We start from the raw sequence: 50,584 nt of genomic DNA on the forward strand, positions 1-50,584 counted from the left end.
CTCGATCCCTCCGATGTCAACAATTACAGACCAGTATCCCTTCTTTCTTTTCTCTCCAAAACTCTTGAACGTGCCGTCCTTGGCCAGCTCTCCCGCTATCTCTCTCTGAATGACCTTCTTGATCCAAATCAGTCAGGTTTCAAGACTAGTCATTCAACTGAGACTGCTCTCCTCTGTATCACGGAGGCGCTCCGCACTGCTAAAGCTAACTCTCTCTCCTCTGCTCTCATCCTTCTAGATCTATCGGCTGCCTTCGATACTGTGAACCATCAGATCCTCCTCTCCTCCCTCTCCGAGTTGGGCATCTCCGGCGCGGCCCACGCTTGGATTGCATCCTACCTGACAGGTCGCTCCTACCAGGTGGCGTGGCGAGAATCTGTCTCCTCACCACGCGCTCTCACCACTGGTGTCCCCCAGGGCTCTGTTCTAGGCCCTCTCCTATTCTCGCTATACACCAAGTCACTTGGCTCTGTCATAACCTCACATGGTCTCTCCTATCATTGCTATGCAGACGACACACAATTAATCTTCTCCTTTCCCCCTTCTGATGACCAGATGGCGAATCGCATCTCTGCATGTCTGGCAGACATATCAGTGTGGATGACGGATCACCACCTCAAGCTGAACCTCGGCAAGACGGAGCTGCTCTTCCTCCCGGGGAAGGACTGCCCGTTCCATGATCTCGCCATCACGGTTGACAACTCCATTGTGTCCTCCTCCCAGAGCGCTAAGAACCTTGGCGTGATCCTGGACAACACCCTGTCGTTCTCAACCAACATCAAGGCGGTGGCCCGTTCCTGTAGGTTCATGCTCTATAACATCCGCAGAGTACGACCCTGCCTCACACAGGAAACGGCGCAGGTCCTAATCCAGGCACTTGTCATCTCCCGTCTGGATTACTGCAACTCGCTGTTGGCTGGGCTCCCTGCCTGTGCCATTAAACCCCTTCAACTCATCCAGAACGCCGCAGCCCGTCTGGTGTTCAACCTTCCCAAGTTCTCTCACGTCACCCCGCTCCTCCGTTCTCTCCACTGGCTTCCAGTTGAAGCTCGCATCCGCTACAAGACCATGGTGCTTGCCTACGGAGCTGTGAGGGGAACGGCACCTCAGTACCTCCAGGCTCTGATCAGGCCCTACACCCAAACAAGGGCACTGCGTTCATCCACCTCTGGCCTGCTCGCCTCCCTACCACTGAGGAAGTACAGCTCCCGCTCAGCCCAGTCAAAACTGTTCGCTGCTCTGGCCCCCCAATGGTGGAACAAACTCCCTCACGACGCCAGGACAGCGGAGTCAATCACCACCTTCCGGAGACACCTGAAACCCCACCTCTTTAAGGAATACCTAGGATAGGATAAGTAATCCCTCTCACCCCCCCTTTAAGATTTAGATGCACTATTGTAAAGTGACTGCTCCACTGGATGTCATAAGGTGAATGCACCAATTTGTAAGTCGCTCTGGATAAGAGCGTCTGCTAAATGACTTAAATGTAAATGTAAATGTAAATGACAAAAGTGAGTGCTAGGGGGCAATAGTAATTTAGTTCAGTTACCTTTGGTCTCTTGGGTACAGGATCAATAGTGGACATCTTGAAGTGTGTGGGAACAACAGACTGGGATAGGGAGAGATTGAATATGTCCGTAAACACTCCAGCCAGCTGGTCTGCGCATGCTCTGGGGACGCAGCTAGGGAGGCCGACAGCCTGGCGAGGGTTAACACGCTTAAATGTCTTACTCACGTTGGCCACGGAGAAGGAGAGCCCACAGTCCCTGGTAGCGGGCCGCTTCGGTGGAACTGTGTTATCCTCAAAGTGGGCGAAGAAGGTGTTTAGCCTGTCTGGAAGCAAGACGTCGGGGTCCGCGACGTGACTGGTTTTCCCTTTGTAGTCCGTGATTGTCTGTAGAACCTGCCACATACGTCTCGTGTCTGAGCAGGTGAATTACGACTGCACGTTCTCTCTATACTGACGTTTTGCCTGCTTGATTGCCTTACAGAGGGAATAACTACACTCTTTGTAATCGGCTATATTCCCAGTCACCTTCCCACGGTTAAATGCAATTGTTTGCGCTTTCAGTTTTGTGCGAATGTTGCCATCTATCAATGGTTTCTGGTTTGGGTAGGTTGAATTAGTCAAAGTGGGTACAACATCTCCTATACACCTCCTCAAGAACTCAGTCACCATATCAGTGTATTCGTTTATGTTGTCAGAGGCTACCCAGGACATATCTCAGTCTGCGTGATCAAAACAATCTTGAAGTCTGGATTCTGATTGGTCAGACCAGCGTTGAATAGTCCTTAGCACTGGTACTTCCTGTTTGAGTTTCTGCCTATAGGAAGGGAGGAGCAAAATGGAGTCGTGATCAGATTTGCCGAAGGGAGGGTGGAGGAGGGCCTTGTCGGCATCCCGGAAGTTGGCGTAGCAGTGGTTGAGTGTTTTAGCAGCGCGAGTACTACAGTCAAAGTGTTCATAGAAATTCGGTAACGTTTTTCTCATATTTGCTTTGTTAAAATCTCCAGATACAATAAATGCGGCCTCATGATATGTGGTTTCCAGTTTGCATAAAGTCCAGTGAAGTTCATTGACGGCCGTCAGGGTATCGGCTTGAGGGGGAATATATACGGCTGTGACTATAACCGAAGAGGATTCTATTGGGAGGTAAAACGGTCAGAATTTGATTGTGAGGTATTCTAGACTGGGCGAACAAAAGGACTTGAGTTCCTCTATGTTATCACAATCACACCATGAGTAGTTAATCAGGAAACATACACCCCTGCCCTTCTTCTTCCCAGAGAGATATCTATTCCTGTCTGCGCTATGAACTGAGAAGCCAACTAGCTGATCGGACTCAGACAGTATATCCCAAGAAAGCCATGTTACCGTGAAACAGAGAATGTTACAATCTCTGATGTCTCTCCGTAAGGAAATCCTTGCCCTGAGCTCGTTAACTTAATTTTTATTTTATTTTATATATTTTTTACCTTTATTTAACTAGGCAAGTCAGTTTAAGAACACATTTTTATTTTCAATGACGGCCTAGGAACAGTGGGTTAACTGCCTGTTCAGGGGCAGAATGACAGATTTATATATATATATGCCATTTAGCAGACGCTTTTATCCAAAGCGACTTACAGTCATGTGTGCATACATTCTACGTATGGGTGGTCCCGGGAATCGAACCCACTACCCTGGCGCTACAAGCGCCATGCTCTACCAACTGAGCTACAGAAAGACCTGAGCTACAGAAGGACCTGAGCTACAGAAGGACCTGAGCTACAGATTTGTACCTATTATCCTGAGACTGAACATTAGCGAGACTGAACATTAGCGAGTAATATACTCGGAAACGGTGGGTGGTGTGCATAAATCCTGAATCGTACTAAAAGTCCACTTCCAACAGTAGAATCATTCATTACATTCCATTCACACATACAGTTGAAGTCGGAAGTTTACATACACTTAGGCTGGAGTCATTAAAACTCGTTTTTCAACCACTCCACAAATTTCTTCTTAACAAACTATAGTTTTGACACGTTGGTTAGAACATCTACTTTGTGCATGACACAAGTAATTTTTCCAACAATTGCTTACAGACATATTATTTAACTTATAATTCACTGTATCACAATTCCAGTGGGTCAGAAGTTTACATACACTAAGTTGACTGTTCCTTTAAACAGCTTGGAACATTCCAAAAATTATGTCATGGCTATAGAAGCTTCTGATAAGCTAATTGTCATCATTTGAGTCAATTGGATGTGTACCTCTGGATGTATTTCAAGGCCTACCTTCAAACGCAGTGCCTCTTTGCTTGACATCATGGGAGCCTTGGGAGCAATTTCATCAACCTTGGGAGCAATTTCCAAACACCTGAAGGTACCACGTTCATCTGTACAAACAATAGTACGCAAGTATAAACACCATGGGACCACGCAGCGGCCATACCTCTCAGGAAGGCGCGTTCTATTTCCTAGAGATGAACGTACTTTGGTGTGAAAAGTGCCAATCAATCCCAGAACAGCAGCAAATAACCTTGTGAAGATACTGGAGGAAGCAGGTACAAAAGCATCTATATCCACAGTAAAACGACTCCTATATCGACATAATCTGAAAGGCCGCTCAGCAAGGAAGAAGCCACTGCACCAAAACCACCATAAAAAAAGCCAAACTATGGTTTGCAACCGCAAATGGGGACAAAGATCATACTTATTGAGAAATGTCCTCTGGTCTGATGAAACAAAAATAGAACTGTTTGGCCATAATGACCATTGTTGTGTTTGGAGGAAAAAAGTGGAGGCTTGCAAGCTGAAGAACACCATCCCAACCGTGAAGCATGGGGGTGGCAGCATCATGTTTTGGGGGTGCTTTGCTGCAAGAGGGACTGGTGCACTTCACAAAAGAGATGGCATCATGAGGCAGGGAAATTATATGGATTTATTGAAGCAACATCTCAAGACATCAGTCAGGAAGTTAAAGCTTGGTCGCAAATGGGTCTTCCAAATGGACAATGACCCCAAGCATAGTTGTGGCAAAATTGGTTAAGGACAACAAAGGCAAGGTATTTGAGTGGCCGCCATCACAAAACCCTGGCCTCAATCCTATAGAATATTTGTGGGCAGAAATGAAAAAGCGTGTGTGAGCAAGGCCTACAAACCTGACTCGGTTACACTAGCTCTGTCAGGAGGAATGGGCGAAAATTCACCCAACTTATTGTGGGAGCTTGTGGAAGGCTACGTGAAATGTTTGCCCCAAGTTAAACCATTTAAAGGCAATGTTACCAAATACTAATTGAGTGTATGTAAACTTCTGACCCACTGGGAATGTGATGAAAGAAATCAAAGTTGAAATAAATCACACGCCCAATGAAATAAATCACACGCCCAATTTTTCAGTTTTTGATTTGTTCAAAAAGTTTGAAATATCCAATAAATATCATTCCACTTCATGATTGTGTCCCACTTGTTGTTGATTCTTCACAAAAAATACAGTTTTATATCTTTATGTTTGAAGCCTGAAATGTGGCAAAAGGTCGCAAAGTTCAAGGGGGCCGAATACTTTCGCAAGGCACTGTAGGTCTGTAGCAGTTTGGGTCAAGAGTGTGTCCCCCTTTGAAGAGGGGGATGACCGCAGCTGCTTTCCAATCTTTGGGAATCTCAGACAACACGAAAGAGAGGTTGAACAGGCTAGTAATAGGGGTGGCAACAATTTCTGCAGATAATTTTAGAAAGAAAGGGTCCAGATTGTCTAGCCCGGCTGATTTGTAGGGGTCCAGATTTTGCAGCTCTTTCAGAACATCAGCTGAACGGATTTTGGAGAAGGAGAAATGGGGAAGGCTTGGGCGAGTTGCTGTCTCATTGCCTGTTGACCGGGGTAGGAGTAGCCAGGTGGAAAGCATTGCCAGCCGTAGGAAAATGCTTATTGAAATTCTCAATTATGGTGGATTTATCAGTGGTGACAGTGTTTCCTATCTTGTGGGCAGCTGGGAGGAGGTGTTCTTATTCTCCATGGACTTTACAGTGTCCCAGAACTTTTTTGAGTTAGTGTTGCAGGAAGCAAATTTCTGCTTGAAAAAGCTAGCCTTGGCTTTTCTAACTGCCTGTGTATAATGGTTTCTAGCTTCCCTGAACAGCTGCATATCACGGGGCCTGTTCGATGCTAATACAGAACGCCATAGGATGTTTTTGTGTTGGTTAAGAGCAGTCAGGTCTGGGGAGAACCAAGGGCTATATCTGTTCCTGGTTCTAAATTTCTTGAATGGGGCATGTTTATTTAAGATGGTTAGGAAGGCATTTTTTTTTAAATATCCAGGCATCCTCTACTGACGGGATGAGATCAATATCCTTTTTGGTGGTCTTCCTAAGCCAGGATTCAGACACAGCTAGAACATCCGGATTGGCAGAGTGTGCTAAAGCAGTGAATAGAACAAACTTAAGGAGGAGGCTTCTAATGTTAACATGCATGAAACCAAGGCTATTACGGTTACAGAAGTCAATCATGTTCCCCTCCTCACATCATTTCTTTTCTTTGCACAGAGCCACTACATGTCCCATTCTTTGGCATTTAAAACACCTTAATAGAGGTGGGACAAACTGTAACAGTAAAAGCCAGGATGCTCATCTGTACTTTCTTAGGTACAACCTTCTCAAACATGAATAATATGGACAGGCTTTCACTTCTTTGCCTCTCTTTCTTACTGAACAGCCTTTTGGTTTCAACCATTATGCCCCCCCCCCCCACCCCTCTACATTTTATTTTATATAATCTAGGGACTTATGTAACAGATGTGAAACGGCTAGCTTAGTTAGCGGTGCGCGCTAAATAGCGTTTCAATCAGTGACGTCACTTGCTCTGAGACCTTGAATTAGTAGTTCCCCTTGCTCTGCAAGGGCCGAGGCTTTTGTGGAGCGATGGGTAACGATGCTTCGTGGGTGACTGTTGTTGATGTGTGCAGAGGGTCCCTGGTTTGAGCCCGGGTATGGGCGAGGGGACGGTTTCAAATTATACTGTTACACATAGATAAGCTTTCATTGTCTGTTTATATGCCCCCTTTATTTATCCTACCGTTCTGACTTGGTGTACAGGGAGAGCACTGTAAGAAAGGCCCATGTTCTGAATTCTGTCGCTGTACATTTCAAAAGCGCTAAACTAATAGTAATACTTACGTCTCTCCAAGTTCACTCATTAATGTCATAATCAAAATGACGGATTGCCTCTTATCTGCTTGTTGTCCCCTTATGCCATAGTTTGTACATCTCAATTGTCATTAGAAACCACATTTGTTTAAACAACTTAGCCATTTGAGCTATGTTTTTTTTAAAGGCAGTACATGAGGCTGAATTAATAACGGTTTTGCTGCCAGACAAGGTTCTGCTGATAGCCAGGTGTAACAGTGGTAAAATGTTGGGATTACCGTTGGGGCATCGATGTAACTATAACAGTTTGTGGGCACCGTTTGTCACCGGTATAGTGCAATTAATTGATTGTTTAGTGGCTTTGTTGGCATGCATCCCACTTTTTATTTTTTTGCCCAACCAAGATTTACATGCTAAAATCGCCACGGATTCCCGAGACATCATTCGTTTTGTTTTTCACTACCTTCACGGTCTCAACACTGTCACTACTGTCAGCAGCTATTGTAGCAGGGCCATTCTTTTCTTTATTTTACTTTTCACCACAGACGTCCAGGACTTTCATCATCCCCACCCATACCATCAGAACTATCATCCACATCCTGCACAGCTGTTGCTAAAACCGCCTACCAGAATATAGAACTATAGATACTATTTCGCTTCCTTGTTTGAAGTCGAACCTTGCGCGTCCAAGTTTACGCCTCCCCCAGAAAGTTCCTGTCTGCTTCTTCCTGGAGTGCTGCAGATACTGCAGGATTTTGTTCCAACTAGGCACCACACCGGACCAACTGAGAAAATTGATCAGTTCAATGATTGCCTAAATTCAACACACCTGGTCTTCCAGATCGGTTACTCCAGGACCAGGGTTGCATATTCCCGATTTACACTAACCCCGTATGTTGTGCACTCATCGATTAAGTTGCTAAACAACCAACCTGTCTATAATGAACGGTGGCAACAGTCTGTGACCAAGCGTTCTATCCCCATAGCAACCAACTTGTATAGACGTACACATTTTCCTGTCAGCGTTTGCGCTGAGTCAGTAACATTTTTTAGTTCTTGTAAATGTATTATACTGCTCTTCAAATCATTATCCAAAACATTTTTCTCAAACAGTAATGTGAAGCTGTTATTGTAGTAGGCGTTCCTGTCTAGTATTAATATTTCTGCACTTTTAGAACTGTGACGTCACGAATGTACATTTGTATATTTGGGCGGTCTGACGCATGCGCGCAGCGTGACATGGAAAAATAATCTTGAACAGCTGTAGCTACCATTCTTATTATGCCTCAGTGGTAGCTACCAAAAAATACTAGTAACTGTCTGCGGCTGTATTGTAGCCATCTGGAGGTTCTGTACAGGGAGTCGAAGGAAGCGAAATAGCAAGCTCGTGCCGCTAACTGTCACAATGTCCCTGCAAAGGTGTCAAACTGATTGGGAAGAAATTGACCAAGAATATCAACAATTACAGGTAGGCCTATGTGAAGCCTGTTTGACAGCTAGCTAACGTTAGTGCGTAGCGTGACGTGTACTACCGTCAGTTCGGCAAGAGAGGAGACGATATAGCTACGATTGTCAACTCGGTTTAGTAGACTGCTAGCTAGCCTGTTAGTTCGTTTGCTAGCTAGCTGGTTCAGTTAACCTTTTGTCAAATTAGTATGCTGGGTTATCGGATAACGTTATAATTGTACACAATATTTTGTATTCAGGAACTTTCTAATATAATTATGCTGAACAAAAATATAAACGCAACATGTAAAGTGTTGGTTCGATGAGCTGAAATGAAAGATCCCAGAAATGTTCCATATGCACAAAAAGCTTATTTCTCTCAAATTGTCTACAAATTTGTTTACATCCCTATTAGTGAGCATTTTTCCTTTTCCTAGACAATCCATCCAGCTGACAGGTGTGGCATATCAAGAATTATACAGCATGATCATTACACATGTGCATCTTGTGCTGGGGACAATAAAAGGCCACTCTAAAATGTGCAGTTTTGTCACAACACAATGCCACAGATGTCTCAAGTTTTGAGGGAGCGTACAATTGGCATGCTGACTGCGAGAATGTCCACCAGAGCTGTTACCAGAGAATTTAATATTCCTTTCTCTACCATAAGCCACCTCTGTCGTTTTAGAGAATTTGCAGTACATCCAACCGGCCTCTCAACCGCAGGCCACATGTATGGTTTTGTGTGGGCAAGCAGTTTGTTGAAGTTAACGTTGTGAACCATAATCCCCAAGTGCCCCATGGGGCGGTGGGTTTATGTTATGGGCAGGCATAAGCTATGGACACTGAACACAATTGCAATTTATCGATGGCAATTTGAATGCAGAGATACGTGATGAGATTCTGAGGCCCATTGTTGTGCCATTCATCCGCCGCCATCACCTCATGCTTCAGCATGAAAGTACACTGCCCCAAGATCTGTATACAATTCCTGATATCTGAAAATGTCGCAGTTCTTCCATGGCCTGCATACTCACCAGACATGTCACACATGGAGTACGTTTGGGATGCTCTGGATCGACGTGTTAGACAGTGTGTTCCAGTTCCCGCCATTATCCATCAACTCCATACAGCCATTGGAGAGTGGGACAACATTCCACAGGCCACAATCAACAGCCTGATCAACTCTATGCGAATCAGTCAAATGACTGATTTCCTTATGAATTGTAACTCACTCAGTAGAATCTTTGAAATTGTTGCATTTTATATTTTTGTTCGGTATAGTATACTGGGGTATGCAAGTCAGGTTTACTTGAATTGGTGCAGCTAGCTAGATTTTATTTTAATATATGGAAATTTGGCCAGTGAATGGCAAACGTTAGCTCGTTAACAAGCAATAATAGCTTGTTGAGGTCATAATAACAAGCAAGCAAACTAGCTAGCTCAGGTTGATAACAATGATTAGTAGCTAGCTAGTTGTTTTTATAGTGAAATCTCCCAAATTGTAACCTCGGCGCAGTTAAATCAGTCAACCAATGCAGGTATGTAGCAAATAAGTGTCACTTTACCCAGGGTGCAGTGGCTTCTTTCCCCCTCATTTCCTTCTTGACACCACTTGAAAGGACAGGATAAGTTCAAAATAAAATAATTGCCGATTTGACGGTCTCTGCTATCAACATATTTGAGTACAGATGAAACATCCTTCGGTAATTTATTTCCATTTTATTTATAGGAAACTCACAAAGTGTACAGGCAGAAGCTCGATGAGCTCACCAACCTCCAGGCAACATGCAGCAGTGCCATTAGTAAACAGCGGAAGGGTCTAAAAGACCTCGGGCGCAGTCTGTCCAAGTAAGTAGCCTACTCTTAGTGCTGTCAGTTGACACAGAATGGTTGTCTTATTTTCCTGTACCAAAGGTCCCCATGAGTAGGACCTGAGGGTTTAAAGGTTTAATTTTCTTCGACAGGTGCACAAAAACAAGTGATGAGAAAGAAACGGAACTGATCAAAGACATCCAAATGCAAATTAAAGACAAAGAGAACTTCTTCTTTGATATGGAAGCCTATTTGCCAAAGAAGAATGGGTCAGTGTATTTGAGGACTTGATTATTACATATTTTGGTTACAGATGTTGCCATATGAGGGTGTCAAAGCATATTGTAAAATGTTTGTCTCTTTTCAGATTGTACTTAAATTTGGTGCTTGGCAATGTGAATGTAACACTTCTCAGCAACCAGGCAAAGTAAGTGTGCTTTAACAAAATATCTGTATTCAGTCACATCCCCGTGGTTTCTGCTTATGACCCCCTGTTTGTTCTATTCTCTGGAGCAGATTTGCCTATAAAGATGAATATGAGAAGTTCAAGCTTTTTATGACAATAATCTTGATGTTTGGAGCCATAACCTGTCTCTTTTTGCTCAATTACCGGTGAGTTGGCTATGTTATGCATTTGATGTTTCCTTGCAGCATCTTTTAATGTTTCATCAAAGCGAAGTAGTTGTAAATGTCTGTTTTGTTGTTGCAGTGTCACAGATGAAATCTTCAACTTCTTGCTGGTTTGGTACTACTGCACTTTGACCATAAGGGAAAGCATCCTCATGAGCAATGGGTCCCGGTGAGCTACTAAGCTTTTTATGTGATTTTTTTGTTTGTTGTTCTTTTACTCTGTGAGATCAAAATACTTTACCAGTGTGCCTACCAAGTTATGCTTCTTTATTCTAATTCCACTCCATGTGACCTTTCAGGATCAAAGGGTGGTGGGTTTCCCATCATTATGTCTCTACCTTCCTATCAGGTGTAATGCTTACCTGGTAAGTGTTTTATTTTTATTTATTTTTTAACTTTGAACACTTTCTTTGAATTGCTGTTGGTCAAAAGCAAAACATCTGTTGGCAGTTCAAAGGTTTTCTGACAAGCAGTTTGATTGATTGTTATCCCATCGCCTGTATTGATTGGTTCCTCTGTTTGCTTCTTCTCAAAGGCCAGAGGGGTCCATGTATCAGATGTTTAGAAGTCAATTCCTTGCATTCTCCATTTACCAGAGTAAGCATCTACTTTTTCTATTTATACTTAACAAAAATATAAATGCAACATGTAAAGTGTTGGGCCTATGTTTCATGAGCTGAAATAAAATATCCTAGAAATCTTCCATGTGCACAAAAAGCTTATTTTCCACAAATGTGTTTACATCCCTATTAGGGATCATTTCTCCTTTGCCAAGATAATCCATCCATCTGACAGTTGTGGCATATCAAGAATTAAACAGCATGATCATTACACATGTGCACCTTGAGCTGGGGACAATAAAAGGCCGCTCTAAATGTGCAGTTTTGTCACACAACACAATGCCACCGATGTCTCAAGTTTTGAGGGAGTGTACAATTGGCATGCTGACTGCAGGAATGTCCACCAGAGCTGTTGCCAGAGAATTGGATAGTCCTTTCTCTACCATAAGCCACCTCCAAACGTAATTTTAGCGAATTTAGCAGTACCTCCAACCGCAGACCATATGTAACCACGTCAGCCCAGGACCTCCACATCCGGCTTCTTCACCTGTGGGATTGTCTGAGACCAGTCACCCAAACAGCTGATAAAACTGAGGAGTATTTATGTCTGTAATAAATAACTTTTGTGAAGAGAAACTATTTCATATTGGGTGGGCTTGGCCCCCCAAGGGGTGGGCCCCTGCCCAGTCATGTGAAATCCATTGATTAGGACCTGCTGAATTTATTTCAATTGACTGATTTCCTGATATGAACTGTAACTCAGTAAAATAGTTGACATTTTTGTGTGTTTCGTTTAATAGTCTTGTTACGTAGATATTGTGTTGAGGAAAAAAATCAAAAATCACATGCCGCACAATACAACCTAAATTACTGTAATGTAAGTGCATGTCATTGCTCAAACATTATTGGTTGTAAAGGTGTTTGATACATTTTATTTATCCATCCTTTTGTTTTTCAGGCTTTGTGCATTTTCTTCAATATTACTACCAAAGTGGCTGCTTATACCGGTTACGAGCTTTGGGGGAGAGAAATCAGTTGGACCTCACAGTGGGTAAGATGAGCTCCTTTTCAGTTAGGAAAGCTTCTAAGGCTTGCTTATTGGTTATGACTTGGGAAACCCCCTGTGGGCTTTTGAACCATTTACAAGACAGTTGTGTGTGTTAATAGTTGTTACAATAAAGTGGGCCACAAGCAACCCCATGACTACAAAAATGGGACGACTGTGGGGATTTACCATTAAGCAAGTTGTTTGTCTTCCATGTTGAGTGAAATCCCAGTTGTCGGAATACCTTGCAGAACATCACACTCTTTGAATCTCAAGTTTTCCTTTCTACTGGCCAAAATTTCAATTATATACATTTTTCTAGTGTATTTCTATCTGGCTGACCACAGAGAGCTGATGGATAACATCTCACAATCAGTTTGCAGCTGCCCCTTGAACAGAGTATTGGTTCTGACATACAGAATGTTTAGCTCTGTTTTTGGTATAGCTTACTGTATTCTCCTTACCATAATGTGTCTAATGATTAACCTGTACCCTTGACAAAGCTTTTTAAACTGGATGTAAACTTTCTGTAGTTTGTGCCTTCTACATTTTCCACCATTAGTAATGTATGCGTGTCTGTTTTGCAGAGGGGTTTCAGTCATGGATGTGGAGAGGGCTCACCTTCCTCTTGCCATTTCTCTTTTTCGGCCATGTAAGTCAAACCCCAGACCACCAGGCAGCTCCTAAATATGGGTTCAGTTCAGAGGTTGTTTACATTTATTCCACCTTTCTACTACTTTCAACTCAAGACATTGACGTATCAGGCTTAATATATTTTCTCAACAGTGATGAACTTAAACACAATTGTATTAATTGGTCATCCAGGGATGAGGTCGGGTTAGTCTGGTGTGTGCCAGTGTGTTTCACACAGACTGGGATGAGAGTGGGGTGGGGAGACGGTCAACTGAAAGTAAGAGGTTATTGCAAAATCTGTCACTGTTGTAAATAAAGTCTTGCCCAACATGATTGCAAGGCTTTAATTGTGTTCCTTATTCCAGTGAATAAGGTGGTTATTTCTGCTGTTTATACATTTACATGTACACACTCCAGGGTAAGCTTCCATGCTCGTGTGCTTGAATAAGGTTTCAGGTCTTGAACTGAGCTTTTCTCTCTCTCTCTCCAATCCCCTTCACAGTTCTGGCAGCTGTACAATGCTATGACTCTGTTTCGGTTGGCAGGACATGAAGACTGTAAAGAGTGGCAGGTAAGGACAGAAATACTACCCTACGATATCTAAGTCCATTGTTTTCAAATACAATACAGTACAACATGTCTCTACTTCCAGCCCGTCTTGTGCAAGCTCGTCTAGAATTTTCTTGTAACCTATGCTCGTTACAAGACTTCTCTCTGACGCTGGAAGTTTAACCTTGTGATGTCATTATACTAAATGTCATGAATACATGTCATTCCTAGTGCCTTTGTTTGTATCTTTTCAGGTGTTTATGTTGGCACTGACATTTCTTGTCCTATTCCTGGGGAATTTTCTCACCACATTAAAAGTTGTTCATCAAAAGATCCAGGAAAATCCAGAAAAGGTGCAAAAGCAGGAGTGAGTGAGTCTGACTACAGCTCAGAACTCCAAGTGGCCAGTAACCAATAAGCAAAAGGGCACTTTGACACGCACAGCCGATGGAAAGATGGACGGCAGAGGGTTTGTGCCAGGAAAAGACAGAGCAGAGAGACCAATGTGTCTCGGACCGTGATGACAGCTGCAACATTAACCAATAATCTTGGCTGAGTGTGCTTTTGTTTCCGATAACCTGTCAATGTCCTTGCTACACATGCAATCACAACACAGAGCAGCTTTCGTCTGGCAGATGAACCACTGCGATCCTGGACCATTTGAGGCTTGATCCTTTTAGATTTAGTGAGTGGACAGACTAATTATGGTGTTGATGTTTTTAGGTCTGAGCATGAACTACATGTACAGAGAGCCACTCTTCAAACTATATGCAACTCAACAAAGACAAGTAGCATTAGGTCAGGGTTTCCCAAACTCGGTCCTGGGCCCCTCCAGGTGCACATTTGAGTGTTTTCCCTAGAATTACACAACTAAATCACATAATCAAAGCTTGATGATGATTAGTTGGGTATTTGAGTCAGCTGTGTTGTGCTAGGACAAAAACAAAACGTGTACCTAGGGGGGGCCCATGACTGAGTTTGAGAAACCCTGCATTAGGTCATGAGAAAAGGTGAGTTTACCTACAAAGTATATGTACTGTGTGGTCATGTCACTACTTCACATAACTGTTATCGGTATGGCATATTCGAATACATCCAGGGCACAGCCATTTTTTCACTGTTATTTGTAACTACAAGTGTCTGTCGTTTTGATGTTTTTCAGTAAAGATGCATTGAACTATATATTTCTCCCCGGTGTGCTGTTGAAAGTTAACCCATTTGCTTATTTCTGGGTAGTGACATGTCTATATTATATAAACTAAAGCCTGCTTCTTCTTTCAGCAAGGTACCAGCCAGGACATACCTGATCATAGACATTTACACATTTTAACAGCAGCTGTTTACTACCATTGTTTGGGTTGATTTGGCAACCATAAATTACACAGGCATTCAATTTTTAAATGATGCATATACTAATGATACTGACCAGGTTTGAGTATACAAGGGTTTCTCTTCTGTAGTGGTCTGCACCTTGCTTAGCTGAGTGCCTGGTGGTGCAACATTTAAGACACAGTGGATTCAGCATAGAGACAAAAGTCCATATTTTTTTAAATCCTGTAATCTGGTTCAAAATGATAACCCTTTCAATTAATTATTATTTGAGAGACTTGTCCAAATCAGGTTGTGCAAGACGGTGCTGGTTGTTTGAGTTCACCTTGATCACAATATGCTGTTAAGGTCCACAACAAACAATTGCTGCTATGAGCACTGGTACTGTGCACAAATGATTGGCAATAATGTCTTGAGCACGAATGTGCTGGAGTGATCAAGTGTGTATATAACTCTGCTGACATACATGGTATGTATAGTAACGCGTCCACTCTGAACTATGTACAATTCTCAAGAGTTTTTGTACCCATTTTCAGCATTTAATTTTTTACTGTTATTAGATGTGCATTTGAACAAAGTCTCAACTTGTATTACTTAGTGACAGGGCTTTCTAAATGCCTTATCTCTCACTGTAGCCTGTCACAATTGCGTGATGTATGTTTTTGTTCCATTTGGAATCAAGTGTTATGTTATTGGGGAAAATGTAAGGTCTTGGACTTTTAGTCTTCTTTTCATTAAAAAAAATCTATTGTACTCTCGAAGGGAACCACTATTTTTGTTACACTTGTAGGAAAAAGCTAAACGCATGTTATTGAATTTCACATTTTGGTCTAATGGTCAGTTGTCAAATCTGCCACAATTCAGTACACAACAGATCCTATTTCCTCATGTATTGTTAGTTTGGTTTAATGTTCATGTCATGGATTGTCCTGTCATAAGACTAACTTGTGCCTGAACGTACACCTGTAACAAGAGACACTGGACAAAATCATTTAATTTATGCTGTCTCTTACTGCTTTTTCACACTGTATACATGGCTGTAAGACAAATAAAACATCTGATTAAAATATTTTGTCATGTCTTTTCATTATGTTTAGTTGTGGCATTTAATTGATTGGGCTGATTTCAACATGACCTATGTTAATATTGAATCAGCTTCGCTTGATGGTAGCTGTTCCCTCTTGGGGGAATATACTTATGTCAGAGCCATTTATTTACATACATGGATATATATGGCTCTGTGTAATGTAATTTTACAACTAGAAAATCATGTGATGTGTTTCTTTCCGAAACATACATATCAATCAGCATTTCCATATTATTCAGTTATCTAAGTTGGAAACACTGCCTTGTCTTTTATTTATTTATAGCATCCACCACTAGTGGGCACTGTCATTTATTTAGTGACCTGCAATAAATATTTGTCCAGACTCCAGCTTTGAAAGGAGCTAATTTCTAACAGCTTTCAACCACAGTAAATTGCCCTGACAATATAAAAGGTGCAGCATCACATTGTCCTCAGATGGTGCACTGTGTATCAACATGCTTAGTAAGCACGGTCACTGATTAGTACTTATCATCCACTGCAGAAAGGGTAAGCCGCTTACATGAACATATGTAACGGATATTTTCCCTGAGTAGGTATCCATTAACAGACAACTTCCTGAAACAAATCTTGCCAGGTGATAGTGATCAGTGGACCAGAGTTGTGAGGAAGAGTTATTCAAGGTAACACAGTACATTAAGTAGGTCAGTGCCTCGTCCTAGAAATGGAATTGCTACAAAAAAAATGTTTTACAAATCAACCACTCAATGATCGTGAGAGATGTTAAAAAATAAACACCACAAAAGGCCAGCAATAGGCGTAAGTTCTTTATAAAAGTAAAAATAGAAATTCAGTAATTGATATAAGATATATATTTGAAAAAAGGTATATGAAGTACAATCTCAATCTGCTTTTATATGCCAATTTACACCCTGGTCTAACGTAGCTAGTAATTAACAAAACCACTAGAATCCCAGGATAGACCTTGTGCCCATAGAACTAGCAGGAATTCCATCTCTATCCTAGCAGATCTTAGTAGATATTAGTTCAGTGTTCAATATCATTGTTCAGATCCCAAAGGCATGAATTGGTTGGGGATAGAACAGGCTCTTCTTGAAATTGAATTAGGATGACCCAGGATGTGGCAAGCAGTTGTTTATAATAGACAAACAGCAGAATGTGTAGCTTTGGCATGTAAGACCAGAGGACAGTGTCCCCTGTTGTGTCAATGGACTTCAAGCCTCTGTCCTTTCACTAGAACGAGGTCACAGGATGACACAATGCCTCTTCTTCGTACGTTGTCTTGCTCTGCGGCTTGATGCCAGGGCTTTTTTGGTGGCATCTCTGAAAATGTCCTCTACGTTCTCCCGGTATTTGGCTGAACACTCTAGATAAAGCTCAGCACTCATATGCCGCCTGGTCTCCTCACCCTGTGGAACCAAACAATGAGCAGTCACTGGATGACAGGGAGTACTGGACCAGAATTGGAGACTGGTAAACAGGGCAAAGCAGAGAAGGTTTTCTAGGATCAAGCATTTGAATGCCATTATCCATAATTCAAATGAAATGGTTAAAGTCAAAGCACCACACCTCAAGTTGTGTATAAACCCTGTCATCAGGGGGACAGGTTGATCCTCACCTGTGTGTAAGTGATGGGAGCCTGGTCCATGGCTTTTAGCCTCCTGGTACGCTCCTTATCCTTCCTCAGGTCAGTCTTACAGCCAATCAGAATGACAGGAACATCGCGACAGAAGTGGTTCACTTCCGGGTACCACTGTGTGAGACAGCAGAACACAATAGTGAATGTAGAGGTAAGAGGTCAAGTTAGGAAGGATCTCAAACTGTCACATTGGGATTACACTCGGGATCATGGTGTTTGCATACTGTGTGTGTGTACTATTTTCATATTTTCATTGACTGGACCCATAAACAATTAACGCTAAGTTTCATCAATGACCAAACAGAGGAAACAGATACTAATAAAATAGCCTACAAAAATACTACATTGACAGGTTGTTTGGTTTGGCTCTACGTCCACCCAGGTATCGGTTCTACAAGTAGGTGTGTTTACCCCCTCCCTTGCTGTAATGTTTTGTGCTTACAAAGTCTCACTCTGACTGCATTCCCCTTGACTTTATCACATGGCATGCATTTATGGCTCTTTATTGACATCTCCCTGCTCATTGAGGGAGGCTTCCAGCACATTCCCGTCTGTTTTTCAGGCCAAGCCACTGGGGTCAAAGTTCATGTGCTCTGGTTGAGTCACAAGTAGCGAACAAAGTCAAAAGAATGTACACAGTCACATCAAAGTCAATCTCCAACAATCATTCATCAAATTCCTGCCTAGATGTGATGTCTAACCACTTATAAGTGGTGAACTCGCAATCCCTTTCCCACCTCTCTGTGGTGACTAATGTTGTGCTTGTTTATTTGTACCGACAATACTCACTAGATCTATTATGCACTGTACCGGGATCCTAGCAAAACATGCAGGCCCTTAAATTCACTGTGGTTAGCTGCTTACTTAGCGTTGGCTGTTGTTGGGCAGAATATGAATGTCATTGGCTGTCACTGGATAATGTAATATCGTAGATGAATCATGATCAATGAGCTTACCTTGATTAAGACATTTTCAAAACTGGTGGGGTTGGTCACATCATAACAAACTAACACCAGGTTGGCATTCTGGTATGAGAGTGGCCTCAAACGATCGTAATCATCTTGGCCTGAAAAAATGGACACACAAATACACTCAATGTAAAGTGTTTGGTGAACTTATAGAAGGAAAAAAGAGATAATATTACACCCCCCCCTAACAACCTCTAGTAATAAAATGAGTTGATACTGAACCATGTTATAACCCGTTTTAAAACCACATCCTGGCTTCAACTTCCTTTCCCTGTCAAATACAGTGGCTGTTGCAGCAGTTAGGCTGAGATAAGCCGGTGACTCACAGTGGAGACACTGCACTAGGACATGTGATAGGTTGTCCTTGGAAACACCAACATCAGCCCCCAACATAGTAAGCAGATCATTCTGCCACTGTTATTAGTCAATACGTGTAACTTACATTTCTAGAGGGGAGTGGTTTGCAATATCCAGTATTGATGGAGAACAAGTATAAAGTAATTTCTGAAACTAACTTCTCAGGCAGCCAAGTATTCCACAAGTCTTGATAAAACCATAAAATACAGTGTACAAAACATTAGGAACACCTTCCTAATATTGTGTTACACCCCGTTTTGTCCTCAGAGCAGCCTCAATTTGTTGAGGCATGGACTCTACAAGGTGTTGAAAGCCTTCCACAGGGATGCTGGGCCATGTTGACTCCAATGCTTCTCACAGTTGTGTCAAGTTGGCTGGATGTCCTTGGGTGGTGGACCATTCTTGATACACACGGGAAACTGTTGAGTGTGAAGAACCCAGCAGTGTTGCAGTTCTTGACACACTCAAACCGGTGCGCCTGACACCTACTACCATTCCGCGTTCAAAGAGACTTAAATCTTTTGTCTTGCCCATTCACCGTCTGAATGGTACACATACACAAGACATGTCTCAATTGTCTCAAGACTTTAAAATCCTTCTTCTTCTTCTTCCCCTTCATTTACCCTGATTGAAGTGGATTTAACAGGTGACATCAGTAAGGGATCACAGCTTTCACCTGGTCAGTCTATGTCATGGAAAGTCAGGTGTTCCTAATGTTTTGTACACTCAGTGTATGCTGGTATAGAACCACATAGTGGAGGTGTCAAAATACCCATAAAACCTGGCGGTCAAAACAGTGAAATGGTTCCAATAATTTTTCTACCATTCATTTTTCCCATAGGGGATTTTAGAAACACTTAAAATAATGGCTGTGTTTTGTGATCCCTTACTGAAGTCACCTGCTAAATCCACTTCAATCAGTGTGTATGAAGGGGAGGAGACAGGTTAAAGAAGGTGTTTCTAAAAGTGTTTCTAAAATCCCCTATTGGAAAAATGTCTGGTGAAAAAACTAATGGAACCATTTCCTTCTTTAACCGCTAGGTTTTATGGGTAATATGACTCATACCGTGGTACTCTATTTGTGATTTACAATATCCATAACAACGAGCTGAAAAACTAGAAAATCAAGTTTGACATGATCTTAATCAAATAGTAAACTATTCAACAGAATAAAGTTATTATTTAGAAGCTATTAGATTTTCAATTCAATATCTAGCCATTTGAGCTGATAATCTGAGGTTTCACTGACAATGTCTAGTTTAAAGTATCAAAGAACCACTCAGATGCAAATACAGTTACAAACATTATTTCTATAGATGAGCCTCCACCACATCCTCTGTCACAGCAGCTTTCTGCAACGCTGCTGCTTGTCATTGCATCAGTGCTGTGAGAGGGCAAGGTGTACTCAGTGAGATGTCTCGTCATACTCATAGTTTACAAAAACAATGTAATCTACTACAGTCAGACAGTAAATCTACAATACTCCATTATGACATTTCAACAAAAAACATTGCTTGGAGAAAATGTTTCCAGTCATAGAGAAAGTCATGCCACATTTTCAGTTCTCATCCTCCAGCAAACTTGTCCCATGTTTGTTTTTACTGTTTATTTTCCAGAAAACAAGAGGATAAACAAGTCACAATATCTTTAACTGATGGCTATATTAGTCAATAATTTAAAGCATTTCAGAATCTCTGTTCTGAACCCAATGCTTGGATTGCACTGACCTGACACAATTATATTGTTCTATCTAGCTTTATGTTCCACCTAGCTGATCAAAGATATGCTACTATGCTATGATATCTGCTCCAGCATTACAGGCAAGATGACTCCACACCCACACTCCACACCCACAGAACAACAATCCACACCCTACATACCTGCCCATTGTGCAGGAACAGAACTCTCTTCTTTATCTATAGATACTTAATAATGATTATGTTGCATAGGGGACCTTACCGGCTGTGTCATAGAGGTTGAGCCGAATCTCTTTCCCTCCATACGTGACTGTGGTGACATATTTCTCAAACACAGACGGAGCATACTTCTGTTAAACGAAAATGACAAAGGGAGAAAGAAATTCAGTATTTCAATCATTTTGCAATTCATCCACGGGATACTGTAAATACACATAATTGAAACAATGTAATTCAACCAAAACTGGATACAGTGCCATAGATCTTGAAAACATGTAATGCTCTGTCTAGGATAATTTCTTAATTATGTTACAAATCCTTATCTTTGGAGAAGGAAGCCTATATTTAGAATAGTGTTACTTATGTGCTAACTTACCATGACTTCTTTTGGGAGAGTTAATTTAGTGAAAAATGAATATATTTGTGCAGTCTAAACTGTTTATTGAAAAGGTTGTTTATGCTGGAACTGACAGTGTTGGTATTAGTCTTAACTTGAATAATGAACTAAGCATAAATCTGCTGACCAATAATGGAGATGGCAATAAAATAACTTGTTTTATTTGTATTAAGAAATAAGTTAGTAAGATTAGTGATATAAACAATATACTTTTACATTCATTTCATGGTAGAGTGGAGATAATCATGAGGCTACTTTCCTGACAGGAACTAAATCTGAGTATGGCTTGGTGATGTCACCCTCAAAAGGGCACAAATTAATAATGACTGCATAAGTAAATATATTTTTTTAAAGGGTGATTACTTTAATCTAAAACAATTATGTTCATAAACACACTTACTTCCTTACTCTAATAAGCAAACATCTCAAGAGATGCCACTAGATGCCATGTTGTTCTTACCTCTGGAAAGTCTCCTTTGGCATACACCATTAGAAGGGATGTTTTCCCACATCCCCCATCACCCACAATAACAATTTTTAGTTCTTCTCCCTTCTTAGCATTGCCATTGCTAGTCATAGTACCATTCTGTGTCATATCTAGAGTCCAACAGGTCGCAATCAGACAGAAGTCAGGATAAAGTCAGTCCCTTCCAACTGAGTCTGAACACATGTCAGTTCCACCCAATTAATTTATAATGAGAACCTGGCTAAGTGGGAAGAATGAGTGTCAACAAGAGGAACAAACCAAACTCAGTCTCATCTTGAACAGGTGTCTCACTCTGCTCTGTTCACCACTTAATGGTCCTTTCCAACTTCAGTTATTTCCTAGTGACCCTGAACACCGTTCTCTTCCTAATCAATTTGTTCACTGAAAGCGTCTCTGTGGTAAAAGCTCAGGCACGCAATAGAGTCAGTCTACAGCTGCTCGCTCTCTACCGCTCTGTAGTCATCTGGCCTGTTCCATCACATCACTGGGTGGGGGTGGGGTTGAGGCTCACACTGAGGCACTTCCTCTATTTAGAAAGGTGTGTTTAGTGGGCTGTAGAAGAGTTCTGAGTAATTTGCTCTGCTCTGTGCTCTCGCCTTCCCTCTCGGAGCAGAAACCAATGTTGTTGTTTGTTTTTTTACCTAGGAAAGTCATTTAAGAACAAAATCTTATTTTACAATGACGGACTACCCTGGCCAATCTCTCCCCTAACCCGGACAGCGCTGGGCCAATTGTGCGCTGCCCTATGCGACTCCCAATCACGTCTGGTTGTGATATAGCCTGGGATTGAACCAGGGCCTGTAGTGACACCTCTAGCACTGAGATGATGCCACTGATAATGATCAGTGGCATCTGAAGTATTTGTGCTCTGTGATATAGAGAGCTATAACTGAGTGGACTCTGGGTTAGCTGGGGTTAGGATCACACACAGGCCTAGTAACATTTGACTTGACCTAGTAACCTGTGCCTATACCTTAAGAGCGCTCTTATTTTATACTGAACAAAAATATAAAACGCAACATGCAACAATTTCAAAGATTTTACTGAGTTACAGTTCATATAAGGAAATCAGTCAAAATAAATGAATTAGACCCGAATCTATGGATTTCACATGACTGGGAATGCAGATATGCACGGTTGTGATGCCAGTTGGATGCACACCAAATTCTCTAAAATGACTGAAGTGGCTTATGGTAGAAAAGTTAACACTAAATTCTCTGGCAACAGCTTTGGTGGACATTCCTACAGTCAGCATTCCAATTGCACACTCCCTCAAAACTTTAGACATCTGTGGCATTGTGTTGTGTGACAAAACTGCACATTTTAGTGTGGCCTTTTGTCCCCAGCACAAGGTACACCTGTGTAATGATCATGCAGTTTAATAAGCTTCTTTATATGCCACACCTGCCAGGTGGATGGATTATCTTGGCAAAGGAGAAATGCTCACTAATAGCGATGTAAACTAATTTGTGGACAAAATTTGAGAGAAATAAGCATTTTATGCGCATGGAACATTTCTGGGATATTTTATTTCAGCTCATAAAACTTTACATGTTGCATTTATATATGTTTTTTGTCATTTACCACCATGGAAGAAAAGGTTCTTCTTTGTTTTGATTCATACAGTATATCACCCTGTGTGGTTTTAGTCTGGGTACCAGTCAGTTTTGCTGACATTCCATGAATTGTATTCCATGTTGCATGCCAACGTTTAGCATGACAGGAGTGGCAAGGAGAAAATGATAGCTAAACAGACTGCTACACATACTGTATTATAATTATAATGAAAATGTGACCACTAGACCAATAGTATATTGGCATCATATTTTTCTTAGAGTAAAGCTACAATGTATTTTAAAACCATAATCTCTGAGTCTCCTTAATTGTCTCAGATATCAAAACCATCAATGTCAAAAACTCAAAAGAAAACATAACAGACATCTGATTAATTTATATTTATTTGCAGTTCAAAATTATATTTCAATGAACATTTTGAAGGAGCAAGTACATTTGAAACACAATTTATTTAAAATGGCAGCAGGATAACAATGATATTTTGATTCACATTTAATAAAGAGAAATAGCCTACCATTGGGTTGTTTTTTATGTAAATGTTTTTTTTAAATGTATAATTGTATGTAACAATCAAACTACTGTTTCATTGTCACCTACAGGAATGCCATCAAAAGGACTATTTCAAGTAGGTCTGTCATGTAGGCTTCCCGACATGCAAATGTGTGTGAAAAGCAATACAGAGAGAGAAACTCAATAAAACATATATTTAGTTTAGATAGCATATACAGTTCATGGAAAAATAAATACAGACCCAGAGAAAATAAAAGCAAAATACACACAATAGGTCAATCTATATATGTACATTTTTATATCAGCATAGTTTTCTAATCTAAATAACAGATCAACGAATCATGGAACAACGAATGGGATGTATGTGAATTGGAATGTTAGCCTATATGAATAATAGCGTTGGCTTTTCTTTTATTGCGTCAATAAACCTTCAATATTCACAATAAATTGGAGTAAAATAATGTTTAAAATCCCAATAGGCCACTATGGCCTCTCTCTCCTGTCCATTTTGGACTGTGTGTGATTGGTCACGCTGTAACATTGGACATGTTGACAGCCTCCACAGAACGATTACAACATTAATTCTATGCATCGTTGTGATTTGGGTAGTGTTGGAGATGGAAATCAATTGTTTATGCAACAAAATGTAAATCTTAAAATGTTATCTTTATTTTCCTGTAACATGCTTAATCACAATTCATGAGCTAAAATGCCGTCGTGCATCCAACATAAATCAACGGGACTCCTACTATGTTGATAAATGAAAAACCATCCATATAATCTTTTATATTTCTGTGGAACTGAAAACCAGATTAGAAAGGACAAAAAACATGCGATTATAAAAAGACGTGTTTCAATTATTGCCGATTTAAATGTTTGTTGGCCAATAGATTGTGTAACATTTAACAGTGCTTTAAAAAATGGAGATGATCTAAATTACCCCGGGTCGATTTATTTGTAGGTACGTTTTATTTTGTCTATAGATTACAGGCTTTAATTGTTGGTTGAATAAGGTTTGAATTCATTATTCTAAATTAAATACTCAATGGGATTTGAAATACGCTTTCAAACGTGCAGAACCTCTAATTTTTCTGTTTTGACAAATACATCCTGACAAAAACCCTATCGAAAACAACAGTATCGATTAACTGAAAATCAAAGACTTATAAAACGAATTTAGTTATGCTGTCATTGAAAACACTAATCATTTGAACTATTAACTTTTTAAAGGCCTAAATACCTTGCCTAAATATAACAGCTTGACATACAATGGTCCGAGAGTATAGGCAAATAAATATACCCTACTGTGCTGCGAGCAGTCGGTCTTCTGCACAAGAGGCCCATTCCCTTTTTTCTGGGTGTGCTTTAATGTGTTCCTTCTCTGCTTGCGTAATAACAGCTGGTCGGCTTTGCCATACAACAAGCCTTTACACTATGATTCAGTCGGATTTAACAGTGCTCTGTCGGTCATAGAATAAGACATTTGGGTAACACTTTTTTATTTTCACATTACTTCCGCTCTAGCTGCTTCAATAATAGCAAAAACATGGTCTTCAATAATTTGAGCACTGAGGGTGCGGATGGAATGGCCTGCATGTTCTATTCTCTACAAGAAAGGCCCATCGATTGCTGGTATCTGGCTTGCCCAGCGCGTCTATTTTGTTTTCAGAGGGTGTGAACAACAGTTTGTTGGATGCATGGTTTGCGGCGTTGCATGGAGCCTCGTGACCTTATGGTTCGACACTCCTTTTACCCTGGGCCATTTACGCAGCAATTGTGCAATAGGAATTGAGCCCTGCCTGGAAATACAAGCTCCTCTACAGTTGACTAAAACATTTCCGACATGTAGACTATTTCTCTGTTTCTGAAACATAAATTAGGTTGTTTAACCGCTGTGTTGGTCAATCTTAATCGCATGATCAACATAATCCATGGTATATTCATTGCAACTGTAACCAGAAGAGTTCAACTCGAGACACTTTAATACTCAGGAAAACATACATACAGTGTACACACAGAGACAGGTTTGTTCCTATTTTCTCCTTTACCTATAGGGTGGATTACATCTTGCTTGTATGACATCTCCTAAAATCTTCGTGTGTAGTTGATCAACACCTCGAAATACAACATCGAATCATTATCTTGAAGGGGAGACAGAGTACGAAGAAGTCTGAAATCCCCTTTGAGTATCCTGGAAGAAATACAGCACTGTTCGAAATCGTTTCTTCTGACCTTATATGGCTGTGTGGGTGCAGTTCTCTCATACATTTGGCAACTGGCCAGATCCTCAGATTACTGATGTTTGCCAAACCCGTTTAAAGTCTATCAACTGTAGCCCTGCAACTAGACGACTGGACTGAATGTGCCATGTTTCTTCGCTCTGTCGTTTCAATTTTGCTGTAGCCTACACTTTTACAAACACACCAATTGAAGTTATATTTCTTGCGCACCATTGATACATTTCCAGTGTGCAAACAGAGACCTGTGTGTGGGAAACTGCAGCTCTTTCTTGCGAATGACTACCTCGCCCAGCAATGGCGAAGCAACTTAACCAACACACAGTGATCTCCTTTGTCTGTGAAGAAGCCATTTTGAAATTGAGAACAACAGCAGACAGAAGCCATTAAACGAAAGTACATATGAAAGGTCGTTTTTGGACAAGGGGGAGCAATGAGAGGTCTACCAGATTAATTTTACCCCTAAAAGCATTTGTTCCCTATAAGACATCTTTCTCTTGGATTACATGTTTTAATTAAGTGTAAGTTTATTATTAGCATCTAATTCCAACAACATTTCACAATTTAATGTTACAATATAATAGTTGTTAATGAGATCAATTTAGGCAAATCCCTCTTTGGTGAACCTGTCCTAAAACAAACAAATGTAACATTACTGTTGTTTAGAACTAATACATTGAGACAGATCAAAATCCATTACCTTTAAATGACAATATTTCCATGGCAGTAGGTTATGTCGTTTAGGTTTATTTTTGATATCTTAAATTCGAGGGTGGGGGATTTGACTGCAATCATGTCATCAGGAAGAGAGAGGAGCTGGTTTGCATACTGCAGTTACTGATGCTGCTTGAAGATTTTCAGCATTTGTTATTCGTTGGTCAGATAGCAGTCAAGACTAAGTCAAAAGCCTTCAATAGACATAAGTTTTGGGCTAATTGTTTTCTTCCTTTTTAGGAGTTGCATCCCCACTCATCCTTTAAACCACTATAAGAGGATCCGAAGATGGGAATAAGAATGTTCAATTTCCCCCTGCATTTAGGCCTGATAAATGTATTTCCTCACAATGTTAAGGTAAATATTTTCATTAGAGTTTCATTTTTCATCTGCTTCCAGTTGGATTCAATGTCTGTGTAGTGAGCCTTTGAGGATACCAATAAGTGTAGGATTGTGTCTGGAATTCTACAGAAATATAAATATGCCCATGAAGCAACATCAGGTACATTATACCCTCACATTTGTTCTGTCTATTGCCCAAATGTATAGCCTACTGCTTACTATGAGCTATTACAAAACATGCATAATTTGACACAGTGCACAAGCCATCATTTGAAAGAAGAATACTTACTGATCTTCATGGTATTAAACGTCTCTGTTGTGTAACTAGATGGTGTACCATGTGAAAGATGAGAAGCAAACACTCTTTAATGTAGAACAAGTAAAGGGGGTTAGTTTGAGTACCAACAGCCAATTTCCAGTTATAAATGATTCAGCAGTTTTGCTAAAGGCCATTTGCTCTCTGGCCTGCTTTATGTGCTGACATTAGATGAGCAAATATACTTAGCCTCTGATGGATATAGTTAAAACAGTATGCAAATTAATGTATTGAAGAGAGTTAACAATTCTACGGACACCATTACTCCAAAATGACCAAGTCAATAAAAATAACAGTATAGTGATACTTTAATAACAATAAGTTCACATTTCCTACATATACAAAAGGTAACACAGTTTACTTACACATGCTATAAATCATACATGGCCATTTACAGTGCAATGTCAACAAAATGCCATTACACAATTTCATTTTACATTTACTGTGCTTTTCTTCATAACAACTTCAAACTACAAGCTGTTTATTCACTATAGTTGTTTCTTTTTACTTTAGAATCCAAAATAATTTTATATGGGTGTGCCATGACCTAGTTAGGACAAAGATGGATTCCAAGCAGAGAAGGAAAAAGGTTAAAAATGTCAAAGGGATAACATCCAGTATTTTATCTTCCTTCTTCTCCATCCTGTCAATGGGGAATCATTGTTATTTATCATAGTCCAGAAAGAGATGTGGAAATAAAGTATAAGATCCCTTTTGAAACAAAGGAAACCCATATTGGCCATTGAGTCCCATTTCAGGAAAATGGCTGCTGAGAGCGCGCCCAGCCCCCTCTCTCTGCTCTCTGTTGAAAGATTCCTCAGCCGTGCCTCTAATAGCAGAAGCTAAAATGGTGCTTCACTCTGATTGGCCGGTGGAACTGCTAACGTTAACCAGCCAATTGCCCAAGCACTGCAAAAATATCAAGCAATGGATGGCACATCTCCTCAGCCAACATAACACAAAATATCAAAAAGACAATGAAACAGATTAATCATGAAAAACATGTCAGTTAAAATAAACAGTTACCTTAAAATGTACCCATATTTGGCCTTTGAATATTATAATTACAATGTGTGTATAGGTTATAATGTAGGCCTAGTCTATAGTCTCAAAATGTATGTTTTATTGTAAAATGTATGTTTTATTTATGTAATATATTGTAAACAGACCTAACATATTTCCTGAGAATTGCCCATAAACACAGCTCTAGGGTCAGATTTACTATCCTAAGGCTAACGTTTTCAATCAGGAATTAAAACGTTATAATGACCCTAGATCTGTGCTTAGACAGAACTTGCATCGACCTATGTCCATCTTGTTTGCTCTTTGAGTAAAAGTAGGCGGTAGATTCAACACTTATTTCATGCCCAATGTGCGAGCTAAAAATACACTATACAACAACTTCTAATATTTACATTTAAATGCAATATATTTATTTATGAATGTGTTGTGTGTTTAAAATGGTCCAATAATATTACAAAATGTACGCATATGTAAAGAACCTCAAATCGAAAGTGCGAATGGTATGAGGGGTAGCGAAGCTCAATACTATTGTGAGAGAGACAGAAACCCCAGACTGGAGGCACAATATGTGTTGGCTCGCAAAAAGGGAGGCAGTATTCTTTGAATCATGTAATGTAATCAGTAAGATAAATTATCTCGCCGTTTGATTATTAAAATAAAGTTCGATCGGACAAAACATGTCCAAGCCAGGGGAAAGAAACAGACTAAACGAAGACCATGGCAGAAAGCAGAGTTCAAGTAAGCTTGCTCTTTTTTTCCTTCCTCTGTAATGTCTGTTTCTGTAACTGGGATACGCTTGTAATCCCCGTTTTTCTCATAGTATTTGCAAAGCTATCGCTACAATGTAACCTAACGAGTGTTTGTGCGCAAGTCTATGTTGTTCTCATCTTCTTGACATTTCTACACAGGTTTGGCAAACGGCATGGACAACCACCATCCCGTTTGCAGTTCGGGGGAGAAACGAAGTCACCATTGTAGAAGTTACAAGTTGATTATTGACCCAGCGTTGAAAAAGGGATCGCACAAATTGTATCGCTATGATGGAACGACTTTTAACATGCCCGTAAGTTATACATCCGTATTCGAAAAGAGAAACACTTAGCTACATTGTTGCAGTGTTTGCCTCACGATTGATACATTACTTTCTGCACATGACACAGTGCATCAGAAGTGTCACTATCCCGTCGTTAAACGCAGTCAAAGGTTTATCCAAGCAATTCAAATCAACTCTAACATTTTTCATGACTGTAGTGGTGTCTGGTGTAAACCCCGTCTTGACATATCGGCAATCGGCGCGTCATATTCTTCCTGCTTGTCAGAACTTCTGGAATAGTTACATTTTATCGTTCTACAGAACCCTGGGATGCCACCAGTGGATATCGTCCGAGACCCGAGAATCGGTCGTCTATGGACGAAGTACAAGGAGACGGATCTCCCAGTTCCGAAGTTTAAGGTAGGGTAATCAGTCACACCCCCTCTCAGATCTTAACAAAATGTGCCATGCTTTTTATGTTTTGGGGCTATAGCCTTTTCTAAGGTTCCGAAGTTTTAAGTAGCCTGACACACCCCCTCGACATTGTTGATGGAAGTGTCATGCTTTTTATTTAGGATGTAGTTCTACAGACAGGCAACACATGCTAAGCTATTATCCCTTACAGCATGAACACATTTTGGATGTTGTATGTCAAGACTATTCTATCGTGGTTATTTTGTTTCTCAAAATGTAAACTGCAGATGTCCAAAAATATTATATTTAATCGGGCATAGGCTACGTAAAAAAAAATGTTTGTTTGGTCACATTGCAGCCTGGAATTCAGGTTTCAACGGTTACTGGACAAATGTACTGTAGTCTAAATAAATGTAACATTCATCATTTAATGTAACTATTTTCTTTCTCCAGATTGATGAATGTTACATCGGCCGCGTGCCTCCCAAGGAGGTGACGTTTGCGAGGCTGAACGATAACATCAGAGAAGGTTTTTTGACTGACATGTGCAAGAAATTTGGGGACATAGAAGAGGTGGAAATTCTATACAATCCGAAGAACAAAAAGCATTTAGGAATAGCCAAAGTTGTTTTTGGAACTGTAAAAGCAGCCAAAGATGCTGTCCAGACTCTTCACAACACGTCAGTTATGGGCAACATCATCCACCTGGAGCTGGATCCCAAAGGTAATACATCTTTACATGGGCTATATATATATGTGAGTATTTATAAATAATGTGCAATTCATTCTCAGTTGTAGAAACAACATTTATGCATACGTGAAAACTTGATATTTTATTTTTAAAACGTCACTAATTTCGTTTTTGGAGGACAACATTTAGTCACGTGTATAGCCTACGTTTACGGTGGTTGCTTGGTAACCAGAGCACTTTCAAATGAATGTAAGTGCGATTTACCCACGAGCCCACGAGCATCAACAGCGTGTGCAAACTACAGAACGGTATTTTTCGAAATGAATAAAGATAAAACGCAGTTTCGTTTGGTTTATTTGATTTATATTCAATTATGGCAGTCATCATTGAATTAGTTATAGCTGTTTAATTATTTATGTGCCTGTAATAAACGCCTATAATACAATTATGCTTGAATTACTTGGGATTTTTAAAACTAATTCTAAAGCAACTTTATAGCCGAAATATATATTTCAGCCTATCATTAAACAATATTTTACTTGTTGACGTTGGCTGCATTTTACCATGTTAATATATTTGTCTGTAGCCATTAACATCAGTAATGAAAGACTTTCGCCTATTTCCCCGGCTAAATTGAATATCGTGTATCATATTTAGAATTTACTCGTATCATGACGCTGTAAGTTTTTTTGCCCAGTTCAAAATAATTGGGAACTCGGAAATTTCCAACATCAGTGCGTTCACGACAACTGGGAACTCTGTGGGTGAAAACGAACTCGACGTGGGAAAAATCGTTTTGAATGGTCATCTTTCTAGAGCTCTGACTTTCCGACCTGAAGATCACTGACCTCATGAGTTCCTAATTGTCTTGGAAGCACCACTATTATCTTAATCTCTTAAATAGACAGTGGTTCCTCTTACATCAGCAGAGGGTCATAGGGAAAGTGCTCATTGCTGCATTTCATTTAAACTGGTAGCCTATATAATGAGAGGCTGGAGATCAAGCAGAAAATCTAAGGCTTACGGAGTACCAATTTATCATTATAATTTCACCTGCCTGCAATAGTACGCATATATCGTTGACATTGATTTACCATATGCCGATTTTAAATGTACAATTCAAATTAAATGTCACTAGAACATCTGCGTTGTGGAAAACTCCACATGCAGAAACTCCTCATTCTGTTTTCAAGTTGTATTTTATTTTATATTTAATAATATACATTATTGTGTATTTATTGCTGTGAATGATGATGTTCTTACACACCTCTAAGGTCATCCTGGTCTCATAGACTAGACATAACAGTAAATTAAAATCCAGGACACTCAAATTAGTATAATATGTTACTTTTGGTATGGTTACATAAGACAGGGTTACTTAAGGCAAAAACGAAAGGAGGGGGGTTGGTTGGGTGTAAAATGTGAAAGTCTAGCAACCCAAAGGTTGCGTGTTTGAACCTCATCACCGACAACATTAGTATTTGAGCTAATTAGCAACTTTGCAACTACTTAGCATGTTAGCCACCTAGCTAACGTTAGCCACAACAAGTTGGAATTTGTAACATACCATACGTAATTGCAAATTTGTAACATATTGTACGAATTGCATTTGTAACATCATACAAATTGGAATTTGTAACATATATGAATTATAATTCATTATTGCTTCTGTGACAGCATGGGCAGTGCCATTGAGGCAATCTCCATTTTGAAGTAGTACATTTTCTTCACAATTGGCTGATCCTGCCTGATGACCCGGTTGGACATGAATCCAACATGGTCACCAAGAGGGATCAGCCAATGAAGTTGGGAGTCCCACCCAATTGACTACATTAAAATAGTGGTAGCCCTCCATTGTGCTGCCCATGCAAATACTGCTTTTTGGCCACTAGAGACCTCTATCATTCTCTATGTTCTTAACATACAGTAAGTATCATACGAAATGAATGATGGACATCCACAAATTTCACACAACCATATCATACAAATTTTAGTGCCCCGGATTTGCATTTACTATGAGTCTAGTTGCTAAGGCTACTGAGAATTATTTTAAATTTCACTTATTGAACCATATCTTAACCTTATCCATCCAGGTGAGAATCGCCTTAGGTACTTCCAGCTGCTGTTGAATGGCACCTTCACCCCTCGGACACTTCCAGTGGGAGGAGAGGAGGCCAGACAAGTGTCCCCTCGTAGCCTTGCAGAGGCTCTTCTGGTAAGACCACCACTTTTATGTTAGATGTTTAGCAGCACTATGTTATGTTGTATTTGAGACAATTTGCAAGTGTTCCAAAACAGGATCGCAGGAAAGGTAAGCGTGTTTAATTTGTCTGAACATTCTATTTGATTTACCTTTTCATGTTTGCATAACTAGTCTTTCTGCAGGGCCAACTGATAGCCAAGGCCCTGGCCTAGTACCTTGAACAGATTGTAAAGTTCTGCGCATAAGCCTGGTTCTCTCAGCTTTAAGGAGCTTTGCATTATTGAAAATGAAAAGTGTCCCATAGTCAACTGCAGACCAGCCAGTATGAGTTTATTGTATGTCATCAGAAAGGTATTTCAGATGAAGACATAGTTAAGTCAGTAGTTTTTCCAGCTTCAAAGGTTTGTTTGGTGAAATATGTTGCCCCATTCCTGAATCATTGTTACTGCGCTGTACTCCAGTGAGTCTCTGTGACCCCCAGCCAATATAAGCTGACACCCTTATCTCTAATCCAGTTTATTAGTGCAGCAGGTGGTAAAATGGGGCCCAGGAAGGAATGTTGTCTAGAACCTCTGCCTGCCTGCAAAGGAAAGGGGCAGAGCTGTTGTAAGCCTGCCTTTGAGCCATAGCCTTACTGCACAGCTTCTCCTGCAAGCAATACTTGGCTGCCTTCAGCGGTTTGAATGAATGCATATTGGGAAAAACTACAATCTGACCCTATATCTTTAGATATAATTATTGGCCTGTTAATTAGGTTAAATCATAACAGTTGCTGTGTGCTCAATATGCATGAGGTTGCATTATTTTCCTTTTAAAGCCTGAACTTGATTGTGACATTAAATGGGCAATGTAGCCATGCTGATGGATGTTATATAGGTTTCAGCAGTTGAATGTATGAAGTGTGTTTCCTAAGCAGTGTTTGGTGTGTCCCTCCCCAGGCCTGTGAGCCCCTGCGCCGGCTCTCTGAAAGCAGCTCGTCTGCTGCAGTGGGAGGCATAGTGACCCCCAGCAGCACCGCCTCCAACACCACCCCTCTGTCCCAGGATACGGCCTACTCTAGCCTAAGGCAAGACACTCCGCAGTCCCAGGGCACCCCTCACACCCCACGCCAGAACAGTACACCCTTCTCTCAGGACTCCAACTATTCCAGCAGGCAGGCCACCCCAGCCTATCAGTCTAGCCGGGCCGAAGGCTCTGGAGGCTACAAGTCTCGCAGACACGAGAGCAAGTTCCAGGATGCCTATAACCGGAGACCGGAGAGGCGTTATGTCCATGGCACTGGGGGATCAGGATCCTCCTCCTACCGAGGCAACTCTGAACAGTCTGCCTTCAAGCAGCACCAACCTACCCCACCTGAACCCCCTCCCTCTGCCTCATCCTTTGCCCACACACCACCTCCCCCCTACCAGTGCCAGCTTTAAGTCTGCCTTTTCCCCCTACCAGCAGGCCCCAATGCCCCCTGCGTTCCCCCCCTCAGAATCTCCGTTCCACCAGTCTGTCCAGCGGGAGGCAGAGTACCGGAGGCCCTCCATGGCCCCTGCCACTGACTTCAAGCCAGTCAAGAACAAGCCAGCTACTCCACCCATTCCAGAACCCCCACCTGAGCCCAAGGCCCACCCCAGCACACCCCCTGCCCTGACACCAAAGCACTGCCCCCCCCTCCCCTGGCACTCCCACCCTGGAGTCAGAGCGAAATAGCCTGGACTCTCGTATTGAGATGCTTCTGAAGGAGAAAAGGACAAAGCTTCCCTTCCTTCCTGGAGGCGACTCATCAGACACTGATGTGCGTATGGTCTGCAGCCCCATCTCCTCCTCTTCCTCTCAGTTGTCCCCCATCCCTCCTTATGGGGGCACCCACACCTCTAGACCCTCTAGCACAGGCCTGGAGGACGTCAGCCCCACGCCCCTGCCTGACTCCGATGATGAGGAGCCCATCCTTGTAACAGGCTCGCTCCTCAAGGGAGTCAGCTCTCCAGACCATCTCCATGGGAAGAACGCCAGTGACTTGAAGGATGGTCGCCTCGGAAACCACACACCCACAGACAAAATGGAGGTAAGAACCAACAGTATCATCCTTACTTTGGGGAGATGATATGTTTAAAAAGTGGAAGATGGAAAAGGGGGAACAGATACTCCATTCCATACATGACACGTTATTGGCCACATTAATAGTATTGCTGTGGAGATGTCTGCTTGCAGCCAGATCTATTTGGCAGCTACAGAGGGGGCACCGGAAGTAAACAGGCTTCAGTGTCTGATAGTAAGCCTACACTTTCCCTTTTGTTTCATTCTTCTGTCTGTATACTACAAGAGGAAATGGCTTATTCTGGTTTCACAGCAAACAGTGACCAAAACAGTGACAGTTTTTATGGGTCTGTTCCAAACTTGGTGAAGTTATCAACAACATACCGTGAGTGACACAGAACATTAGTGTTTTCCCCCTGCCATCAGAACTAGTTGCCTCATAAAGATATACACTTTATACACTCGTCATGTACTTTGAAATTTGTTTCCATGGTCTTCCTGTTTGAATGGCTTTGTGTTTGCAAGCCATGTATTAACAATTTTGCAATAGATTCAAAGCTCGTAGTTGCTAGTTAATTCTCTACCTGGCACGATAACAAATTTAATCCAAAACTCCAAACTGGGGACATGCATCAGAGAAACATCAAGCAAAGGTTTTAACCTGACCCCAAATCAATTTGACATGCCGAGTAAGTGGCAGTACAATTGTAGGGCATAATAGGCTACTTCTGTCTTTTCAAATAATATTTGATTTAAAAAAATACTTTTGGAAGTAACTCTTCTGTTGATGTGTAAATGGTTATTTTCCTCATGTTTGGTACTACTGACTTTTGTAACTAGCCCGTGCCCTGATAATAGGAGGCCCACACCTAGGGCTGTGACTGGGAAACCTGACTCATTCTTCTGTTGAGGAATAGAAAACACTTTCACTTCCTCTTTCTAACACTCATGGGAGGAGTTACCAGGGTGGCTGTTAGCTCCATTCAACACTCAACTCACCACTTCCTGGTTCTGTTGAGCCTGACAATCTGGATCGGCTCACATCCCTGTATATTTTATGTTATCACAAAGCAAACATTTCAATAATATGGGCAGTTTGGCACACACAGGCTGCTCCCCAGGCTTTTTCACTCTTTGTGGTTTTGATTGTTTTATGAATCCTGATTTCATTGCCACCCAGATATGATTTATCAATGAAAGCTAAGTTGTTACTGAATCTATGACCATAACCTGGTTGTCTGCGATATAGTTTTTTGTGGTAGTTTCACACAGCTATTCAAGAACATTAAATCAGCAGTTGTGTTTTTTGTAGCCAAGAATCATGTATATATTTGATTATACTTGTACTAACACTTGGGCTGAACTTATTTAGACTTGGCTCATCCTTCAAATAATAACTATTATGATTTTCAAATTTCAAAGTCAAATTCAATTAAGTCAATTAAGAGCAAATTCTTATTTACAATGACTGCCTACATCGGCCAAACCTGGTGCAGGTCGGTGTAATTAACTGTTCATGATTTGAAAGATTAGGAAATAACCACATGCTGCTAAATTCTAGTAGTGCCTTTTTAGACACTAATATCAAGGTTAGTGTTAGACAGCCTGGGTTTTGGAATTTAAAGAAGAGGCTGGCAGAGTTTGCTATTTATTATGATATTATAGGGATTTGTATAGAAGCTAGAACCTTCGCTTATTATGTGGATGCTTCCTATATGACTATCAAGTCATGTAGTGTAGAGAGATGTCCTGACACCTGGTCCTCTCTCTCCCACACAGAGCCATCAGTCCTCTGGGGAAGACATGGAGATCTCGGACGAGGACGACATGCCAGGCACGCCCACGAACGATGGCGACTGTGTCAAGGGAATTGTGGTCAACTCTGCTGTGTCCCCCATGCAGTCCATGCCCCTCCCACCCCCCGGCTTCCCCCCTCTACCCCTTCAAGCGGGCTTCGGTCTTCCACACCACCTCTCCGCTGTCCCAGGTCCACACCTGGCACCTGGAGTTCCACACCCCATGCTGCCTCACCTCTACCCCCATGGCATGGTGCCTATGATGCAGATGGAGCTGATGAGCTGTCTGCCTCAGTGGGGCAGCGTTCACATGTCGTTCCAGATGCAGACCCAAATGCTGAGTCGCATGGCCCAGACCCGGGGTCCCTACCCCTACCCACACTTCATGACCGCAGGAGGGGCGGCTGCAGCCGGGTCAGCAGCCATGCAGTTTGGGGGTCCCTACCCACCCTTGTCAATGAGTAGCACCCCAGCTGCCAGTGCAGGGGGCCACAGGCAGCAACTCTGGCCCCACCCCAGCATGCCCAAGTTCAACCCTGCCGTTCCTCCACCGGGCTACGAGGCTAAGGAAGACCCTCATAAGGCCACCGTGGAAGGGGTGCTGCTGGTCATCGTCAAGGAGCTGAAGGCCATCATGAAGAGGGACCTCAACCGTAAGATGGTGGAGGTGGTGGCCTTTAGGGCCTTTGACGAGTGGTGGGATAAGAAAGAACACTCGGCCAAGGTGAGTCATTCTTCAAAGCAAGCTCCTATCTTGTCTCACTTCAGTCTCATGTGAGCGTGTTTCTCAATTCTGATATTATGTGGAATATTTCATGAAGCACAAATCGAATCCATTTTTTTTGTTGCATGCACATATTTAGCAGATGTTATTACGGGTGTAGCGAAATGCTTACGTTCCTAGCTCCAACAGTGCAGTAATATCTAACAATGCTGACAAGAATGGAATTAATAAATATATAAATATTAGGATGAGCAATGTTGGAGTGTGGAGTATAAATATATACACAGTACCAGTCAAAAGTTTGAACACACCTACTCATTCAAGGGTTTTTCTTTATTTTTTTATATTTTCTACATTGAAGAATAATAGTGAAGACATCAAAACTATGAAATAACACATAAGGTTTCATGTTGTAACCAAAACAAATCAAAATATATTTTAGATTCGTCAAAGTAGCCACCCTTTGCCTTGATGACAGCTTTGCACACTCTTGACGTTCTCTCAACTAGCTTCACCTGGAATGCTTTTCCAACAGTCTTAAAGGAGTTCCCATATGCTGAGCACCTGTTGGCTGCTTTTGCTTCACTCTGCGGTCCAGCTCATCCCAAACCATCTCAATTGGGTGAGGTCAGGTGATTATGGAGGCCAGGTCATCTAATGCAGCACTCCATCACTATCCTAAGTGTGCCTTGAATTCTAAATAAATCACAGAAAGGGTCACCAGCAAAGCACCGCCACACCATCACACCTTATCCATGCTTTACGGTGGGAATACCCATGTGGAGATCATCCGTTCACCCACACTGCGTCTCACAAAGACATGGTTGGAAATCTCCAATTTGGACTCCAGACCAAAGTACAGATTTCCACTGGTCTAATGTCCATTGCTCGTGTTTCTTGGCCCAAAACAAGTCTCTTCTTTTTATTGGTGTCCTTTAGTAGGTGTTTCTTTGCAGCAAATCAACCATGAAGAGCCTGGTTCACGCAGTCTCCTCTGAACAGTTGATATTTCGATGTGTCTGTTACTTGAACTCTGAAGCATTTATTTGGGCTGCAATTTCCGAGGCTGGTAAATCTAATGAATTTATCCTCTGCAGCAGAGGTAACTCTGGGTCTTCCATTCCTGTGGTGGTCCTCATGAGAGCCAGTTTCATCATAGTGCTTGATGGTTTTTGTGACTGCACTTGAAGAAACTTTCAAAGTTCTTGAAATGTTCTGTATTGACTGACCTTCATGTGTTAAAATAATGATGGACTGTCGTTTCTCTTTGCTTATTTGAGCTGTTCTTGCCATAATATGGACTTGGTCTTTTGCCAAATAAGGCTATCTTCTGTATACCCCCCTACCTTGTCACAACATAACTGATTGGCTCAAACGCAGTAAGAAGGAAATAAATTACACAAATGAACTTTTAAGAAGGAACACCTGTTAATTGTAATGCATTCCAGGTGTCTATCTCATGAAGCTGGTTGACAGAATGCAAATAGTGTGCAAAGCTGTCATCAAGGCAAAGGGGGGCTATTTGAAGAATATAAAATACATTTAGATTTGTTTAACTTTTTTGGTTACTACGTGATTCCATATGTGTTATTTCATAGTTTTGATGTCCTCACTATTATTCTACAATGTAGAAAATAGTATAAAGAAAAACCCTTGAATGAGTAGGTAGTCTAAAACTTTTGACCGGTGGTATTTACCACCCCTACCTTGTCACAACACAACTGATTGGCTCAAATGCATTAAAAAGTTAAGAAATTACACAAATGCACACCTGTTAATTGAAAGGCATTCCAGGTGACAACCTCATGAAGCTGGTTGAGAGAATGGCAAGACTGTGCAAAGCCGTCATCAAGGCAAAGGGTGGATACTTTGAAGAATTTCATATAAAATACATTTTGATTTAACACTTTTTTGGTTACTACATGATTCAATATGTGTTATTTCATAGTTTTGATCTCTTCACTATTACACGGAACCCAAACCGGCTGTGCGCGTGCGCCATCGTGTATACATTTATGTTGTCCCCCCACACCAAACGCGAATACGACCCACAGGTTAAAATATCAAAACAAACTCTGAACCAATTACATTCATTTGGGGACAGGTCGAAATTTATTAAACATTATGGCAATTTAGCTAGTTAGCTTGCACGTCCTAGCTAATTTGTCCTATTTAGCTAGGTTGCTGTTGCTAGCTAATTTGTCCTGGGATATGAACATTGAGGTGTTATTTTACCTGAAATGCACAAGGTCCTCTTCTCCGACAATGAATCCACACATAAAACGGTCAACCAAATTGTTTCTAGTCATCTCTCCTCCTTCCAGACTTTTCTTCTTTATATGGCAACTTATTGGCATCTAAACTTTCATAGTATTACCACGACGACCGACAACACAGTTCGTCTTTCAATCAACCACATGGGTATAACCAATGAGGAGATGGCACGTGGGTATCTGCTTCTATAAACCAATGAGGAGATGGGAGAGGCAGGACTTGCACCACGATCTGCGTCACAAATAGAACTGACTTCTATTTTAGCCCTTGGCCAATGCAGACACCCGCGAGCAGTGTGGGTGCAATAATTGAATACTATAGATTTCTAAATTTATTTTGCAACGCTCGCTCACATGATGTGAGCAATGTAGTCAGGGTATTATTCTACAATGTAGAAAATAGTATAAATAAAGAAACTGTATGTCATGGGATGTATAGAATATTTACTACAGTTGAAATTAATAATAATAATAATAATATATGCCATTTAGCAGACGCTTTTATCCAAAGCGACTTACAGTCATGCGTGCATACATTCTACGTATGGGTGGTCCCGGGGATCGAACCCACTACCCTGGCGTTACAAGCGCCATGCTCTACCAACTGAGCTACACACATACACCTTAGCCAAATATATTTAAACTCAGTTTTTCACAATTCCTGAAATGTAATCCTAGTAAAAAATCCCTGTTTTTGGTCAGTTAGGATCACCACTTTATTTTAAGAATGTGAAATGTTAGAATAATAGTAGAGTGATTGATTTATTTCAGCTTTGATTTATTTTATCACATTCCCAGTGGGTCAGAAGTTTACATACACTCAATTAGTATTTGGTAGCATTGCCTTTAAATTGTTTAACTTGGGTCAAACGTTTCACGTAGCCTTCCACAAGCTTCCCACAATAAGTTGGGTGAATTTTCGCCCATTCCTCCTGACAGAGCTAGTGTAACTGAGTCAGGTTTGTAGGCCTCCTTGCTCGCACACACTTTTTCAGTTCTGCCTACAAATTTTCTATTGGATTGAGGTCAGGCTTTGTGATGGCCACTCTAACACCTTGCCTTTGTTGTCCTTAACCCATTTTGCCACAACTTTGGAAGTATGCTTGTGGTCATTGTCCATTTGGAAGACCAATTTGCGACCAAGCTTTAACTTCTTGACTGATGTCTTGAGATGTTGCTTCAATATATCCACATAATTTACCCTCCTCATGATGCCATCTCTTTTGTGAAGTGCACCAGTCCCTCTGCAGCAAAGCATCCCCACAACATGATGCTGCCACCCCCGTGCTTCACGGTTGGGGATGGTGTTCTTCGGCTTGCAAGCATTCCACTGTTTCCTCTAGACATAACAATGGTCATTATGGCCAAACAGTTCTATTTTTGTTTCATCAGACCAGAGGATATTTCTCCAAAAAGTACGATATTTGACCCCATGTGCAGTTGCAAACCGTAGTTTGGCTTTTTTATGGTGGATTAGGAGCAGTGGCTTCTTCCTTGCTGAGCGGTCTTTCAGGTTATGTCGATATAGGACTCGTTTTACCGTGGATATAGATACTTTTGTACCTGCTTCCTCCAGCATCTTCACAAGGTCCTTTGCTGTTGTTCTGGGATTGATTTGCACTTTTTGCACCAAAGTACGTTCATCTCTAGGAGACAGAACGCGTCTCCCTCCTGAGTGGTATGATGGCTGTGTGGTCCCATGGTGTTTATACTTGCGTACTATTGTTTGTACAGATGAAGGTGGTACCTTCCGGCCTTTGGAAATTGCTCCCAAGGATGAACCAGACTTGTGGAGGTCTACATTTTTCTTTTGATTTTCCCATGATGTCAAGCAAAGGGTCACTGAGTTTGAAGGTAGGCGGTCCTTCTGTAGCTCAGTTGGTAGAGCATGGCGCTTGTAACGCCAGGGTAGTGGGTTCGATTCCCGGGACCACCCATACGTAGAATGTATGCACACATGACTGTAAGTCGCTTTGGATAAAAGCGTCTGCTAAATGGCATTTATTATTATTATTATTATTATATTAAATAAATCCACAGCTACACCTCCAATTGACTCAAATCATGTCAATTAGCCTATCAGAAGCCATGACATAATTTTCTGGAATTTTCCAAGCTGTTTGAAGGCACAGTCAACTTATAAGTGAAATAATCTGTCTGTAAGCAATTGTTGGAAAAAATTACATGCACAAAGTAGATGTCAGGATTGACTTGCCAAAACTATAGTTTGTTAAGAAGAAATTTGTGGAGTGGTTGAAAAACTAGTTTTAATAACTCCAACCTAAGTGTATGTAAACTTCCAACTTCAACTGTATATCTGTAGAATACGTAGAACAGAATAGTGTATATATACAGCAATAGTTAAATATTGCTGTATATATACAGCAATAAATTGACTAAAATACAGTATATACATATGAAATGTGTAAAACAGTATGTAAACATAAGTAAAGTGACCAGTGTTTCATGTCTATGTACATAGGGCAGCAGTCTCTTAAGGTGCAGGGTTAAGTAACTGGGTGGTATCCGGTTAGCAACAGGGATTAAGTTCAGGGCAGGATACTGGGTGGAGGCCGGCTAGTGATGGTTATTCAACAGTCGGATGGCCTTGAGCTAGAAGCTGTTTTTCAGTCTCTCGGTCCCAGCTTTGATGCACCTGTACTGACCTAGCCTTCTGGATGATAGTGGGGTGAACAGGCCGTGGCTCAGGAGGTTGATGTTCTTGATGATCTTTATGGCCTTCCTGTGACATCGGGTGCTGTTGGTGTCCTAGAGGGCAGGCAGTGTGTCCCTGGTAATGCGTTAGGCAGACATCACCACCCGCTGGGGCTAAGCGAGCCCTAAGTTTGCGGGCGGTGCATTTGCCATACCAGGCAGTGACACAGCCCGACAGGATGCTCTCAATGGGCCTGTAAACTTTCGGTTACCTAAAATATACTGTATATCCCTAAAACTTTATGCTAATGGTAGAATGTGGCCATTGTTGCTTGGATACAAAAGAATGTTTTGGAGAAAGGCCTCATTTAAATCTCCTGGAATGTTTGGAATAAGAAAAGCTCAGCTAACCTTGAATTTAACCGTGAAGTTGAATGCACACTAGCTAGATAATGAGTGAAGATTTATTTGAATGTGTTGAAATGATGGACACGGGTGAAAACGAGGTAGGCATATCAGAGCGATATATTTATAGTTTGGTTAATTGAAAGAGTTTGGTTAATTGAAATGAATGAAATATTTGAGTGCAAAGGACAATGCTGTGTTAACTGGCTAGGTTGTCAGTAGTTTTACTTTGCTATTTCACTAACTCTGGATGACAATTTAATTGTCATGACATTACTTTTCTAGCCAAGGATTCTCCTGCATTATTGAGCCAGATAGCTAACTTGCTTTCATATGAGTCCATGTTGTTGTTCATCCTCCAGGTGTCCCTGACCCCAGTGAAGGCTGGTGAGGGAAAGGAGGAGGAGAAGGAGAAGCCCAAGCCCAAAGAGACCATGGGCTCCAGTCTACTGGAGAACTGGAACAAGGGTGAGGGCCTTGGCTACGAGGGTATGGGCCTGGGCATCGGCCTTCGAGGAGCCATCCGCCTGCCCTCCTTCAAGGTACCTCCAGACACTTTTAGGATTGACTAAGAATATGTCTAAAGATCACTGTTACTTTGGAAAATAGTTATATAATTTTATGTTTGGCAAAGTGCATTTGCCACAAATCCATGGGAGAGATTATTAATATGTTTGTGTTCAGGTGAAGAGGAAGGACCCTCCTGATGCTGCCTCCACTGGGGACACTAAGCGAGCACGGCCCTCCACGCCGGTGGATGATGAGCTTGAGGACATAGCAGAGCTCCCAGAAGATGTGGCCAGGGTGGACGAGGACAGCGCAGCTTCTCGGAGACGACATGCCCGGCCACTGGAGCTGGACAGTGAGGGAGAGGAGAAGGTAGAGACCTCTGGAAAGGAGGAGTCCCTCTCCGACAGGGAGGAGGAGCCTGATGAGACGGAGGTCTCTGACAGGTTGTCATCGGCCAAGGTGAGCTGTCAGTCAAATTACCTAAAAATGGCCTAGAATGGGGGATGAAGTGTTGACCATTACAACCTTCAACAGGTGCTTCATCTCATTGGAATAAGGCAACCTGAGGCATCATACTGTAGAACCATTTTTTTAATAAGAGCTTTTAACCTCTGGAATTGAACCTTGCAGGAGAGTGAAGAGGATGAGGACGAAGATGAGGCTGCCTCATCCAGTGACGGTGAATCATCTGAGTCGTCGGATGAGGGTAAATACACGCTGATGTCAATGACCGTAGTTAATTATTTGGTTCTCTGTGTGGAAACGCTGCCTCTGTAATTGTCCTCTTTGTGTTTCTTTCTCCTCCTCACTCCTTCAGAACTTGCCAGTTCTGCATCCTCTAAAGTCGACTCTGACTCCTCTGCGACTGGGGACTCCTCCGAATATGATTCCAGTTCAGAGGAGGAGGCAGAGGAGGAAGAGGAGGAGGAGGTGGCGGTAGATGTGGAGAGTCTACCGGATAAAGACGAGGACCGTGTTCGGACTTCTTCTTCCTCCTCCTCTTCGGCGTCTTCATCTGAGCAAGAGGTGGAGGTGGAACCCAAGGCCCCCAGCACGCCCCTAGTTCCTCCCCCAGAGGACGAGCCCTCAGAGCTGGCTGGTTTAGATGAGGACCAGAGGCCTAGGGAGGGGCTGAAGCTCAAGCCCAACCACAGAGCCCTCAGTGAGGGGGAGGAGGCAACGGAGCCTGGCCGGACCAGCCTGGAGGATCTCCGGCCCCCTTCGCCCAAAGGAGTCCCAGGTCTTAACCCTCTCCTATTACCTAACCACAGACGCTTCATGTTTCAGTTTCCATTTCAGATGTTGCACTGCATATTGCTTTTAACTGACAGTTTGTCTTGGCATGTTGGTTGTCTTTCAGCTGAGGAGCCAGACATTGACCTGGGAGTCGCCATCCCTGTATTTAAGATGGATCTCCAGGACGATGTTACTAACCTGCGGCCGCCCACGCCAACAGGCTCCCTGGCTGACAGCGACCAGGACACTCGACCCAAGGCCCACACAGAGGACGAAGATCTCCCCTGTACGCCAGGTAGAGGAGCTCCTGCATCCCTGGAGACCAACACAGCCCTCCCTAGATCCCTAGTAGTCCCATCTATGCACCTTCCCCCTACCCCGGCCATGGAGGGCCACTCCCTCCTGCTGCCTCCTCCCGGCCCCCTGCCGGACCTTCCCCTCTCATTTCGGGCCAGGCTGTCCACAGACGAGGATGTGCCCCGCACTCCTGGCAGGGACATGATGGTCCGGGCAAGGGGCCTGGATAAGTCCCAGAATAGCACAGAGAACGTGCCCGTCACACCTGACAGTGATGCTCCTCTGACTGGCAGCAGCCTGGCCAGCCTCAGCTCTCCCCGCATATCCGGCAGCCCCTTCTCCTACCCTGCCCAGTCTCCTGTCCTGAGTGCAGGTATCCCCAGAACCCCCGGCAGAGATCTGACCTTCACTCCTGTCTTCCCAGACCACACAGCCCTGGCTGTTGGCCTGCCCATCCACTGGAAAGCCTCTTCAGAAAGCCCACTGTTCAAGGAGCCTCCACTCAGCACCCTGGCCAACCAGACCCTGCCCCCCGACTCCCTCCAGAGAGAGGCCTTAACCAGCGTGCCAAAAGACCTGTCTGCTGTCCCAATCTTAGATCTCCCCGTGCCCCCTGATGCAACCCCACCCAAGAGGAAGCCTGGGCGACCCAAGAGTAAAAAGGCTGCAGCACTGACCTCTCCTCAGACTGAGTTTATGGAGCTCTTGGTGACTCCCACCTCCATGCCCCGATCGTTGCCTCATGATGCCCAGCTCAGAGAGTTCTCTGCAGACATGGATGCTGCAGCTGCTCTTCCTGACATCCCCAGCCGCGCTGGGCTAGACTCATCCGCGGTGGGCCTGGACTTCAGGGAAGGGGAGACAAAGCTGCATGTGGTTTTGCCCCCTGACGACCAGTTCCTCCCCTATGAAGAAGAGGGGCACTTGCAGAAGCCTGCCCGTAAGGTGAGGCGAGGGTGGGAAGAGCTACTGCTGGCCAGCCACTCCCCCGTGACCACACCGCCGTGGCCCCACTACTCTCCTCGCTCAGAGTTTGAGGAGATGACCATCCTGTACGACATCTGGAACGATGGCATCGATGAGGAGGATATCCGGCACCTGCAGGTCACCTACGACAAGATGCTGCAGCAGGACAATGGCAACGACTGGCTCAACGACACGCTGTGGGTCCAGCACCCTCATATCCTTTACTACTGGCCGTTACTAATATTTCTGCCAGTTAACTGCTAGTGCATTACTAAGTGCTGTTCCTTTAGTGTCCCTTTGTTACTGGTCTTTTAGTTTTGCTCAGTCATCATGCATTTTAAAAAGTAGTAAATTAGAAATGCTTGCTTATGGTTTTGCCAACACAAGATCTTACCTTCTCCAAAAGCCTTTTTATTCCCTTGACTCCTCCTGTACCTACCAACATCCCGGCGGTGAAGAGGAAGAGGAGGGACGATGGCATGAGGGATCACATGACTGGCTGTGCCCGTAGCGAGGGCTACTACAAGATTGACAAGAAGGACAAGATCAAATACCTCAACAGCAACAAGCACCTACTGGAGGAGGGGCCTGTAGACATGCAGGTGGGTTTTAGCAGAGAGTGGGCTGGTGGGCTTTAGTTCAAATCATCAATGGTGTCTCTGTTTATCTGTTTGTGTCTTGATGGGTATGTGTTTGTCTTAAGGTGAAGTAGGAGCTTGTGGAGTAGAAGCTCATCTATTTCTCTCCCTTCCTCCATCTCTCTCTCTGCAGGGCATGAGTATTCCCGCACAGCCCCTAGTCTCCACCAGAGCTGGCTCTGAGCGGAGGTCTGAACAGCGCCGCCTGCTGTCCTCTTTCAGCTGTGACAGCGACCTGCTCAAGTTTAACCAGCTGAAGGTACCCAAGGCCAAACACAACCCATACACAACTACTGTTATTTTACACTGTACGTGTGTCAATGCAATACTGTGTCACTTCGATTTGTTCTTTTTAACACTCTTCCCCAGTTCCGTAAGAAGAAGATTCGGTTCTGTAAGTCGCACATCCACGACTGGGGCTTGTTCGCAATGGAGCCAATTGCTGCTGATGAGATGGTGATTGAGTATGTGGGGCAGAACATCAGACAGGTGAGTAGAACAGGTTATGTACAGATGGGAAGCATTCTACAAATGATCCAACACCACTAACATGCACTTTGTGCTGGCTGCAAAACATCATTCCATACAGGTGAGTGTTATAAACCCATCCAATCCTGTGTCTAGGTGATTGCTGACATGAGGGAGAAGCGTTACGAGGACGAGGGCATCGGAAGCAGCTACATGTTCCGTGTGGACCATGACACCATCATAGACGCTACCAAGTGTGGCAACTTCGCGCGCTTCATCAACCACAGCTGCAATGTAAGTGTCTCTTCTCCTCTCAAGAGCTGGAGCAAATCGTAATCAAGTCCATGTCAATGAATCGACCCAGTTTCACAGTGCTAGGCTAGCAAACACATGGATGCTAACACCACTGTGTTGTTCTTCTCAGCCCAACTGTTACGCCAAGGTGATCACAGTGGAGTCACAGAAAAAGATTGTCATCTACTCCCGACAACCCATCAATGTCAACGAGGAGATCACCTACGATTACAAGTTCCCCATTGAGGATGAGAAGATCCCCTGCTTGTGTGGGGCAGAGAACTGTAGGGGAACGTTGAACTAACGTTAGTCCCTGGCCAAGGGGAAACTCCAGTAAAACAACAAGCACTGTCCCAACAAACGTTGTCCCCATTCCCTGGACACACACACAGAGACGCCATGCTAAAAACACATGGACAGAAGAGGAGTGGTGGAAGAACCAGGGATGAAAACCAACCCATCGTCTGGCTACAGTGCAGCTACCTGTCTTGGACTCTTTTTATACGCACAGATATTAATTCAAGATTGTTTACGATTCCAGGTGCTCTTTAAAACAGAACTAAACATGGGTTTTCTAATAGTCTCCCAGTGACCCTTGAATTTTCACAATGCTGTACCATCTGGCTTCCTGGTGCAGCACTCTTAATTGTCCCTCTTCCATTCAGCATGGTTTCCCTTTCTGGTCTTAGCTTGTACAGATTTACCTAGTCTTTTCATAAGCTTTATGGAGACCCACACACACACACCTACATTAAGCTGCTCATTGATACTGTTGACATTCACAATGAAAACACTTGTCGCTGTGGGAGGGACACAGCCTCCCCACGGGAGACGACACTATTTTCACCATGTGGTGGTCATAGTGGCACAGACAGGAAGTAGGATTGGGGCCCTGAGAAATGGGTTTGCTGCCCAAGGAGAAGCCTGCGTGGATGCCTTCACTTGCTTAACTCCCCTTTGTTTTTATAGTAAATGCAGAAAACATTTATCATTTAAGCTACAGAATGGTTATCAATTCACAAACGTGGATATCACTGGAGATGAATCCACACCTGCTCGTACCAGCAAATAATATAGAGTATGCTGCTGTCTGTTACTTTATGCAAAATCAAGGAATATGCTTTCAGAAATTTACAAATGGTATTAAGGTTTATTCCAGTAGTTTTCCCATAATTTCTGTTGTCACTCTTCTTACTGTCTTGTCTTCCCCAAAAACACTACATGCTGCCCTCTGTAGGTCATATTGTGGAAACAGTGAATGGGGAAAAGAATGCAAGATGGGTACCGCAGAAATGTATTTACACAGTTGAACCTTTACATTGTAATGTAGTATAGTGTTTCCAAAAGCGACCATAGGCACATAATTCCTTCCATAACAAACTTAGTTATCACTGCACAGTGAGACTGCTGATCGAAGTATACAGATTTTATTGAAAAGCTTTGACTTTATGATGCCTTCTCATCTCCAACATGACATCCATCCACAACAGACTGCGTGTTGAGGTTCACATGTAGAAGGGTTAGAAAACGGATTCCCCATTTAAAAGACTGCCTGTCCTAGTTCCTGTCCTTGTTCAGTTCAGTACAGCTGTACAGTACAGAATAGCGATTCAAACTACTTTTAGGTTTGCATACTTTTCTTCCTGAAGCTCATCCAATGCTGTCGGGAAACCAAACCGATCCCCACTGCATTTCCAGTGTTATAGCTTGAGAAAAGCATTTATTCAATGCACTATAAAGATGACAACATGACAATAATAGTAAATATAGGTGAAACCTATCTAAATGGAACTCCAATGTTCTCTATGAAAGCACACAGACTGCAATTAACAGGAATTATTTACATCATAGAGACTTTGACAAAAGCCTTGGAATGGGGTGTGGCTAGAAAACAAGTCAGTTTATGAATTGAAGTTTATTGTAAGTGCCATATCCATGTGTACTCGTCTGGGGTGGCAAGAGTGTTTCTGAAAGCTGCTGCTTGCAACTGTGTTAATGCGCATGCACTTATGAAATGCTGTCTTTTTTCACCCGTGTGAATGTGTTTTGTATTGTGTAACATGAATGTGTGTTGTTTTCCCTCACTGTTTGGTGGTGTTGATGACCGGTTTAGGTGTCCTCACCTCATGGTGCTTTATCAGCCCTTACTGTACAAATAGCTCAGTATTCTACTCACCATAGAGAAAGAAGTGTTTCCAATCTAAAACAATTCATCAGAGCTCGCTCTATCAAATCATCACCACACTAACAACCCCAAGCTCCAGTCTTCTGTTTGTGTATGTTTGTCACTTTGTTATTGTCTCTTGTCATTCAGTTTCATGAATCATTCATGTTTGTGAATGCACTAGAGGCTTGCACTTCTGCTTACGCCCTCCTAGCCAATCAGAACTCTGAAGACCAAGTCATTCATTGCTTCTCATTCAGTTGGATAGCTTATACATTTGCTTAACAACCGTGATGTTTATATTGTACAGGATCACTTGTATAGAAGACCTGAAATTTTTTTTTCTACACATGGAGAATATGTAATGATGCATCTTTTATTTTTTAAACAAAAAAGACTGAGTATTTAATGTTGTATTTTCAGGGATCAGTAAAGAAAAAAGTAAGGAATCTGTAAAAAAAAAAAACATTCAAGGGTTGAATTGTTTATTTAAAGTAAAGGTGCATCTTGTACAGAAAAACAGATCTCCACTTCCCTTTGAAAGATTGTTTCTTGTAGAAACGTCTTCATTTTCTCTGCCCATTTCTTTTGTAATCTTAAAATATATAAATACTTTAACTGTGAATATATATATATATTTTTGTTCCTGGGGATTTGCTACAGAAATACAACTCTGAGAGATCTGTGTCAGACAGCTGGTGAATGTGGAGCTGGTGGCAGTATTTTCAGCTTGTGTCAAGCTTTATTTTTATTTTCTGTTGTAAATTCTATGAAAACTTGTTTGCAGTGTGGAGAATGGGGAAAAAAGCATTATGGTGCAGAAATGGCATAGGAATAGGGTGGAATCACCAGCCTGTTTCTCATGTCTATTACACAAAATGTATGAAAAAGAATAATGGGAAATAAAGGCATTTTTTTCAAACGATTACGAGTTAATTGAACTAAACTGAATACATTACATTTCAGTGTTTGGACAGAGCAATAACTGGATGATCCAGTTTCATGTACAGTAAACTGACACAGGATGTTGGATAGAGGTTCCTTCATGTTAGAAACCTCAATGGAGAACACATGTATAACTTCACCCATGATGAGCAACATGAATAAACCAACATTCAGAAATGGGGAGACGCTGTCCTTGTGTGTCGGCTACAGTTTAGTTCAGGACCAAACTATGTGATTTCTCCCCCATTTCAAGCAGTCAGGCAGTGTCAAACAGGATGCTAGGGACATCAGTCACTTTATATTATCAATAGCATCAAGGTATGGTCAGTAAAGAACATTAATACAAATCCAATTTTATTGGTCACATGCATCGAATACAACAGGTGTAGACTTCACAGTGAAATGCTTACTTACCAACATTGCAGAGTTAAAAATACATATTTGCTAAATAAAAGGAAATAGTAAAACAAAAACAACGAGGCTATATACAAGGAGTACCCATACCCAGTCAAGGTGCAGGGGTACATTCTTATCTTCCATGACATAATACACGTTTACCTACACTACTGTTCAAAAGTTTGGGGTCACTTAGAAATGTACCTGTTTTTGAAAGAAAAGCACATTTTTTGTCCTTTAAAATAACATAAAATTGATCAGAAATACAGT

General features: G+C 42.0%; 3 protein-coding genes across 5 annotated transcripts; 2 read left to right on the forward strand and 1 right to left on the reverse strand.

The window, feature by feature from the left end:
- Nucleotides 1-7,872: 7,872 nt before the first annotated feature.
- On the forward strand, nucleotides 7,873-15,679 carry LOC123999070 (transmembrane protein 120B). Its single transcript, XM_046304428.1, has 12 exons — nucleotides 7,873-8,095; nucleotides 9,806-9,924; nucleotides 10,041-10,157; nucleotides 10,256-10,315; nucleotides 10,405-10,500; nucleotides 10,598-10,687; nucleotides 10,818-10,883; nucleotides 11,054-11,115; nucleotides 12,037-12,129; nucleotides 12,711-12,775; nucleotides 13,259-13,327; nucleotides 13,560-15,679. Exons 1-12 carry the CDS (start codon nucleotides 8,033-8,035, stop codon nucleotides 13,674-13,676), a joined length of 1,017 nt encoding a protein of 338 aa, XP_046160384.1. The 5' UTR covers nucleotides 7,873-8,032; the 3' UTR covers nucleotides 13,677-15,679.
- Nucleotides 15,680-16,493: 814 nt separating this feature from the next.
- LOC123999071 (rho-related GTP-binding protein RhoF-like) lies at nucleotides 16,494-26,421 on the reverse strand. Of its 3 annotated transcripts, none has more exons than XM_046304430.1 (5): nucleotides 24,855-26,421; nucleotides 20,624-20,711; nucleotides 18,296-18,405; nucleotides 17,319-17,453; nucleotides 16,494-17,109 (listed from the first exon to the last, which is right to left on the reverse strand). In XM_046304430.1, the coding sequence occupies exons 1-5, from the start codon at nucleotides 24,891-24,893 to the stop codon at nucleotides 16,945-16,947; spliced, it is 537 nt and encodes a 178-aa protein (XP_046160386.1). In that variant the 5' UTR covers nucleotides 24,894-26,421; the 3' UTR covers nucleotides 16,494-16,944. The 3 variants fall into 3 exon arrangements, with proteins under 3 accessions (XP_046160386.1, XP_046160388.1, XP_046160385.1); XM_046304432.1 differs by lacking the exon at nucleotides 24,855-26,421 and adding an exon at nucleotides 21,723-21,946; XM_046304429.1 differs by lacking the exon at nucleotides 24,855-26,421 and adding an exon at nucleotides 21,438-21,943.
- A 2,155-nt stretch (nucleotides 26,422-28,576) lies between these two features.
- On the forward strand, nucleotides 28,577-49,898 carry LOC123999068 (histone-lysine N-methyltransferase SETD1B-A-like). The gene is given in 19 exon segments (XM_046304427.1): nucleotides 28,577-28,919; nucleotides 29,090-29,244; nucleotides 29,536-29,634; nucleotides 30,082-30,352; nucleotides 32,413-32,534; nucleotides 33,461-33,919; nucleotides 33,921-34,178; nucleotides 34,180-34,575; nucleotides 36,327-37,067; nucleotides 42,763-42,942; nucleotides 43,085-43,369; nucleotides 43,541-43,616; nucleotides 43,728-44,150; nucleotides 44,271-45,623; nucleotides 45,845-46,011; nucleotides 46,181-46,306; nucleotides 46,417-46,536; nucleotides 46,672-46,809; nucleotides 46,940-49,898. Coding segments are annotated over 19 exon segments (5,604 nt in total). The 5' UTR covers nucleotides 28,577-28,858; the 3' UTR covers nucleotides 47,114-49,898.
- Nucleotides 49,899-50,584: the final 686 nt, after the last annotated feature.

The sequence above is a fragment of the Oncorhynchus gorbuscha genome, linkage group LG16 (genome assembly GCF_021184085.1).
Source record: "Oncorhynchus gorbuscha isolate QuinsamMale2020 ecotype Even-year linkage group LG16, OgorEven_v1.0, whole genome shotgun sequence".
Classification (NCBI taxonomy): Eukaryota; Metazoa; Chordata; class Actinopteri; order Salmoniformes; family Salmonidae; genus Oncorhynchus; species Oncorhynchus gorbuscha.

Coding starts and splice junctions, on each gene's coding strand:
- LOC123999070 (XM_046304428.1), top strand. CDS start 8,033: ATGTCCCTGCAAAGGTGTCAAACTGATTGGGAAGAAATTGACCAAGAA. Junction 10,158..10,255: donor TATTTGCCAAAGAAGAATGG/GTCAGTGTATTT, acceptor GTCTCTTTTCAG/ATTGTACTTAAATTTGGTGC. Junction 12,776..13,258: donor CATTTCTCTTTTTCGGCCAT/GTAAGTCAAACC, acceptor TCCCCTTCACAG/TTCTGGCAGCTGTACAATGC.
- LOC123999071 (XM_046304429.1), bottom strand. CDS start 21,572: ATGACACAGAATGGTACTATGACTAGCAATGGCAATGCTAAGAAGGGA. Junction 18,406..20,623: donor CAACCTCTATGACACAGCCG/GTAAGGTCCCCT, acceptor CCATTTTTTCAG/GCCAAGATGATTACGATCGT. Junction 17,454..18,295: donor TTGAAAATGTCTTAATCAAG/GTAAGCTCATTG, acceptor TGTCTCACACAG/TGGTACCCGGAAGTGAACCA.